The sequence below is a fragment of the Tachypleus tridentatus genome, chromosome 3 (assembly GCF_004210375.1).
Source record: "Tachypleus tridentatus isolate NWPU-2018 chromosome 3, ASM421037v1, whole genome shotgun sequence".
Taxonomy (NCBI): domain Eukaryota; kingdom Metazoa; phylum Arthropoda; class Merostomata; order Xiphosura; family Limulidae; genus Tachypleus; species Tachypleus tridentatus.
This window is the reverse complement of record NC_134827.1, coordinates 70,268,328-70,340,416: the sequence shown is the minus strand read 5'-3', so window position 1 is coordinate 70,340,416 and position 72,089 is coordinate 70,268,328. Positions and strand designations below refer to the sequence as shown.

The window sequence follows — 72,089 nt, the reverse complement described above, 5'->3', positions numbered from 1 at the left end:
TCCAGACTGTTTGTAAGTGCCACCAGATGGGGTATCTTCTTATCTACAGAATTCAAATGTCTTTGTGAGATTGCTTCAACATCATCAGTGCTCTGAAAAAAAGAGGGGGGAATATTAAGTAATAATGAATATTGTAAAATTGATGTTCATTCTCACTGTCGTCTATGTGCTTTCAGTGCAAAACTTTAGTATCAATAATTCAGCTATCTTGTATATTTCAAAAATGAAGTTGGCTTGCATCATTCCTTTGTCTCTTATTAACATTTTTGATATAGGTCAAAGGCCATATCATTTTGTTTGTTGACGTGCATTTAAAACTTTATTATACTGTTGCTTTATAATTTTGTGTCATTAAGTTTAGTATCAGTCTGTAGATTATAATTCAAATTTTTATATTACACATTATTTAGTTTCTTAAATTGAAAGTAGAGGTTTAAAAAACCCACATCCAAGCATCAATTTTTGTGTGTCACATAGTATGTGAATGCAGTACTGGTACAAATTAGATGTTTGTAATGTCAAAATACAAAGCCTGTAGGTTTGTATAAATTAGGAACTCAAGTTACTAATATTGACCAGCTTGAGTGTAAAATAACTTTTTTTTTTCCCATTTGCTTAGATATTGCTTATGTAGTGAATCAAACACAGTGGTTCATTCACCTCTTTTTATTTTTGGAGGTGGTCCCTTATATACATTTCTATATATGACGTGATTAACCAAATGAAAGCTCAGAATGTTTTTCAAGTGGTTTTCTCATCCATGTTCAAATATAATGGCATTGTCTCATTCTTTTGAGACATACATTTATGCTGGTGAGATGAGTCTTTTAGCCTGTTTAAAATTATATATATATATTTATATCCAAATACAGCTTAGTTACTGAACTTGGTAAATTGTAATTGAATTCTGTTGTGCTGATATAGTTATATATGATTTTTTGTTTATTCAAATATATATATATATATATATAAAACAAAATTTTCATTTCAGATACTCTGTGCAGAATTTTTTAAAGCTTAATAACATATGCAGCAACTGAGTACAAGGGTCATAACTAGAAGAAGTAATTATTTGCTTTATTCACTGTATTATGTTGTAAGAAAAATAAGTTTACAAACTTTTTTGTAAATAGTGATAGTGTATATATGTATAAAAATATAACTGAAATGTGATTGTATTTTATAAAATACTAGTGCACTAAGACAGGTCATTTTGTAAAGGTCTGTTTTACGTTCTTGGATGTGGTAACATGAGTGCATGTGTCATGTAGTAACTTCTGTGATGTTAGCCAAAAACTGCTGAAAGGTCGATATATTTACACACACACACACAAATGTGTAATGTCATGATATTTAAACTACTTAGATTAAACGTGTGTCCTTGAGTTGTAATTTATAGTTATTCTGGAGAGGATAAAGCATAATTTATATATTTCCTGACTTTTTATGGTGGTTATGAGATAGTCAAATCTACCTAATGTATACAGAAATTCTGATTTGAAAGTAAAAATAAATGAAATATGTAGATTTTTCTTTAAAAAATTTGGTAATTATCTGGAGGTTACAAAGATTTCAATTTTAAAATTACTCTACATGTTGAACAGTCGAAAAGAAAAAAATGTGAAAAAACATTGCTTAAGAAATCTTAAAACTTAATAATAATGAAAAAAAAAATCTAAACAAAAGCTTTATATTGTTTATTAATAACTTGCAAAATTTTGTAAAGGTAGGTTTACATGATCAAAAATCATGGTATAATTATTCTCATGGATACTTTTATGAGCTGGGTGAATTTCACCCAAGTTGTTATGGAGTGGTTAATGTGCAAAAGTAATAACATGGAGTGATTAACTGATTGATTGGTGTTGTATGTAGTGTTCAACATAATTTCAGTTACATCATGGTTGAGGGGCAGTAACCCAGTGATAATATGACAAAAAAAAAACAAAATAAATTTAAAACAATAGCAAAATGGCTGCCAGTCAGCTATCTTTAGTTTTTCAACAAATAATAAAAAAAATTGCTTTATTGCTTCATCCCTTTACTATCTACTAGCAATTTCTAAGATATGAAAGACATATTTAAGAGAATCCATAAACCACAGGAGATGTTAACATTTGGAAAGTTACAAAAATGAAAAAAAAGAAAAACATAACAAAAAAGAATAATTTGTGTTGTATCATTCACATAATGTCTCCTATCACTAAGCATAATATGAAAAGTCTACCTCAAATTGTCAATGAACAAAAGGTAATAATATATGGGGGAAAGGGAATGGATCAGTTATTTTTAATGTTAAACAAACAAAGTGCATCATCCACTAAATATATCCTATCAATGTGCACGCTATAAAAGATATATCCTTTATTGTTTGTGCACTCAAGCCATCACATTATATAAATTCACATGGACGACTGTAAGAGAGCATCTGAAATGATCATTAAAATTGACGTGTTAGATGATTACAGGAAATATTGGGGTGACAGATGGATAGACAGAGAACAGTTTTAGAGTTCATGTATTGTTTCATTGTAGAAGACTAGAGTCAGATATATTTCAAGTCACAATTAACTTTTAACAATTTTTGTATACTGCTGTTATTCTCAACAATGTACTGTAAATCAAAACTTAAAGTTATAAAAAAAATACAGTACCTTTACCACTTTAATTACTGTCTTTGACAGCTCCCCTTTCCTTTTGCCCTACCAATTCCTTCAATTTTCCTACAAGTCTCAAGCTTTTCATACAATCTGTCATGACAGACCACTTTATGAGAAAATATATAGTTGAATTGGTTTCGTATGATATATAAGCTGTAACTATATTAGCCAAATATCCGTAAAATTTTGCTCCAAGAACCTTAGTTTATCTTTACACAACCAGTATGTTCGTGAAATAATTATTTTATGAAAGGGTTTAACTTTTAACAAAATTTAATCTTATCAATGTCTAAAATTATATACAATGAAATATTTTACAGATAATATTCAATGTTATGAAAACAAGTTTTGCATATGTATATTTAAATACATCATAAACTGCTCTGCAACCTTTTACATCAGCCACTCTATTTTATTCGTCCCTTCATTTCTAGTGTAATCAAGGTTGTTGATGTTTCTCGTGCATAATAACTCATGCAGTACCTTAAATAAAATAATATTTTCTATGAAAAAAAAGAGTTGATTTTTTATTTCAAGCTAAAATCCACATTACCTTTTGTGAACTCTATTCAAACTGATAAACGTTCACACTTCTACTTTACTTTAGTAAAAAAGAACTGTATTTCAGAACAAGATTTTTTACCTATACCATGAAATTAGCTGAGTACTTTACTGTGTATTGTGAATAGAACTTCAAATTGTGGATTTAATGTAATGTATTTATTGGCTTATTGTCTAGTTTATTATAGCTTTCAAACTGTTTGGAGAAACTATGATTTTCCATTATTTTTTTATGCTGTTCAGTAATTGATTTAAGATGAAATAACGTACAAAACTTATAGGTTGGAATTTTCCTGTGTGGTTTGCCACTGTACTTTTCTAGAGCAGATTTCTCTCATTGATGTTCTAATGTGTTATTGGACTGTCCATCACTCCATTCTTTATTGAGTTGCTCTACATGTTTATCAAAGTCCTCATTTATTGGAACAGGGAAAACAGTTGATTTCCTTCTGTTATAATATAAAAGATAGTTTAGTATAGATATTATCAAGTAGTTATTTTATGAGTGGATATTTTGTGATTGTTTACTTTTTCTATTGCAAGAAAATTGCAGATGATTATTAGAAGTTGAGTTTGTAATTCATTGATCTCATGAATACAGAGCAAATTATTTGTAATAAATAAATAAATAGTATCAATATGAAAGGGAAACAGAGAAGAGACAAAGACAATAACAGAAGAGAGTAAAATAACAGCCAAGGAAATGTTGGGTGGGAAGTTAAATGCCGAAGAAGTGATAGGCCTAATGTTTAATATGTTAAGAGGAAAATTAACAGTCTTAAAAGAGGCTAGAAGTATATAGTTTATGCTATCAAAGCAAATTCTAAAAATAATTGAATCAGTCTGAGTGCACATTGATAAAAGAAAGACGATTACTGGAAGATCATTATGTACATATGTTAACTTGTAGCACTTTTATAAGTGAATTATACACAGAATTAAACATATATACAACAACTTCTTTACACAATAAAGGTAATAGGCATATCGTAAACTCTATACAGTGCTCCAGTGACCTTATATTAAAATTACTATGAGTAATGCTTCATATAATTTTAATCTTGTAAATATATTTTGCATTAATTTCTACTTGTTTGACAGTTTTCCTTAAATATTCCAGATTCATCATTATTTCTGGCAGTCACATATAAGTAAAATATTGTTCAAAATGACATTATAATAAAATACAATAAAACCTGTCTATGCCGGAAACTGCATGGGACGGAAACCTGACAAGCCGGAAATATCAAAATTTTGCAGCATTATCTTAAGATTTATCTTATAAAAAAGTCCTCTTTATGGCGGAACCTACATAACGAGGACGGAAAATTATCTTTCACCCACCTCGTCTTTGAACAAGTAGGATTAGAACCTGAATTAGACGGAAAAATGTTTTTGATTGAGTATTAATTTCTTATTTAATAATTTCTTTAAATATTAACAAATTCTTGTTCAATTAATAATTCGTTCATATATTAACATATTCTCGGATATTGTTACAGTAAGTATTGGTTAAATATAATTGTTCTTTTTACTGCCGTCATTATTCCTGAGGCCGCTATTCGAAAGAATGATTGACTGTAATTTTTGTCGTATTTGCTGATGGAAAACTAGAGAAACCATGGGTTTTGACAGGGGCCTGGCATGGCCAAGCGCGTAAGGCGTGCGACTCGTAATCTGAGGGTCGCGCTAAACATGCTCGCCCTCCCAGCCGTGGGGGTGTATAATGTGACGGTCAATCCCACTATTCGTTGGTAAAAGAGTAGCCCAAGAGTTGGCGATTGGTGGTGATGACTAGCTGCCTTCCCTCTAGTCTTACACTGCTAAATTAGGGACAGATAGCCCTCGAGTAGCTTTGTGCGAAATTCCAAAACAAACAAACAGTTTTGACAGGTAAAAGTAAATATCTGCGCTGTTTCAAATATTTAAAGAATCAATTTCCTGTGGAATGGAAAGCGAATAATAAAGCATGGATGACAAGTGCTATATTCGAGGACTTTTTTGAACAAATTAAACAAAAGAATGGAACGAGAAAATAGGAATATTCTACTTTTCCTAGATAATGCAACTTGTCACTCAAAAGTTCAACTTCATATGTTCGTTTAGTCTTTCTACCTCCATGTACAAAATCAGTACTACAGCCACTAGATAATGGAATTATACAGTGTATAAAAGTAAAATACAGAAAACTGATATTATTGCAAATATGGACGACAGTAAGAGAGCATCTGAAATTACCGTAAAAATTGACCTGTTAGATGCAATTACATTTTTAAGTCATTCAATCAAATGCATAAAAGATGAATACGTAATAAAGTGATTTCAAAACTGTGGAGTTATTCTTGATAATGGCAGAGATTGTGGAGAAGTTTTGTTATGACAATTCTTGTGAAATCCGAACTGATTGAGAAGATTGATGCAGATGATTCTGTGAATGCGGAAAGTTTTGTGAACGTTGACAAGAATGTTTTGACAGAAACTGATGAAATTGATTTAAAATATATAATAGAATCGCAAGATGGTAACAGTGTAAGAGATTTAGAAGATGAACAAAATGGAAATTATAGTGAGGAAACAGAAATTCCTATTTTATCACAAGTGTTAAGTTATATTAATGCTATCAAATTGTGTGGAAAAATAAACTTCATGAAAAGGCTACAGAATTGGCATTGTCTTAACCCCATGGGAAAGCCCATTAAAAACGAAACAGTTGAAACTAGGCACTTTCTTCAAATAAATGTGATTAAGATTTTGTGTACTTATGTATATTTTGAATGTCTATTTTTGTTCTTATTCTAATAAATATAGCATAAACAGTATAATAACTTTATTCACAAACGTCTTATTTCCCTTGAGTCAAGCAAGTATAATGTTCTGCTCAGAAGTTATATATAATTAAGGAAATGCATGTTCACTATGTCTAAGCCAGGAAACCTGCTTAAGCCAGAAATTTTACTTGGTCCCGTGCGATTCTGCCTTAGACAAGTTTTACAGTACAATGAATACTGCATTTGTATGTTTAATGTGCATTGTACCTATTTAGTCATTAATAAATTGTAATGGTGATATAAGTTACCTGCATCTTTGACATTCAAAATTGTGAGTTGAGACACCAACACACTTTCTTTTTTGTTTATTGAAATCCCATATTTTTACAATAGGCATTGTCTTTTAAAGTGTAAAATTAATGAAAGTCTAATTTCTTAAACATAATTAATTTATAAATGTTAATTTATTAAAGGTAAATTTTCTTTACCTACGTTTTTGCAATATATTTAAAGTTTATGGTTTGTTTATTTGTAGTTAAGTGTAAAGCTACACAATTGGCCATCTGTGCTCTGCCCACCACGGGTATCCCAATTCAATTTTTAGCAATGGTAATCCGTAGACACAGTTGTGCCACTAGGGCGAGGAGAGTGTTTACTGAAATACTTTTATTGTAATAAAAGTCAATTATAATACGCTGTCGCTTTCTATACACTTACAATATACTTAAAATACATGTTTCACTTTACAAAACTGTAAATATGTAATGACATATTTCAGTTACACTTTACGTTTATAAAACATCAACTATTGCACACTGTGCCCGACATAAAACAAATGGCAAAAAGTTTAGATTGTTTCAGTTGGATTAGAATAAACTCAAAGTAGTATTCTACTTAAATGTACGACATTGTTTATTATAGTAATTGTAATGTTTTTGAAACAGCGAATGAACAAATTTAGATATAGCACTACATAAAATGGGGTATTGGCACAGAAAACAAAAGTTACTTGTGAGTTGACAAAGCAATTAAACAATACACTGCCACACCGGGTAGCTCCACCACAATACTATATCTTATATTTCTATTATAACCACGGACAACTCAACTAACGTGAGTATAATTTTTAATATATTTCTGAACTAAATGAAACAAACTCTGTTACAGATTCATTTTGAATATATTTCTAAACTGAGTGAAATAAGTATTGTCACAGATAAAATATTTATGTAAGATATAGGCCCACCACTATCGATTAACAGCGAGGACCTAAACAAATTTGAGAAAATATTCGCCAGTAATTAGGCACTATTTACTTTTATCATGGTCTATAACTGTTGAAGATACTTAAAGTTTGACTATTGTAAGTTGTTTTCATATCCTTTATATTAATTTAATTCGAATTTCTACACAAAAATGAACACATTTACTTCTTTATTTCACAGACATTCACAGATGAAATGTCTACTGGAAGGAGAGGAAAGTTTTCAAAACTTATATATAATTCACATATTTAAAATTATTTTCCTTTATAAATTATATTCATTATCTACATTTTTTTTCTGATTTTTATAGGTATTTGCAAAACATCTTCACATGTATACAGAAGCAAATTTATTCCACCATCGTGGACAGCTCTAATCCTAATTACGGATACTTTGTGACCAACAACTACAGCCAAATTACTATCTAACGGTTAGATTTTGTACAAAAATCTGAGATGGTTAAAATTCAACATGCATTAAACAATGGTGAAAAACGAGTCCTCAATTATAGGAGTAGACAGTTTCTGTAAGAAATGAAACATGATCTACAAGTTTTACGGGTACTAAAGGATGCCACCAATGTTTGAAGTTTTGTTTACAAATGTTTCAGTACATGAGATAGTAAAGTCTGAGATTATATCTACATAGACTAAGGACAGTAAATGAGACTGTGATGAGAAGTAAATTTTATATAATAAAATCACAGAACTCTGATTTGTAAGTGATGATTTTATACATTTGATAAAAAGTAAATAAATGATAATTCACGTTGTAGTAACAGTTACCGAGTAAAATTTCTGGCTTAAGCAGGTTTCCTGGCTTAGACATAGTGAACATGCATTTCCTTAATTATATATAACTTCTGAGCAGAACATTATACTTGCTTGACTCAAGACTCAATTTATTTGAAGAAACTGGTTTGGTTTTTGGAATTTCGCACAAAGCTACTCGAGGGCTATCTGTGCTAGCCGTCCCTAATTTAGCAGTGTAAGTCTAAAGGGAAGGCATCACCACGCACCGCCAACTCTTGTGCTACTCTTTTACTAACGAATAGTTACTAACGACTCGGGCGCGAACCCGCGACCCTCAGATTACGAAGCGCACGCCTTAACGCGCTAGGCCATGCCAGGCCTTTGAAGAAACTGTCCAATTTCAATTGTTTCGTTTTTTAAATGGCTTTTTCATGTGGTTAAAAGAGAACGTCAATTCTATGGCCTTTTCATGAAGTCCATTTTTCCATACAATTTGATAGCGTTAATATAACTTAACACTTGTGATGAAATAGGAATTTCTATTTTCTCACTATCTTTTCTATTTTGTTCATCTTATGAATCTTTCGCACTGTTACAATTTTGCGATTCTATTATATATTTTAAATCAGTTTTATCAGTTTCTGTTAAAACATTCATGTCAACGTTCACATAACATTCCGCTTTCACAGAATCATCTGCATCAATCTTCTCAATCAGAGTTTGGATTTTACTAGATTCGTTATAACAAACAACTTCTCCATAGTCTTCGCCATTATCAAGAATAACTCCACAGTTTCGAAAGCACTTTATTACGCATTTGATTGAATGACTTAAAAATGCAATTGCATCTAACGCGTCAATTTTCATGGTAACTTCAGATGTTCTCTTACTGTTGCCCATGTTTTCAATAATATCTGTTTTCAGTATTTTAATTTTATACACTGTATAATTCCATTATCTAGTGGCTGTAGAACTGATGTTGTACACGAAGGTAGAAAGACTAAACGAACATTTGAAGTTGAATTTTTGAGTAACAAGTTGCATTATTTAGGAAGAGTGGAATATTTCTATTTTCTTGTTCCATTCTTTTGTTTAATTTGTTCAAAAAATTCCTCGAATATAACACTTGTCATCCACGCTTTATTATTCGCTTTCCGTTTCACGGGAAGTTGATTCTTTCATACATTTTTGAAACAGCGCAGACTTTCACTTTTACCTATTACTCAGGGTAAATTTTCCCTTATTTTTAAAATTAAGGAAGATAGGTAATTATTTAAAGAGTAGAATTTTACACTTAAAAGACAAATATATATCTACAAACCATGAATCTAATTTAAGTACAAAAATAATGACGGCAGAAAAAAAACAGAATATACTTAATCAATACTTACTGTAATAAAATGTCCGAAAATGTATTAATATTTAAACAAATTATTAATTTAACAAGCATTTATTAATATTTAAGGAAATTATTAATTAAATAAGAAATTAATATTTAATCAAAAACATTTTTTCCGCCTTACTCAGGTTCTAATCCTACTTGTTGATAGATGAGGTAGGTGAAAGATAGTTTTCTATCCGCGTTACGCAGGTTTCTCCATATAAATGGACTTTTATAAGAGAAATCTTAAGATATTGCTGCAAACTTTTTGATATTTCCAGTTTGTATAGGTTTCCGCCCTATGCAGTTTCCGGCTTAGCTTTTATTGTATAACTGTTCTGAAATAGTTAAATTATAATAACTTGAATTATAACTAAAAGTTAGTTTACGATTATGATCGTCAACTCTAATTTGTAAACGAATTTATCGACACTACTTGGAAACAACTAACTCTGTTACTACATAATGTATAATCAAATCTCATATATTTTACATGTTTATATAATCTAAGTAAATATTATAAATTAAACTGAACCGATCTTTTATTCTAAAACTATTCTAAGCCGACTGACACAGCCTGGCCATTTGTTGTACGTTTAGCACTGTTTGTAATAATTGTACACCAACTGAACAGCTTGTTTGGATTTGTAAACGTGATAGATTTATAAGATGTGAAATAAAAAAAAATACGAATTTTTCTTGTGTTTTGTCCCAAGAAGATCGAAAGATACATAAATATAATTTCTGGTTTGTCTGTCCGTTTTACAGAAACGAGCGTAATACTTGCTTTTTTCTCTCTCAAAATATGGATCAAAACACAATACCAGTTATTTATGTTACATCATTTATTAAGAAATTTTCAAGCTTAGATGCGATATTTCTAGTTGACACTACGAACTCGGGTATTAACTAGCATATACTAGTGAACAAGGGTCAAAGTACTGGTCACCATTTGGTGTCTCTTCTTATAAAGTTCGTTTGTCCCGGATATATATGTGTGTGTGTGTATCTGTGAAATAATATAACAATGGATTACGAATGTATTCTTTGTGGAGAATATTTTCTAAATGTTCAATCACGTGACCAGCATCTCCCTACAGATCATTTTGGTTAGTGCCCTATTTGTTTTGTTTGCGGATATGTATTTTATTTATGCAGTAATGTGACTGAATATTTAAATATTCCGCAGTTACTACTTAACGGGACCATTGACGTTATTCAAAACAGGAATAATGAATTTCATATGGGGATTCGGACATAAGATGATGAAGATGAAATCTATTCTTCTTCTGAAGATGTTGTTTAACTATATGAAAATTTAAAAGTCCTTTCAAGGACCTTCACATTATGAGAAAAGAGAAAGTAATTATTGTACATGTCGTCTCTACTGATTAAAAAAATTTCACTTTTTATGCTTACAATAAATATTGCTATTAATTATTTACTGAATTTTTAAGAATTATATTACTTCCTTAGCGAGATCAACTTTATTAACACTGTTAACGATTATGAAATAGGATAACAGAAAATCTGGTTTGTTTGTCATTTTGGAGAATCAATCTTTCATTTTATTAAGACGACGGATACTGTCTAGCCATGTTGTGTATGTCAGACACCGTATGCTATAACTGATGCTTTATCATTGATCAGTAAATTTTAGAAACATGCAGTTTAATTAGATACAAATATTTGTTTTTTAACTGATATGCTTCACTACATATTTACATTTTTGTGAAGTGAACCATCTATTTTAAATATTTGTGAATATGTAGATAGTGACAATGTGTTATAATTAACTTTTATTTTCATAAAAGGTTTCTCTAAATATATCTTAAATATCACAAGTTTAAGTTTTATAAAACTATTATTTTCTTCTAAGTGGATTGATTTTACTAAGTAACAACAAAAGTATAACAAAGATTGTACACTAACTTGTGCGAAAAATAGCTTAATCCATCTATACAGTCATGTGAAAAAGTTATGACACCCTATTAAAGCCTGTGTATTTTTGTAACATTTTTGAATATATAGATATTTAATCTCAATTTCAACAATACTGAGAGATTATAGGAATATAACTAAACAATTAAAACTGAAGAAAAGACTTTTCAAGATCTTCTGAAAATGTAATTCTACAAAAATGCACAGGTTTTCATAGGGTGTCCTACCTTTCTCACATGACTGTATATTTTCAGGATATTATACTTTCAGATAAAAAACTGTCTAAACTGTAAAATGGACAATACTGATATTTTTGACACGCTTAAATGATTACACTTTCAAAACGTTTAGACTATGTATGTAACTTTGCATGTTACATTTAAAAGATCAATATTGAAATTTAGTATTATGGACGTAACAGCTTATTTGACTTGTAAACATACTGATTTATAAAACGTGAAATAAAAAGTATATTTCACATTTATGATAAGAAACTTGAAAGATACTGATATATAATTTATAGGTTGTTAGTTTCGTATAAATGATCGAAATACATGTTATTTTTGGTACGTTTTCTGTCTATTTTGGTCTAACATATTTGTTTTATTTACAATGTGAGTAAATACATATTTCCTAATGTGTGACGTATTATAAGTCTTGATTAGTATACTGAAGGTTAGTTGTAAATGTAAGTAAAGTGCACGGAAGATTTAATTTTAAAATATTTTGTATAATTTCTAAAATATAGAAATTTTTGATTTATTCTGTAAAGTGGATATTCATCAGAGATTATTATTATAAAATGATTATAGTAACTGATGTTTCTTCTTACAAACACTGAATTGCTACCAAAACTTTAATCATTTGGTTTATGGATTAACAATGCAGTTTTGTGAAATAATCCTATGGATTTTTCGTACAGTTTTGTCACTGACATCATATCTAATCCTTTACTTTACACTGCTTTGCAAGGCAGCACAAATCACATGTTCTAGCCAGATCTGTCCATTTATCATTCTTAATCTTGAAAGAGTACATTGTGTGTTAAGGGTAGGTGGCGTTAGTATGTCCAAAGTATTGTCACAATCCTTCCTTCTTATTTGTGAAGTAATCTTAAACAGACATAAGTTCATTAGTCTTGTGTCTCACTTTTGTAATTCTTAAACATCTGTGTCCAGATTGTGTGTGTGCAATATACTATTAGTGTCTTAGCGTTAGACAGTATGAAAGTTCTGGTGTTTCAAATCACAGTAATCAGTTAGTCGTTATTTATTATAGTTATTTGTAGAATGATTATTAGTTATGTATGACTTGTGAAACATTGCCATGAAGAACATTGAAAGAAGTTATGTATTCCATATTTTCACCAGGTTTGTGCGCATTTGAAGGTGATAAATTGTTATAAAGTGAAAAAATAAGCAGTAAGTCACCAGTTTATTATTTTTATTATAGATAATGGATTTCAACAGAATTAGATCTACACGTTTGATGACTAATGTACAGTCTTACAGACATTTGTTAAAATTATGGTTTTGACATCCGGAAATCTCGTTTAATGCGTGTGAAATATTTTGTCACAAACTAATAAGATAACATAATAAATGTTTTAGTGATGTTTTTGTCTTATAAAGTAAAAGTTTTATTTATTGAATAATATTGCCCACTTTACGTCGACTTAAACCTAGATATATATCGTATGCATCTGGCAAAAACGTTTGTTGTGATCATGTTACAATAAATAATATTTCATGTAATTGAAAATACTTGATTTATTACGTCTTAATTATTATAATGTCTTTTTAGGATGATAAATGTATCGATGAATTAGCGCCAAGAGTCCTTACTTGATTTAATTACAAATGTATCAATGAATTAGTACTGAAAATCTTTAAATAATAAGTTTTAATTATTGTATCGTCCTTTTCAAAACAAATTAGTTAAGATTACATTAGTATTAAGTGCCCCTCTTCATGTTAATTTTATTAGCTAACTTAAGCATTCTTTTAGAATAACTAACTATTAAAGTAATTTGTGTTGAGAGCCTGTTTTAAGACGATTTAAGTAATTAATGAATTAGGATTAAACGTCCTTTTTTAAGACGATTTAATTAACAAAGTTTTGTTGAAATATGCTTTGTATTTTATCTTCTACTCTGTGGTACTATTATGTAATAATTCAAAATGGTGGGTTGTTTGGCATTGAATTATAAATTGAGTATTATGACATCAAAACCATCTGTTATGGTAGCCTAGCAACGTAACTCGAACGACGCTTCTCCTGATGGCAATACCAGGAACTATGACATCACCATTTTGATTACATCAGCTCCTCTCCACCTTTTCTCCCCTCCAATGTGGCGGCATCCTTTGGGCAGTGAAGCGTTTTTTATTACCTATGGTTTTAATAATTTGTTTTTGAATTTCGTGCGAAGCTACACAAGGACTATCTAAGCTAGCCATCCCTAATTTAGCAGTGTAAGGCTAGAGGGAAGGCAGCTAGTCATCACCATCCACCGCCAACTCTTGGGCTACTATTTTAACAACGAATAGCGGGATTGACCATCACATTATAACACCCCCACGGCTGAAAGGGCGAGCATGGTTGGTGCGATTGGGATTCAAACCTGCGACCCTCAGCTTACGAGTCGAACGCCTTAACCCACCTGACCATGCTGGGACGGGTTGTAATAAATGTTAGGACTCTGACACAAATAATGTACTTTTAAATATACCCATGTGGTTTATTAAAAATTGTTTTTTTATACAAAAGATACAGAATCTTAACAATATGGAAGCATGAATTTAAGAAAATGAAGACTAGTAGTACAAATTTAACGAATTTCCTTAGGGAGCATACATTAGTTCCTCATCTGGATGTAAGAGACTCCTTCTTTGGAGGGACAGTTAATGCAACAAGACTTTTAAGCAACGTAAAAGAAAGATAAAAAAAACAAATTATGTAGATTTCACATCCCCATATCCACAAACTAACAAATATTATTAATATCCTGTTGGAGATCCAACAATTATAACAACAAATTTTTCTAATTTAAATAACTATTTTTGATTTATTAAATGAAAAGTTCTAACCCTGTGGAAACTTTATCATCTAGTATTACCGTATAGGTATAATTATAAATTAACATTTCCATTAGGTAAATCATGTGTGTAATCAAGAACACAGCCATCCCTTGATCACAACGATGACCATAAATCTTTCATCAATACCTGGATAACAAAAGAATTAAAAAAGCAGTTGAATGTGGGTACAAGGTAATAAACATTTTTAAGAGTTATCATTTCCCTCTAAAATATAGAGATCTCCTTAAGAATTGCATTGATAAATTTCTGAAAATAAAGCAAAAAAGTTTTGATTGGGTGTCATACTGTATAATGTCTGAGGCAAAACAATATTATGTTGATGATCATTATGAAAATCAAGCAGTTCAACTTATATATGTAAAAACGGCTGGTATGGATAGAGAAAGCACTATGTAGAGGAGCGAACAACATAGTGCTTTCTCTACCCATACCAGCCGTTTTTACTTATATAATTTTCTCTACAAGTGGATTTTCTCGTCATCAAGGAGTTCAACTGACCTCTTAAAATATTATTTTTAATCCAGGAAAAATATCAATTGCGAATTTTATGTATTAATAAAACTTGTCTATTTAATATCTGTTAAAGAATACCATTGATTAATAAACCACAATACCAAAATAATAACAGATGATACACTGATTAATTAAGTAACAGCTCTTCATTGAAAGCATAAACATGAATGTCTGATCCAGAAAGATCAAACCAACGTACTTGTGGCAGGTTTAACAACACCATATGCTTGTTTAAAGTTATGTAATACATTAGAGAAGCTAGGTTCGTCTGTATTGTATTATGATTGGTTTGGCTTGCTTTGAATTTCGCACAAAGCTGCACAAGAACTATCTGCGCTAGCCGTCCGTAATTTAGCAGTGTAAGACTAGAGGAAAGGCAACTAGTCATCACCACCCACCGCCAAATCTTGGGCTACTCTTTTAACAACGAATAGTGGGATTGATCGTTACATAATATAACGCCCCCACGGCTGAAAAGGCGAGCATATTTGGTGTGACGGGGATTCGAATTCGTGACCCTCCCGTATCAAATATTCTGAAAAAGCTTATCAAGATGAAATGGACAAGAATATGGTTACTTACTCATTGATTTGAAACTGCAAACGTCTAAACAGATCTGTCTGAGAAGCAGGCTATTTCCTGAAGATAAAGTTATAGTGTACGTAACAAAGTAAGTTAAAACTGTTGTTTAACTGACTATATACTCATTTATTATCATGACTGTGCAGTGATAGAACTATAAGAATTTTATCTGAATGATGGACCATATGTAATTAAAGAATTTCCATTCAAATGTTTAGTCACTGCGTATATAAATGTGTTTCTGCTTAAACAACCGTTTTCAAGTAAATATCTTTCAGGTGATGATTATCGTCAGTGTAATCGGGTGACGCAACACATTCGTAATATTCCATGGACATTTGGTAATATCGATTATCCCTACCTGTGAAGTGTGGCTAGATTGCTGAGAGAGAAATATATAGTCGTTTATACAAACGGGAAAGGGAACAGAGATATTGAGAAGTCTGCTGAAATTTCCTGGTTAAAATCTGGAATTGTTTGGATGCTCCAAGGTTGATCAACTTCCAAAATCTACTGTGTCATTTCTGTTTCATATTATCATCACTGTAGTGTGACGAAAGTTAATGTTATGTCTAAACGGATGTATCAATAAACAGTTTTTATATGTTGTACTCACAGTCTCTTTTAATTTATTCATCATGACACTTAGAATTAAAACAACATCAACAGTTGCTCCGTGTATTACCTTACGCCATGTAAACAGATTAAAGGAACACTTGCAGGTGATAAAATGAATTTATTTTGGATATTTGTGAATGTACCTTAAATGTTTTACAGGGCAATGTTCCCATAACGAACAGATAAAAATAGAAATTTAGACGATACAAATCATTATTGAGAGAGTTGGCTGACAGTAGAACACTTGTTAAACAGAAACTAAATTTGGTAATATAGAAAGGAGAGTTGATACCGTTATTTGTAGCACCAATACTTTCATTATTTGATTGGCTGGCAGGACGGGCTATCGATAAAGCAGTTGAAATCTAAAAATGCGGCAAAACGAACGGTTTTTCGTTCCTGAAGAAATGACACATTTTCTTTATCAATCCAAAGTTTATGAAAGGTCAGTGCATAAAGTATTAAATTATAAATAAATATCCTGAGTTGATACGAACCACAGAGCTGAAAAACAAAGAGAGGGTATTATAAAGTTTTGGACACCAGAGTGTAACAGTGTCGTAAATCTGGTGTCTGATTTATTATACAAATTTTTATATCCGTTTTCTCATGTGCTAGTTTAACACATACTAAATTTTCTCTATTTGAACAACATTTCCTATTTCCACTTGGCTCAGTGGAAGACGTGGATTGTTATAACTTTAAAATTCAAGATTCGATCTCCGTGGCAGAGCCTTTCGCTAGAACCAAACAAACAAAAAAGCAAAATATTTGAGACACAGAGAGTTATTTTCAACTATAAACTGGATATAACCTTTTGGAATATAATCTATATATGTATCTATTATATTTATATATATGAGTTTATTTGCAAGTTTTTACATTTGTTTTGTTTTAGCGCTGCGCTGCACAATAGGTTACCTGTGCTTTACCCATTGCATGGATCAAAAGTCGGATTCTAGGTTAAAGCTCTTAGACTTAGATTTCATGAGCAATAAAGTAGATACGGATATCAGTGCGTGGGGCCAAGAGACCCAGGATTATTAGCATTTCTAAATCCCACTACCAAGTAACTGTAAAACGGTCAGTAATTAGATGCCTTGTTAAAAGATTGATCGCAGAAGCAGGATTCACTACTTCAACTCTATCGGGTTTATCAGAAATTTGTCATAATAAACCAGCTTCTTTGGAATACAGATGGTTGAACACGATCTATTAAAACAATTATGAATATGTAAAGCAGCAAGTCATCTGACATCCGATATAAAATCGTAATGGAATGGCGTGTATCAGAACTACATTTTGATATTGTTTTGTGTTACGTATGAAGAGTCATTCCACTAAAAAAATCGTATATTTTGGTAAGGATATGTAACATTCTTTTTCAACACAAAATATTTATGCACCAACTTTTATCATATATTTATCATAAATATTTGCCTAGACTAGGAATTTAGAACTTTTAAGACGGAGATTTCCTTATGCTTAATGAAATGGAAAAGAAAAATAATGAGGATCAACTAGGAGTACCAAGACAGTTCAGAAAGAGACATACAGTAAGTCAATATTCAGCCGCAACAAATGCAGCATCTTGTGAGAGGTAAGAATACAATAATGCAAAAGCTAGAGGCAAAATTCATCCATGTGTCCAAGACCGTGCAATACAACTAAGAAAGAACTTCATGTGGAAACAGGCTCGGCATGGCCAGGTGGTTAAGGCGCTCGACTCGTAATCTGAGGGTCGCGGGCTCGAATCTCTGTCACACCAAACATGCTCGTCCTTTCAGGTGTTAGGGTGTTATGATGTGACGCTCAATCCCACTATTCGTTAGTAAAAGAGTAGCCCCATTATTTAACATAAGTATTTATACTCAATTGTCACTACTATAATTTACTGTTATTAATATTTATCATTATTATAACCAATATTATTGTTTCTTTGGTATTTATTTACAACTGCCCCGCTAGTACAGCGGTAAGTATATGCATTTAGAATGCTAAAATCAGGGGTTCAATTCCCCGCAATGGGCTTAGTAGATAGCCCGATGTGGCTTTGTTATAAGAAAACACACCTTTAATCACAACTACGCTGCCTTTGATTGTTACTTATTATACACTTTTTTCGTCTTTGTTTATTAATGATTGTTTTATTTTTCGTTTGTTACTAATTGTTACAACACCCTGTTTGGGGTTTTTTAATTCCAGCAACCATTATCCTTCACGTTAATTGTTGGCAAATAATTGCATACCTATTTCGCAGGTATATATATATTTCACAGTTTACGTAACTGTGTATTATAAGAAAAAAGTGTTTCTTACTTAATTATTTATGCTTTTGGAGATTATGTTGTTATACTGTAACTTTTTATATGGCCAGGTGGGTTAAGGCGTTCGACTCGTAATCTGAGGATCGCGGGTTCGAATTCCCGTCGCACCAAACATGCTCGCCCTATCAGCCGTGCGGGCGATATAATGTGACGGTCAATCTCGCCATTTGTTGGCAAAAGAGTAGCCCAAGAGTTGGTGGTGGGTGGTGATGACTAGCTGCCTTCCCTCTATTCTTACACTGCTAAATTACGGACGGCTAGCGCAGATAGCCCTCGTGTAGCTTTGCGCGAAATTCAAAAAAAGAAACAAACTTTTTATATTTACAGAAAAAGTGATTAAAAAGAGAAAACACTTTATTAGCCTTTTCCCTAATTTCTTTCGTCATGATGCCACTGTCAACAGCGACACGTTTGGGGGGTGCGATGAAACTTAAATTATGATCAGAATATGCGACCTCAAAAAGGTAATAAAATTTTGATAAACATCAAACGGATAGACAACGAAATAGGGTGCGAAGAGAAAGAAATAATACCGGACGACGACCTAAGCGACATTCATACGATGAAACGTCAAGATGACGACTACAGACACATGATATTTGGAAAATAAATAACTTGTTTTGTAGAGTCCTGCAAATCTGTTATATCTATTTTGGAATATAAACAGAGATAACTGTACCTATTCAGAATGGAAAGTAACAAAACGAAGCTCAGATATCACAGGTATGTATGAAAAATTAAAAAAAATAACAAATAATAATGATTTTTGTTATACGAAACCATTGTACCTTTCAAACATTTTCTAACTCCCTCTGAATACCAATTTATTTGTTATTTTAACTATTGCTATTAGGAGTAGTGTGTTCTATTTGCTTCAAATTCACTCGATAACTTGCGGTTATGATGTCACGTTTAGTATAATAAAAAAACAAAAAGCACTAGAATGGATTGCGTTTAAGTGTGTTGGGTTACCTTTGACATCGATAAATATAACCAAACAAATCTGTTTACTTTTCGATGCGATATTTCAAAACTTGTAACAAACACGTATTGCCTAAAATCACTGAAACTAAACCTGAAACAAAGCTGTTACTAAATTCGGAAACTTTGTCATGTTTGATAATGAATTATCTGTTTGAGAAAATCACAGTTAAAAAGTTAACCAATAGGTAGCATTACAGACACAGTATTACTTAACATCTATTTCTACGTTTTTACAACACATCGCATGTGAATTTTTTTAAAGCCGAAAATCAGTAAAAATGAACACATTAGCTATCGGAAAGTGTTTCTTTCACAAAAATATTCGATGACATTCTGGATAAAACGACAAAATTAGTGGTTTTTTAAGCAAAAGGTATTTATCTATAGTTGCTATTAAAAATGTATTAATAAAGGGAAATTTCTTTTCTCTAGCTACAGGCTCCAATTTGTTTTAAAGATGTTACGATTGTTGTTGTTTCTAACTACAGGCTCCAATTTGTTCTACAGGTGCTATAATTTTCGTTGTTTCTAACTACAAGCTCTAATTTGTTCCACAAGTGTTATGATTTAAGTTGTTTCTAACTACATGCTTTAATTTGTTCTACAAGTATTATGATTTAAGGTGTTTCTAACTACATGCTCTAATTTGTTCTACATACAGGGGTGTGCAACAGGCGGCCCGCGGGCCACAACCCGGCCCGCCAAGCCATTTAGTGTGGCCCTAGTTGTTGTAATCTAACCATGTGGCCTGATCTGTAATCCAACGCAAATGGAATATTTTTAAAAGCATCGATCCTACGGGATTCCCAGGCTTCGACTCGACAAACTTCTAAAATTATCTTTGCTAGAGAGGAGCAAACCGAATTCGATTGGTCGGCCTCCTTAGGGCATGAATACGTGACGTGCACTAGCACTATTGTCTACGACTCAACGTCATGTCCTGAACCTCGCCTTCGCCCGCTGGCGACAATTTTCCCTAACCTCTGCTGTCCGTCATTCATTATTGGTGAAAATTTTATTACCTTTTACAGTTACTACAAGAGATTGAAGGTAAATTGATTATTATTTAGCATATTGTTGTGACTTTACTGAATTTATTAAAATTTTTGCTTTCAGATGCATCTGATTCTATGTACAGTGTGACCTCGTTATTCGCGGGGGTTACATTCTTTACCCTCCCGCGAATAGCGAAAAACCGCGAATATTGGATGCAGTTTTAAAACGTATATGTATGCGATTATATACTATATGAAATGCTTCCCAAACACTAATGATACTTATACTCATTGATGCAGTAATAATGTAGCAATATTGCATACTGTTATGTATTTCACTAAATTGTACCGTGCGTTACCGGGCTGTGCTTTGCCGTTTGCGTTGTTGGGGAAGCTGAGGCAGTCAGCCAATAGCAGTCCAATCTTGTTTGGTGAAGACGACAATTGATAAAACGGCTTGATTGAGTAAATACAACAGAAATCTCCTCGAAAGCCCTTTCAGTCTCTGTGACCTACAAAACGCAGTTCGCGCATAACCCGCGAATATGCCGCGAATGGCGAACCGCGAATAGGCGAGGTCACACTGTATTTTGCTATTCTCAATTAATTTAAGTACCGGAAGGCTATGATCGGGATGCCAATTTAGAAACATGTGTTTCTGTCCATAAGAGGTTCCATGTGTAAATAAATTCTATGTTTTTTCTACTTTGCTATTTTCGTGAGAATAATTTTTGTTTTGATTTCAGGGCTAGTAAAATGTCAGCAGTTAAGAAACGAAAAATTGATGATGAGGGAAGGTTATTCAACAGTGAATGGTGCACAAAATATCTTGTTGTCCCACATAATCAAGGTGTTGTCTGCCTCGTCTGTCAAACTACAATTGCAGTCATGAAAGAGTACAATATTAAGCGACATTACGCAACTAAGCACTCCTCCCAGTTTGATGAAATTGTTGGTCAGGCACGAAAGGACAAAATTGAACATTTAAAACATCCATTGAAAACCAACAAGGTGTTTTACCACTTTCAAGAAAAATTCAGAACTGGTGACAAAACTGAGTTTTAAGCTTTGTGAATGTATGGCAGAAAAGGGAAAGCCTTTCAGTGATGGAGAATTTATTAAAATTGTTTAACAATATTCACAGAATATGCATGTCCAGAGAAAAATATTTGGTGGAGCAAACTAGCCTTTCCCTTTACTGTCTCACGCAGGACAAAAAAATCTTTCAGAGGACATCAAAGAAACTTTGAAAGAGAGATTGAATTCGTGTGAAGCTTTCAGTCTGGCTTTGGATGAAAGCACTGATATCAATGACACATCCCAACTTGTCATTTTCATCAGAGCTGTTACTGCAGGCTTTGATGTTTTCGAAGAGTTTTAGATATGGCAAGCCTTTCCTCCACAACCACAGGACAGGATATTTGTGAACAAGTGCTTAAGGTTGTAGAAAAGTTTGAACTGAATCCTTATAAATTATGTGGTGTTACAACAGATGGTGCTCCTTCCATGACAGGTAGGACAAATGGATTCACCAAGAAATTTCTAACTGCAATTGGAGCACAAGACGTAGTTGTAAGCCATTGCATTATTCACCAAGAGAGCTTGTGCACCAAAGTTCTGGATTTTGCAGAAGTCATGAAAAATGTCGTCCAATGCGTAAATTATATTCGAACACGAGGATTAAATCATCGACAATTTAAAACTTTTTAGATGAGCTGGACAGTGAGTATTCAGATGTTTTGTACTTCTCTGCTGTACGTTGGCTTAGTAGAGCTGCTACTTTGAAGAGATTCTGGAATCTGCGAGAGGAGATTAAGTTCTTCATGGAGAGCAAACGTCAGAATGTGGACTTCTTGAGCAATGAGAACTGGCTGAATGACTTAGCATTCCTCACAGACATTACACAGCATCTGTCTGATTTAAACTTAACACTACAAGGGAAAAGTCAACTTGTGAATAAGTTGTTTGAGCATATTTGTGCTTTTGAGAAGAAATTGGAACTTTTCCAGGTTCAGTTGAGAAGAGCCATATTGACCCATTTTACATGTCTTGCAACCAGGAAACTGGAATTTCCTAATCTGGATTGCACCAAATATGGAACCAGTGTACAAAAGCTGCGTGATGAGTTTGCAAACAGATTTCCAGATTTCAGACAAACTGAAATTAGATTGAAATTGTTCGCTCAACCTTTTGATTTGGCAGTGGAAGACAGTCCTGATGATTGCCAAATGGAACTCATTGAACTGCAGGCTGACATGGACACTAAAAGGAAATTCTCTGAAAACAGTTTGCTAGACTTTTACAAACTCTGTGTACGTGAAAAGTTTCCCAATTTGTCCCGTCATGCACAAAGAATTGCCTCCCTTTTTGGTAGCACCTACTGCTGTGAGCAATTTTTCTCCAAAATGAAGCTCATCAAAACCAAATGTAGAAGTCAGCTGACTGATGAACATTTGACCAGTCAGTTAAGAGTGGCAACCACTTCTGTCAAAGCTGATATTGACAAGCTCTGCAAGGACTCTAAATTTCAAGTGTCGCACTAAAATGATCACTCATCCAAAAATATAAAATATTATTGCTTGCATTTTGAGAATTTTTTTTAATTTATTGTGCATGTACACGAATAAGCTTGTTTTTTAAGTGGCCCCGCTTGATTGATGAAGTTGGTTATATGGCCCACCGACGAAAAATGTTGCACACCCCTGATCTAGTAGTTAGGTACCGAGTTTTAGATTGGATCGTCCAAGGTTAAAGCCTTCGATATACTACTAAAAACCCTTCACATTTCAGTTGTAGACTAGTTATAAAAGTGATATTTGTGATATTCAATTAGAAGTAGCCATGTAGGCGGCGGGTGTTCCCTTATCTTTGGATGATGCGCATTTAGCCTATGTGTCACATAAGATGCCTTTCAGGTTGTAATTAGCATATGATAAAAGAAAATTTACTATATTTTTTTACACAACAGAAAACAGAAACTGTTCTCATCCATTCTCTTCAGAAATGCTGTATTTCAACAAGTTTCTTCATCCTTAGCCAGAGCATACCTTGATGCAGTTCTTGACGGTGTTAAGATTTGAAAAGAAAATATATCGTTTAGTAAGAAAAATAAACACATATAATTTATCAGAAAAACAAAATCTTCCGGATACTCGGTGGTACGATTGCTGGTTTATAATGTTAGAAAACACTAGTATAATCTGGTGGTTAAGGTGTTCGACTCGAAATATGTCAATCGTGGGTTCGAATCGTGCCACCGAACGTTCTCACTATTTCAGTCGTGAGGATGTTATAAGCCATGGTCAATTCCACTATTCGTTGATAAAGAAACACTTGAGAATTGGCGGAGGGTAGTGTTGGATAGCTGTCTTCTCTTTAGTCTATAACTTCAAAATTTGGAACGGCTAGCGCAAAAAGCTCGCAAGTAGCTTTCCGCGAAATTCAACAAACAAACAATTATAGTGTTAAAGTTCACTTCCTGCTTTGGTTATAGCCCAGATAACCTATAGTGCAAAAATAATAAAAGAAAATTACAACAGTTAACATTTCTTAACAAAATGCTTGAGAATATTTTCTATTAAAATTGAGCATGGACTATAACTGTTTAGTAACGTATTGTTTGGAACTGGTCCTATATTCGACAGAATCCTTACTTGCAGATTTTTTTTGAACTATAATAACTATTATTTTTTAGTTTTCCAAATACCTTTATGTTTGGAGTCGCTCCTATTGGCACAGCAGCATGTCTGCGGAGTTACAACACTAGAAACCAGGTTTTGATTCCCATGGTGGGCAGAGCACAGCTAGACCGTTGTTTAGCTTCGTGCTTAACTATAAAGAAACAAACAATTATGTTTAGAGTTACTGAAAATAGTTATATCGTACATCTGTGATAATTATCATTTTTACAATTGGGTTATTTAAATTGTGCAGTCCTTCTTTATAACCGCCTGTGACGCGTAACAGAAAAATATTTCTTGATATTTCAGACTTCGAGAAGTTGCTCGCCACCTACAGCACGGTGATGTTCCCATGAATGTTATACAAAAAACTTCAGAATATGCCATTTTGGCGCTCGAAACTGTATCTACAAGTAATATCAGGTAAGGGACCAATTTTTATATTAAGCTCGACAGTTTTTAGTTTACAGCGACTTCTGAAAAATAAAACACCATACGAGTTTTCTGATATTCTAGTGCAAGTATAGGCATTCTTTAGTTTAACTTCATCATGTGTTCTAAGTTTCGTAAAAAAATTATCTTTATTCTAAATCTGAAAAATAAATAAAATTGAGTGACACAGAGCTAATGTTGAATAGGTATATACCACATAACTTATTACAAAGATGCTCTTGTGGAAAATGTTAAAGATGGTGAAGCAGTGAAAATAATTAGGCTTAAAATTTGAAAAATTATTTGTAATTAAAACCAATGAAACAAGATCTGAATTATCTGTGTTATTTATTTTTCTAGTTTATTTTAACTAATAATGCAATCCAGTTTTGTTGAAAGTGTCCAGATCTACTGAAGTAGCTGTACCTTTTTAAGAAATGGTTTAAGCTAGAAACTTTATACAAGATAACTCAAGCTGACAAATAATCTAAGACGTACGATTAAATTGCACTGAGTCTAAACGTCTTGTGTTTAATTTTAACACGTACTTTCAAATTTACCATTTCCATTCTGTTCATATATAAAATTTTTCAATAGAACTTAAACTATATGAATTAAAAAAAGCAAATTTTGAAGGGACGTAACAAGAATTATTTGTTGTAAGTTGGGAAGCTGAGTTACTTGGAGACACTGGTCAGATATGGAAAATGTTTAACTATTCAAGGTAAACATATTTCTTGTTGAAGAAAAAAAAAGGGTAGCTTCAAGTAAAAAACCCGGGTTGATTCATAAAAGAGCTTAAGAAATAAAATTTAAAAAGCATAATAAATTTAAGAAATTTAAATTGACTTATACGACAAAAGTTTTAGAAAATTATAGAAAATCAAGAAAGGTGGGGAAACACGAAATTAAATCATCAAAAAGATTGACTGAAAATGTAAAAATTAACAGTAAGGATTTATTTAAACACGTTAAAGGTAAAGAAAATGTTAGAATTGGAGTAGGACCTTTGTTTGAGGATAAAGTGAGGATAGTATCTGATAATTATGAGATGGATGGGTTATTAAATTTTGGTTCAAAGATTTAAGTGTTTCACATCTTAAACAGTAATAAATTGTAATGAGATCAAACAAGAATGTGTTATTCGTTCTGAGCTGACTAAGAAAAAATTGTGAAGTTTAAAATACAGTAAGGATCTTGGGCCAGATAATATTTCTCAAGGATTCTGAAGGAAGTAAGGATTGGATATGCAAGACACTTACTGCTATTTCTTGTTAGTTCTTGAATAGTGGGCAGGTACCAGAGGTACCAGTAATTATAGACCTATTAGGCTTATATCATATGTGGAAGAAGATTTGAAAAAATATTTTAAAAGGATTTTTCTTAAGTCATTTAACAAAGTTTAGAATTTTAATGGATAGTCAACATGGTTTCACTAAGAAATATTCTTGCATTACAAACCTTTTAACATTCTTTGAAAAGATTACTACTTACGTAGAAGAGAGTAAAGGTGTAGATTTGGTGTATCTGGATCTTTAGAAAACATTTGACAAGGTGACACATAAAAGGCTTGTAAAAAATACTTGTATAAGTGTGGGGGGATAATTTAGCAAACTGGATAGAAGAGTAACTAGATGAAAGAAAGCAGAGGTATAAATGTCACAAGTGGGATACCTTCAGGCTCAGTCTAAGGACCATTGCTCTTTTTGATTTACATTAATGATATAGATGAGGGAATGGTTGATAAGTTACTTAAATTTGCTGATAATATTAAAGTTTTGGGTGTTGGTGACTGTGAAGTGGATGCTATTGCTTAACAGAAAGATATAGATCATCTAGTGAGTTGGACAAATAAATGACAGATGAGTTTTAATCATGATAAATGTAAGATGTAAAAATGAGAGATAAATTAATTGATTTTGTTTGATTATTTTGGGATATTAGAGCAAGACTACTCAAAGGCTTATCGAAGAGCGAGATTTGACCTCCACTCTTATAATGCATTGATAGCCCTAAAGTGCAGAGCGCAATTTTGTTTTTTTCGAACCATTTTGATATTCAGCAAATATACATAACTCTATCTCTTCTTCTTTCTCGTCATTCTAAATATTTAAAAGAAAGCCTTGAACGTAATATTTTTCATTTGTAAAATAGCACAGATCATTGTTTTTACAACATCTATTAAAATAATCGAACGAAGAATACAAAATATTGTGGATGTTTTATTTAATGAAGAATTGAAAGTATTATGGGTATTTATATCTGGCTCAATAATATAGAATACTGTGAATTTTTTTGTCAAAATCAATAATTTCCCCGGAAGCCCACATAGAGGGGCCACCTAGTTTAAACACTCGCACCAATATATATTAGTGTGCTTGCAGTTGGACAGTCAATAGATACTAAAATAAAACCACATAAGAGACGCTTAACGTTGCAAATTTTACTGTCTGGACGTACGTAAGACGTGCGCATGTCATGAATCAAGAGAAGAATTACGCAGGCTGTAGCCTAGGACACAATATGACATATAAACTTCAAAAGCAAAAAATAGAAATATTTGTTGCACTTAATTTTGGTTCTATTTATTCTTGGAAGAAAATAACACTATCTGGGACCCTGTGGGTATATTTCTCTTAGTCAATAATATATAGTGGGTATGTTTCTCAGAGTCAATACAAAATATTGTGGATATTTTATTTCTGCCTCTCAACAGATGATTTCTCAGAAGTTTAGCCTGATTCTGTACCAGATGAGGTACGTGATTGGTTGGCAATGACCTTTACACGGCAAGCGGCCAAACAGCAAAGAGAAGACAAACCTCGTTTCAGATCTGTTGCTAATGCAATTCGAGTGGGTATTATGGTCGACAAGTGCGTGCTTCTCTCTGTTGACATTTAACGTAACTAGTTTTATTACGTTATTCAAGAACTTTGCCGAGTAGTACGATAAATTTAAATAATATTTATTATAACCATAATTGAAGTAAATAGATATAAAAACAACTATAATGTCGAAGGGTTGCTTAGAAACAGTAAGTTAGTTTTTTTCACAGTAGAGATATTAACTGGTTAAAACGCCGGAAAACGTTGTAACAAATTCTAACTACAGTAATTGACATTTCATACTAGTCACGTATTATTTGTCTTGTGAATTTAGAACACAAGAGTGTGGATGATTATTAGAGTCATGACAGAACATAAGTGTATGATGATAGATAAGGGATGGTCATTAAGAGTCATGGTAGAATATAAGAAAACTATGATGAAAGATCCACTTTTCGAAAGTACTCGGATTATAGGATTTTTTGTCATTTTGTATCAAGACTTCTTGAACCTACGTGTTTTTATGACGTCACAGATCATACATAAGTGGTGGTCGCTAGAGTCATGTTGGAACAGTGGTTCCCAACCAGGGGTGCTCGCACCCCTTGGGGATGCGAGATAGCGTTCCAGGGGGTGCGAGATAACATTTGTTTTGGCCACCTTCACCTTTATTCTTAAATAAATAATTACTGTGAGGGGTGCGAGAACATATTAAAATGTTTTAGGGGTGCGGGGCATAAAAAAGGTTGGGAACCACTGTGTTAAAAGATAAGAATCGCCTCTATATTGTATATGTATATATATATTAAGATAACGATAAAAATGATCTTATAAAAAGATGAAACAAAACATTCGGTATGAAGTTTTTATTATCAAGACACTGATACACAAGTTAAGGTTAAAAAAACTATTATTTCTATGTAAATTAATGAAATAAACCTCATTCGAGTTTGTATTGTTTTTCGTTTTTTTTAAATATCCGAGGACTTTCTCCAGTAATCAGGAATTTTCCTTTTGTGTAACATTTAACCCATTGTAATTTACAATTTTCCATATTTTCCACCGCTTACAGAATATTCAAAGAGAAAGCTTACCCAGATGTAATGATTTTTCTAAACCAAGTTGTTAAGTGTACTGAGGTGAGTAAAATTACTTCTGAACATTTGCTTACTTGTAAAACATCTGGTGGTTAAACATGCGCAGTAGTGGCTTGTGCATGTAGTTTGTTTATTCATTCCTTCTGTCAGGAAAATAAATATGAAAGAACAGAAACTTCAACCTTTATAATGAAACATATATATACGCGTGATAAAATTAAACAGACTTAATACTGTAAATTACATCAGTTTTATAGTTTGGGGGATAAAATCGGCGCAATATAACAATGATAGATATTTGTTTATAAAGCAAAGCCGAGATGTCTGTTGTGAAATTAAAAACTAAATGTTGACTGTGAAATTTAAGTGTCTCGTAACGTACAATAAATTGGGCAGAATTATGAATTATATCAAAACTTTTTTTCAAAAACGTGTCATAGGAATTCTACATCTATTCAAAATTGGTGAATATTCATAAACAGATACATAACATACTCTTAAGAAATAGGGATTTTAGGATTAATAGGATGACAGGACGATTGTTCATATGGAAGGATGAAAGTAGTGTATTTTTAATTGAAGATACGACCAAAACACAGGATGAAATGATTAAAATAAATATATTTTGGGTAAAAACATATTGTCGTTATTTTTCTTCCAGAACAAAGACTGCTGGTCTTTTGATGTCTTTTCGGCGAACCGAGTAGCCAATGGTCAAATCCTCCGCCACGTAACAACTAACCTTCTAAAACGTTATGGTTTAATACATAAGTTTAAGGTAAGCTGGGTTCTCACTAGAATTTAATCAGTAATACAGATCATTGCATTGTGGGATCCCACCAGGATTTAGTTAACAGTACACAACTTTACAGTCAATAGAACAATATAACACAGTACAAGTCGAATGGAACGTCGGTGAGATAATTATAAAAGGGTTTTAATAACCTCAAATATAAAACCACTATGTCTCTTTAACGTTATCATTGTTAAAATCATCAACCTGGTTCGTACTGGCCAATAGAATGTTAAAACATTCATAAATGAATATTAGACTTAATAGAAATATTTCTCTTTTTAAAAATTTTATTATTTTTTTCCACAGTCTCTGACACTAAATATATCACTGTTCTAGATCTGGGCTCCTTCAGTTATTTTACTTTAAGCTTATTTCTGCATAACTTACTAGAGACATTGTACGATGTTTTGATTTATGACATTTTCGATCCTTTTAATTTGTAACATTATCTGTTTGTTTCAGTATCTTCTACTCGCGATTGCAATTGAAAAATTACTGCAAATGACTCAAGTGAGACTTTTGAATAATAATGATATATTTTAATGATAGATTTCAATTGTAGTTCTCGAAAACTTCATGATCCAAATGGAATCAGGTTACAATGAATACAAGAATCCCTACTACAACAGCATCCATGCTGCTGACGTAACTCAGACAATTCACTATATGTTGTTTTAAGCAGGGTTAGCGACAAGTAAAATAAATAAAATTATAACATAAAACGTGAGTTAAAGAAGTAAAAATAGATGTTGTTTTTGTTAGAGAAATAATAACAAACTTCTTTTAGGTAATCGATATAAAATTATAATGTAAACTGTATGCTAAATTTGTTTTGTTTTTTTTAATTTCGCGCAAAGCTACTCGAGGGCTATCTGCGCTAGCCATCCCTAATGTAGCAGTGTAAGACTAGAGGGAAGGCAGCTAGCCATCACCAACCACCGCCAACTCTTGGACTACTCTTTTACCAACGAATAGTGGGATTGACTGTTACATTTTAACGCCCCCACGGCCATGCCAGGCCCCTGTAGGCTAAATAAATAAAATTACAACCTAAACTGTAGATTAAGGAAATATAATTATAGAACAAACTTAAGTAATTTTAATAAAATTGTGACCTAACCATAAACCAAATGCAAAAGAGAATATAAAGTAGTGTTGAGAAACTTGCCAAATTAAAATAACTCTGATAATAAAAATGTTGTTGTTGTTTTGAATTAAGCACAAAGCTACACAATGGGCTAGCTATGCTCTGCCCACCACGGGTATCGAAACCCGGTTTTTAGCGTTGTAAGTCCGCAGACATACTGCTGAGCCACTGGGAGGGCATTAATAAAAGAAGAAAACGTCGTTTCGGGCAACAGCCCTTCATCTGGTTACCAGTGACAATGGAACTGTTAATGTAAGAGTGAGGTTGAAAGAAGTAACACGTAAGATTTATAAACCATGGAATTCTGTTCACTCAACTATTTTCGCCTGTAACTGCTCCTCCGAATTAATTTCGCCTTTTCTCGATGACGTTTTTAAGCCTGTCTTCTCTTCTTTTTAGAAAAGATACGATACATGCACTTCAAACTTCCAGCATATATTTCCAGTGGACATTCAAACACTCTACACATCAATTCTACATAATGATGGTGTGAACGCCCTCACTAAATCCTTCCCCCTCCACATGCGTACCCCCTTACGTCTTGCTGAACGGATCCTCTTTTAATGCTAAATTTTATCAACAATCAAATGGCACTACTAACAATTACCACGTGATGTCTAGGTAGAACCTTCTGTTTCTAGTTTCCTCTCTCAGTGAATATATGTTTGATTCTGTTATAATATTTGTTCTGTATCTGCATGTTTTTTGCAAGTTCTTGTAGTTTCCAAGTTTGATATACTTTATGATTTTTTTCCATGAATTGCTGTTGTCACAGGTCAGGCATAGTCTTGATCTATAATGACCGGTCAGTTCTTGAAAATCACCATCTAAGTGAAACTTTTAGATTACTGAAAGACCAGAATACGAACATTCTTCAAAATCTAAGTAGGGAAGAATACAGGTAAAAGGAATGGAAACCTGAAAATTCTATCTTTATGACTTTATCAATATTTATCTTTCAATAATAAATGTTTTGTTCATACTTCTTTGCTATATCAAACTTGTCACTCCCTTGTTCGGAAAGTTAACAAGAAACTACAACTGCACAACACAGTAAGTTCATGCTATCAGTCCAAAGAGTCCCAAAACTCCCTTTGTTCTCCGTGATGAGGGCGAAATTAAAAAAATCCTAAAATGTAAATAAAATAAAATATGATTCATGTCTTTAACGACAGTTTACACGTCCATTCTAAATTTCAAGTAGATTAATTTGATCGTTACTGTGAACCCTTCAAATTCCCTTTGATTCCCTATTTTTGAATCCTCTAAAAAGTTTTCAATTTTTAAAAAAATATATTCTGTAAGATCGAGAGCTTATATGTATAATTTTTAGTTGGCTTGTTGGTGGAACTCGAAATCTGTTGAACATAAAAACATTGACACAAGTATGAACTACATGAGTGATGTAATTAAAGAAAAACGAGAAAAAGTATTTAATTCTCAAACTTAGATGCATTTTGCAACATGGACTAAAATATTTCTGTATAAAGCTCTGTTTTGTAATATTGCATTACGTATTTTAATGACGTTTTGAACAATTTTCTGAAGAAAATTTTGAATGTCACCTTAGGGTGATGAGGATGTTATCTTCCAGGGTGTTGTGTTGGTATAAAAAAACTGAAGAAGTTTTGCTACATCTTAGCAAGTGCTAGTTAATAATTTTTTATATCTGTATTAATTGCTGTTATTGAAAGATTTTACTAGGAATAAAGGTAAATGTGAACACCACTACTTGCTCAATATATCAATGTGTGTAATAAAAACACCAACTGAAGACTTCAGTATTGTAGAAGTATTTTCACATGGACTTGATTTAATTTCAGGGATTTTCGAAGCTTGGTTATAGAGATGGTGCTGGGAACAGACATGACTTCACATTTTTATTATCTAAAAGTCATGAAAAACTTCTAGCTCATGAAGAGTTTAGGTGAGTTACAGATCTGCCATCTTTAATTCTTACTGGATAATGCAGAAAGAACTTCTCTCTTTTAATACAAACTAGAAACAAACAACAACAAAAACGCCTCCCGTAAGCAGTACTAGAAACCATACAAAAGAACTTCCTTCGTTAATACAAATTCCAAGTCACACAACCGTAACCTGTAACTTCTAGTAGAAACCATTTGATGTTAGCTTGGTCTTTCATTAATGAAACTGAGCAGAAGAGCAGTAAATTAGCCTTAATAATCATGTTCAAAAACTCAAATCTATCATGTTGGTCATTTATGCATGACATACTTGAAGTGAAAATGTGAATTGTATTTACGATGTAAAAACCTTCATTGATAATGTTGAAATGGTGTCAGTCTCTCTTATGTTAGAGAGTTGAACTTGAAGTATTATGTTTTAGTTGCAGTATATACAAAACGAAAGGTGTGTAAAGTGGCATGTTCCAGTTGGAATGTAAATAAGGCAAAAGGTATGCGAAGTAGAATGTTATGGCTACAGTAGGTAAGGCAAAAGGTATGCGACGTGGTATGTTTTGCTTGCAGTCTAGAGAAAGCGAAGGGTATAGCTTTATTCCTTCACTGCTGTGATATCAGCCACCCCAGTAAAGAATGGAAGGTACATTACTCCTGGACGAAACTTCTCTTGGAGGAATTCTTTCAGCAGGTAGATAGAAACTATTCACTGATAATCTACATACAAGATTCATTGCGTATGAACATAGAGAAATCGATGTTTATTTTTCCTAAATAATGTTTTCTTCATGATAATCACTTGATAATCAGATTAACAAGGCTTAATTTTTCTAGTTCATCTTTTTTCAACTTATTTTGGTTGTGGTTTCACTTTTGGTTCTTCTTCTCAGTGTTTGTTGTCATTACTAAAAAGTTCAAATGTAACACTGTTATTAAATGTGAAATAATATTGTTTTTGCACTAGTAAATGCTGATGGGGTCTACATATTAAATCAAACTAATTAATTTTATGTTTTTACTTTTAATATATTCAGTGTAAAAGATTTAAAGTAAAATGCATGTAGAATCATTGTAGTAGCTGGAATATTGAAAGTATTGTTGTTTACGTATAGAAGCAATGAAGTAGCTGGAATATTGATAGTATTGTTGTTTACACATTATTGTAGCTTGAATATTGATAGTATTGTTGTTTAGACATTGTAGTAGCTGGAATATTGATATTGTTGTTTACATGTTGTTGTAGCTGGAATATTGATAGTGTTGTTGTTTACATACAGAATCAATGTAGTGAGTGGAATATTGATAGTGTTGTTGTTTACACGTTGTTGTAGCTTGAATATTGATAGTGTTGTTGTTTACACGTTGTTGTAGCTTGAATATTGAAAGTATTGTTGTTTAGACATTGTAGTAGCTGGAATATTGATATTGTTGTTTACATGTTGTTGTAGCTGGAATATTGATATTGTTGTTTACATGTTGTTGTAGCTGGAATATTGATAGTATTGTTGTTTACACATTATTGTAGCTTGAATATTGATAGTATTGTTGTTTATACATTGTAGTAGCTGGAATATTGATATTGTTGTTTACATGTTGTTGTAGCTGGAATATTGATAGTGTTGTTGTTTACACGTTGTTGTAGCTTGAATATTGATAGTGTTGTTGTTTACACGTTGTTGTAGCTTGAATATTGATAGTATTGTTGTTTAGACATTGTAGTAGCTGGAATATTGATATTGTTGTTTACATGTTGTTGTAGCTGAAATATTGATATTTCTGCTTATAAAGTCATGAACTCATAAATAATTTCAATATTAGAAAAATATATTTAACAAGTTGATGGGCTAATTTCAGTATTTACACTAAAAATGGCGACCGAGGTTTTTAGAAGCTCAAGAATGGATACTTGTTATTAAGATAAGAGATTTTGATAGTGTTTGTTATGAAATACGTAATGAAGAAGTATTGGTGATAGAGATGTTGATTGAGATATTTACACGATACTTTTCATAATGCTATTGTTCGTTGCATGAGAAACATGCCACATTTTCGTCTTAGTCTCTAATTTTGTACCTAGAACAATTAATTTTTTATTTACCTATTGCATTTTGAATTATTTTTAATTGTTTAGTCTGATTATTAGTCTTAGTTTTCTCCTATTAATTTTCTTATAGAGCAACAAAGAGAAAGGGCTAGGTCTTCCATTCTCACCACTCTGCGATAGAAAAACAACCCTATTTGCTGAATCTCAGATTAGTAAGGAAAGTAAACTAGTATTTCAGTAAACTAGCCTGATATATTCAACCATTCTGATCGTACTCAGTACTGGATCCTTTTTGGAAGCTGGTTACCAAGCTCTATTGTTATTATTGTTTTAGTTTTTAGGACTTTAATTTTAGAAGTGTCAAAACAAGTATTGATAATACTGAAAGGTTGAAATTCAACGTACGTGTGTAGGTATTATTAAAACACTCAAAACAGTATAGAATTAAAATCTTTATTATGAGACTATCAGCAGTGTGAAAACAGACACTGCATATTTTGACATCAAATTCAGCATTTAAATTTATTATGTAAACTAAATAATTAATTACCAATGGGTTTTGGGTAATTAAATATATATATTTGTACTGATTTTTATTTCATATTCCTGGGAATGACATGATTAAATGTTAAAACCAGTAAAGTGTTTGTTTTAAGACCACTGATAACCTTACCATAAAATTTTTAATTGTGTATTTATTGTTTGGAGGCCCCCCCATCAATGACACAAAAGTATGTCTACGGACTCACATCATTAGAAACTGGATTTTAACACTCATGGTGGGCAGAACACAGATAGCCCATTGTGTAGCTTTGTGCTTAATTTCAAATAACCAACCAAATTGTTTTAAGTATTTTAGTTAGGTACTACTAAGTTAAAGAAAATTAGACATTCAGTGTACTGTGAGGTCAACGTCCCAGTAAAAGTGAGTACTTTTAAAGATCATGTCAACACTACATTCAACACAAACTTTTCACTGATACTCTTATGTTACAACAATGACAAAGAAAGACCAACCAACAACATTATGTAACCAGTTTATCATATGTTAGCTGGAACACAAAAAAGTCTTTGTTTGTTTGTTTTGTTTTTGAATTTCGCGCAAAGCTATTCGAGGGCTATTTTCGCTAGCCGTCGCTAATTTAGCAGTTTAAGGCTAGAAGGAAGACGGCCAGTCATCACCACCCACCGCCAACTCTTGGGCTACTATTTTGCCAACGAATAGTAGAATTGACCGTCACTTATAACGCCCCCACAACTGAAAGGGTGAGTATATTTGGTGTGACGGGGATTCGAACCCGCGATACCAACGAATAGTAGAATTGACCGTCACTTATAACGCCCTCACAACTGAAAAGGTGAGCATATTTGGTGCGACGGGGATTCGAACCCGCGACTCTCGGATTACGAGTCCAGCACCGTAACCACCTGGTCATGCCGGGCCACACAAAAAGTGAGTCTCTTGGGAAAATGTTAGAGATGTATATTTGAGAATTACATACAAATACCCAAATATCATTAAAAATAACCTAATTTTATGTAGAAACCACACTTAAAGATATAACACAAGAATTTTATTTCATTATTATGCATATCCCATGAAAAAAGTTTCGTAAGTGAGAATGAAAAAAATATTGACAGGAGAGCTTCAGTACATAAAAAAATGAAAACACAAACAATGCAATTTTTAATTCATATGAAAAAATTTTGGTCCCAAAATCAATTGGAAATCTACAATAATTTTATACAAAATGAATAACTATATAAAAAGAAGAATTATTGAAAGTTGCTTAATCAAAGACGTGCCTAATTTCAACATGCCCAAGGCTACTTCAAGTTAAACAACTTTGTAACCATGGTGATAGTGAATAAACATCATGTCAAATTACATTAAGATTTATTTTTTGAGAATGCAATTTTATAAGTTTTGGAGCTACATAGGTGTTGTTTACAGTTTTCCTTTCAAAAGATAATGTGAAACTGAGAGAAATGTACAAATGTGATGAAACTCCTTTATTTGATTTCAATGTTTCTTTTTGTACCACTAAATTTTTAATTGCTGCCCACAATGTTATTCTATTTCTAGAAATAGTTTCCTATCTAATAACAGCTTATTGGAGTATGGTTGAAACTGAAAAACGTATTATATGGTGATAAAAAACTATTAAATCTGTTACCTTATCTAAAACCATCCACGTATTGAGCTAATACTGAAAGAATATTTTAGAACTTTGATATTTTAACTAGTGTCGAAAATGAAACCTCTTTAGCTCTACACTGTTACTGATAATATATTTATGGTTTGAATTTCAGGTTAAAAATTGATTACTAGTTTAACAAAGTTTGTTTGAAATCCAAAGTACTTAACAACAGTGTTCACAAAGTGATTAATAACAATCTGGCTCTTACATTTGCTACTTTATATTTTCATATACAGTCTTGTATAATTACATAAAAACTAAACGTGTATTTTGTGCTGACATTTCTTTATTTTATGTTAATGAACAGGGTTCATCAATTTTGTCGTATCTCCCAGTATGGAAGTACTTGGAACCTTCTTAGATAAAATACAGTTAGCACTAACACCAAATAACAGACCGGAAGAAAGCTCATTAAATGCACATCATGAGAGAAAGACAGGTAAGCACTGGTAACAACATTTTAGCTAATGTTTCAGTAAATAACACTGTTTGTAATATACTTGTTAGAGAGAAACATCACGAAGTGTGTTCCCTACCAGTTTAGGATGGGATTTTGTAGGTGTAGGTGAAGAGTAATAAACGATGCTATATTTTATCACTGTTATATAAATAGTTTGGACAGATTTTTGAGTTTAGGTCACATTTCTCGTCAGTATGATACAAAAAGAATTTGAACAATAAGTTTTTACGTATGTAAAGTTTAGTATTCTTATGCTATATGTTTTGGACAATTTCATTGTCGTGTCACATGAAAATACAAGAATATTCCTTGGTTAAATAAAGATTAATTATTCCACACAAAGTTTGATTTAATTAAATGAATAAAGTCACTGCTTTAAATTCTTTATTTTTAGAAATAATAAAGGTCTTATCCATATCTTTTGTAATATAGTTTTAAACTGTTCAGGGTAATTGTCCAGCTATAATATCTTACAATAACTTAAAGACTGACTAGCTAAACATAATTAATACAACAACTGAGCACACAGAAACTCAATTTCTTGATGGTGACAAACGTTAGAAACTAAATCTTGTTAGTGACAAGATCCAATAATTCAATAAAAATTGGTTTCGTCATACCAACAATAGATGCGGAATCCAGAAAATTAAATTTCTGCTTAACTTATATACTTCATTTTATAATTCATTTGCACGAAGTGACTGAATGCCCAAATTATTATTATAATCAGGTTCATTGAAGGTTAACTTATTGGACTATATATCAAACTCCAAACTGTTCTCTACTGTAATTTTATTTATTACAAATGGCTTTGTCATCCAAATTTACATTTCTTTCGGGTCAAAGATTGCACCGTGCTTAGCTAATTTGTTTTTAGATTATTGTGAAAATCTTGATTTGATAACTATTCGTAACGTTTTAAACTATTATGCTACAAATACAGGGTGTTCGGAAAGTCACTGTGCAGTTTTGTAATCATATTTTATTCAGTCTATTTCAAGCCAGCAACTGATAGCGGTGTATAGAAACAAAATAAGAAGGATCCAGGCCTGTATTGATGCCAACAGGGGTCACTTTCAACATTGTTTGTAATTGTCAATCATATTTACCTCCTGTATTCTATATTGAAACATGTCTGTTAATAAATATATAAGTGCACAGTGACTTTCCGAACACCCTGTATTTATGGAGTACACGTTTGAGATTTTCAAAAATATTTAGGTTAGGCAACTTTCGAAATTGATATAATACAAACGTAATGAAAACTTGGACTGTTCATAATCACATAACCACTGAATGATTTATTTTCGTTTTGAAAGTGAGTAACTTGTTTGTTTTCTGTTTCATTCAGCACCTAATCCTCGTATAAGGTCGATACAGGCCTCGGGTAAAGAAATAAAATCCGTTTCTTTCGACTTAGGCAATGGTACTGAGCCCGAGGATAAAGGAAAGTTTTTTGTGAATAGCATCACCTCTTGCGTGTAGTCAGACTTAAGTAATGAACAAAAGGTTCCTAAACTCTGGGTTACATGTCTTGAACAAAATAAAACCTGGCAAGAAAGAGCAAGCAAAAGTAAGATACTGAGTTGTATTCTCATTGTAGTTGTTGTTTAAAATTGATCGCAAGAGTTTTAACCACAAAGCTACACAATGGGCTATCTGTGCTCTGCCCACCACGTGTATCGAAACCCACTTTCTATCACTGTCAGTCCACAGACATACCGTTGTGCCAATGGGGGCGGGAGCAAGAGTACGTACGTTTGCGAAATGAGTATCACGTAAATAATTCTGTTGTTGCTTTTTATCGGTGAATAACATGAAAACATGTTCATGATAATAGTGTGATATTAATATACGGAAGGTGTAAATTGTTAATGCACAAGCAGACCGAGAAGTTGTCGAAATATTTTAATAACATTTTTGGATGGCACTGAATGGAAAGAACCTTCTCTTTTAAATAGTCGACAACGATCAGTAGAGTTGATTTCAGATGAACACTTTTCATTTCTTATCTTTTTCACGTAGATGTGTGAACAAAGTAAGCCTTGGATAGGCTTTCACAGAACTGTGTGAATATAGCAAGTTGTGTGTAAATGGAGTAAATTATGGAAAGCGTTAAGGCAAGAAAAAAAAGGAGGTTGCTTACATCATCTTCAACTGCAAATTCAAAGAACATTGTTTGAAATTAGCTGTAGGTGAAGGTGAGATAAAACCTTATGTAGAACGGCCCCCCAAGTATATCATTGGCTATGAAGTGCTTCTAACGGGAAATAATTATATTGCTCAATTATCCCGTGCACAAATATACTGGCAAGCAGGCGTAAACATAAGTGATTGGAGGCCAAAGTACGAACTCAATTTTTTTTTTTTTTGTGAACAACTTTCATCTAAAATAAAATCTTTGTTGTTACAAAAATATTTTAGAGAATTTCATTTTGTTACTTTCAAACAATAAGAAACCATAGACAACCGAATATGCCAAAAATAACCTCAATTCAGGTTCATTTATTTTGTGCAACATGTAACGCATAGGGTAAAACGCCTTCCAGGTCCAGCAGGGCAGGGGGTTAAGGCACTTGTCTCGTAATTTGAGAGTCGTGGATTCGAATCACCGTCACACCAAATACGCTCGCCCTTTCAGCTGTGGGGGCGTTATAATGTTACGGTCAATCCCACTATTCGTTGGTAAAAGAGTAGCCCAATTTTTGGCGGTAGGTGTTGATGACTAGCTGCCTTCCCTCTAGTCTTACATTGCTAAATTAGGGACGGCTAGCGCAGATAGCTTTGCGCGAAATTCAGAACAAAACAAAACAAAACCAAAAAACGCCTTCCGCGGCATTGTCTCATTCCACACTTATACTCATGTTCTTTTGTGGAATTGTTTTAGATAGCGCCCAACTTATGTATTATCCACAACCTTCCTTGGTTAAATAAAGATTAATTATTCCACACAAAGTTTGATTTAATTAAATGAATAAAGTCACTGCTTTATTGGTGTTAGTTAGTTAGTTAGTCTCTTAACTAGTTCATTTAAGAGACTTAAATGCAGTTACTAAATGCAGCGTATATTTCAAACTGGAGTTATAATGAACTACATTTGATCGTATTACTCCGTTTTTCCTAACCTTATACATAAAACGGCCGACAACCGCAAGAAGTGCATTTTTTGAAACATATAAAAAAGCCATGTACTAAATATTTGTTTTAACTAGAAATTATATTTATAATGAAACAAGTTCATTTTAAAATGTTTTATTTTTCACGACCTTCGTCTTAATTTGTTTGTTTTTTTGGAATTCTCGCATAACTAAACGTAGTCTGTCTGCTATAGCCGGTTTTAATTTATCAGTGAAAGCCTGGAGGGAACGCAGCTAATCATCACCACACACTATTAACTCTTGGGATACTCTTTTACCAACAAATAGTACAATTGACCATAACATTATAATGTCCCCACAGCTGAAATAGTGAACATGTTTGTTCGGGCGGGGATTCGAACCCGAAACTCTCATCTTTGGAGAAAAGCTCATTCAAAGTTAAGAAGGCCGTCATTCTCTTCCTTCCACTTTAGATTTCGTTTTGTGATTGAGAATTCGGATGTTCAACAGTATTTGTTTAATGCGTAATTAAATTTGAAGTTCACCCATAACAATAAGCAACGTAGTCAGAGAGATCATTGGTGAAGTTTTCTTTGTGGTAATTTATAGATTGGGTAATTTATAAAATATAGGCTGTATAATTGTTTAGTGTTCCAACATAGCTTTAACTAGTACTAACGCTTTTAAGGATCATAACGCAGGTAAGTTAATATGTAGAATCATACACGGATATTGTATCTCTCTGTATAATACTTGTAATTGAGTTTTCCTTATTTTTACTACAAGGAATTAATCGATTTATCTTGTATATCCATGTTAATTTCTGTATGGTTATTAACCTTAATATCAGATATCAGCTATTACCTATTGTTGCCTATATACCTGTTTTGACGCAGCGTTCTACAGATAAACAAATTTATGTTGCTTAGTATATTGTTGCCCGATGAAATCTTTGCTAAGAAGATCAAAAGCTCGCAAATATAAGTATTTTACCGTAAAGAACAGTAAATGTACTCCACTATGGCAAACATTAGTCCCAATGTCTAACTTATTTCGCTATAACTAACACTAACGAATCTTACTTTAGGTAAATTTAATGTATTTCAATCTACTTAACCCTTAGAACGTATCCCAAAATTTAACATATACATTCAACGTTGTGGCGTCCTGTACCTGAAGTGAACTTTTGTGGTTCTTGACTTCCGGTGTTGGTATAAGAGTTCTTAAACACATATACTGAGGAACATTATTGTTGTGATAGGTAACTCACAGTTTACTATAAATGTGGGTGTAGAAACGTGGAACATAAAGAACTTTATTTTATCTAGCAAAATTTCGAGCAAACATTTTTCTTAGGCTTAATATGGAAATGTAATTAAGCCTGATGAAAATCATTTGCACCATACATTGTTAGATAAAATAAAGTTATTTTTATTTCACTGTCGTGTATTTACAGTAATCTTTTTTAAATCTTTTTCCCCCACTGTTTTACGTTTTCTTCATGTTTTTTTCTCTTGCCTTAAGTCCATCATGAAATGTCAACAAAACGTTCTAAATTTTCATTCAGTTTTGAATCAACCATAATGTGATGATAGTTACAATAGTAATTAGTATTCGTTAACTAACACTAACGAATATCAGCATGTAGTAGTAACGTATTTCACTATAATTAACTTCACATATTATAGCTAACCCTAACGTAGCTCATTCTAACTAATTGTAGCATATTTCACCGTAGTTTCTCTTTATAGCTAATCGTAACGTATCTCATTATAGCTGACACTAGCGTATCCCACTATACTTTAGCACTAACGTGCCTCAATACAGCTGCTATTAACGTATTTCAGTATAAGTACCCCTTATATATTTCACTATAGCTGGAGTGCCATGGCCTATTGGTTAATGCACTCAACTCACAACCTGTGGGTCGCAGGTTTGAATCGTTGTCATTTAATTCCTTTCTGCTATAGGGAAACTATGATGTATCACTCAATCCCATTAATCATTGATAAATAATCCAAGAGCTAGCAGTGGATGGTGTCGACTAGCTGCCTTCTGTATAGTCCACTATTAATTTATGTTGAACGGTTAGTGCACATATAGTCCTAGTGGGCTTTTCGCGAAATTTGAATAAAATTAAACTAAAATGTCTGAACATAGCTAACACTAGCGTATATCGCAATAGCTAATACTAATGTATTTCAGTATAACTAACATTGGCTTAAAAAAGTAGCCTGCAAGACACACTGTGTGTTTTTAACAGTGATGATGAGTCTGGCACGGTCTGGTGATTAGGCCGCTAGATTCGCAATCTGAGGGTCGCAGGTTCGAATCCCCGTCACACTAAACATGCTCGTCCTTTCAGTCATGGGGGCATTATAATGTCATGGTCAATCCCATAATCGTTGGTAAAAAACAACGGAAGTGTTGACGATTGGTGATGATGACTAGCTGCGTTTCCTCTAGTCTTTCACTGGTAAATTAGGAACGACTAGCGCAGATAGCCCTCGTGTAGCTTTATGGGAAATTTAAATAAAATAGGAATGATAAATGTTTAGCGATTTTCCATATTCTGTAGTTCAGACTGTGGTATTTAAAACTATCACATATTTTAAACAGACGTGCTTTATCTGACTCTTAATTTACACACCAAATTACAAGACAATCCGTTAATAAATACTTGGGATATAACATCTCCAATTTCAAGACAGTTTCTTCCCCTTTATCTCCGCACCAAAAGTGCAATAATTCATTAGATAAAAAAACGTACTTAATTTTATGGATTTGTTTTCAAATTTGGCACATTGATAAATCTTATAATATACTATAACTATAAGTGCAAAGTTATTTAACAAATTCCACTGAAATGTAAAGAAAAGTTTTGGCTCAGAATATTTCCTGTAAAATTTTTATTAATGCTATAAGTGTAACTAACAGTTTAGTTCACAGTTTTGATTTCATTTTTTTAAGTCGCATGCTGAATCCTTTTTTGACTGCACCTTTTTTTTTCTCATCTAAGGTGTTTTTGATCAGTTTATAGCTAACACTAACGTATTTCACTATAGCCAACGCTAACATATACTGACGTGTCTCGCTATAACTATAGCGTATTTCTCTATGCATTAACGTATTTCACTGCTTAAAACTATAGTTTATTTGGAGCAAGGTGTTTATTTATTTTTACAGATGCTGAGATGAAGACGTTGGAAGATTACCAAAAGTTATTTTTAGAAAACCTCAAACTTGAAGCAAGTAATCAATTATTTTCATCATCATTAGACAAAAAGTAATTTCGTAAGTAATGAAATTATTTCAAGGAAACATTAAACTGCATCGTAAAGAACGTGAAAAGATGGAACTTTCATCAACTTCTGAAAATGTTTTACTATACTGCATCGTTTCCCCAAAGACAGAGTAATTGTTTTTTGAATTTTGCGCAAAACTACATTGAATAGTGGGATTGCTGACACATTGTAATTCCCCCCTCCCTTAAAGGGCTAGCATATTTGGTGGGACAAGGATTCGAACTCGAAACCTGAGGGTCACGAGTCGAAAACTTTAATCACCTGGTCATACATACCCAAAGACAGAAAAGGTGTATATTAACCAACTACGAGCAAGGGGTAGATCACGTAAGCAAACTAGCTACGTTTTATAACGATGTTATGGTAGTATAGTAAGTATATAAACACAATAAAAGGTGTATTTCAAGTAGGAAATATCTAAACATCTAGATCCTGGCATGTTTATGTGTTTATTATTCACGCCAGATGTTTAATAGTTCCACGCATTTTGTATGTTCGGATTAAATTGAAATATTTACGTTTGATATTTTTTCATAGAAATCTGCATTGTATATTTTTCTTTACAAATTGTCACCCAAATACAGCACTAGAAATAACTTGTATTTGTTAAGTTGTATTAGACAAAAAAGTTCACAGACTAGTTTTATTACACTTTGAATACAAATGTACCTGTATGTATTCGGAAGTTTTCTACATGTACACAGTACGTTTCTCTGTAAATACACGTACATCACAGGTTTCTTTCGCATCATCTCTCTGTTTGGCCTGACTTTCGTACCCAGTTATCTTATGACCCGTAGTTCACGACTAATCTTTCTGCACTGTATTATATATTGATGGCCAATATCTCCTTCATAAATTTATATCCTGGTGTGTAGTTCATGACCACTATTTCCTACATGGTATTATATCTATTATATCTGGGTGAGTTCATGCTCATCACCTCTTACATTTAACTATATCGTATCTGTAGTTTCTGACAACTATCCAACACATATATCCTGGTGTGTAGTTCATAACCACTATCTCCTACATAACTTTCACCACGCACTACTTTTGTAAGCATGTTTTTAATTCGACTTGAAGAACTTATTCGGCAGCAAGACGAGTTACTTCGTTAGTAGTAATTGAGAAGTAATCAAACTATGTTAACTTGTGCTTGAAACGAAAGTATTATTCCTTTGTTAAGAGTACTTGGAACGTCTTTAGTATTCCTTAGTAAGGAGTCCTTTTAATTTGTTTAGTATTCCTTAGTAAGGAGCCCTTTTAATTTGTTTAGTATTCCATAGTTAGAAGTACTTTGAACTTGTGTAGTATTTCTTACACAGGAGTACTTGAAAGGAAAATAACGTTTTGTGGTTTTGATCATGTAGAGCAAACCTGAGTAGAAATAGACTCAACACAGACTCATGTTTAGAATGGGCTCTTCGTTCATGGAGAATTCTTCTTAGACACAGTCTAACCAAATACGTAAAGTGAAGGGCGAGAACTAATCGACAAAATAATCATAACACTATACTCACATGTATATATGTGAGTTACGAATGTATATATGTTACAGTGTTATGTATAAAGGTTCAGATACGATGATTTTTACGAATAAAGTTTAAGCTTCGTGAATGTTTTTACATTATTGTGAACGTTTACGTTAAATCGTTATCTAAAATTACGTTTATCTGGTACTTGTATGCGTGAAAGTGTATTTTTATTTGTGTGTCATTGCTTTCAGAAAAAAAATAACAATATGTTGTAATATTCATTTAACAAGTTTCAAAATTAAAAAAAAATCACAAAATTTATCGAACGCCTTTCAAAACAAAAATTTTCACAAAATGTATTGAAGGTATTCCAAAATAAAAAAAAATTCAAAATTTATTGGATGTTTTTCTAAAAAAAGTATCACGAAGTTTATTGAACGTGTTTAAAAATAAAAGTTCACGTATAAATAAACTAACTTTCCTTTCCAACCTCTTGAAGAGCAACTGAAAATGCGAAACAAGTAACTTGAAAATTAAATTTTCTTGAAGTTAGTTTTCTTATATTCTGTGTTTAATTCATACAAAACTGACATTTAAAACATTATCCCACAAGGTTAACACCAAGTTTTCAGAAGGGATTTGTATATCAATAGGGATCAATATCATATTTATAATTGGGCGTTAATATGAACTAAATTTTTGTTCTTTGATATTAAGCACAAAGCTACACAAAGGACTATCTGTTCTCTGTGGATTGAATATTAAATTTCTGAATGATAGATTAAACTTTTTTGGGACTATGTATTTCGAAATTGTATAATATAAACCAATTATAAATTATAATAGAAATATATTTATACCAGCATATTAGTATTTCGGTTTCATTACATTTACTGAAATGAATCACGCACAAATACGAGAAAAACTACGAATATACACTGCTGGCGAAACTCTTAAGGCTAATGAACATAAAGAAAAAATATGCATTTTGTGTTCTTAGACTCAACCACTTATTTGAGTAGAGCTTCGAAAGATGAAAATAAGAAAAGGGAAAATAAAAGTAAAAAACTTTGTTAGCATTTAATAGGGAAAATGTGAACACTATGATATTAGCCTAAATACTAGCTGGTCAAAAGTTTAAGACCATACCAAAAAAAAGTCCTAAACAGAGTATAAAATGCCCAACAAGAGGTCTCAGTAGTGAGTTGACGGCTGTCATTGCGAACAACTGCAAACATTTGCTTTGGCATAGTCGATATAAGCGTTTGCTGAAGACTTGCTGGAATGTTATTCCAAGTGGTGAAGATGACTTCACGAAGATCATGCACTGTTTGGAATTGACGTCCATTTCTATAGACTTTCCTTGCCATCCACCCTCAAACATTTTCAATGGGGTTCAGTTCGGGCGAACACGCTGGATGGTCCAAAAGAATCACGTTATTCGCCATGAAAGAGTCTTTTGTCCTGCAGGCATTGTGGATTGCAGTGTTGTCCTACTGAAAGATCCAGTCATTTCCACACAAGCGAAGGCCTTTAGTCAATTAGGATGCTCTCTCCAAGATGCCAATGTTGCCAGCTGCTGTTTGAAGCCCCTGTATAACATGAAGCTCCATTGTTTCATGGAAGGGGAAAGCACCCCAGATCATGATGGAATCTCCTCCACTGTGTCGTGTAGAAAATGTCTCCGGTGGGATATCCTTATTGTGCCATTAACGTTGTAAGCCATCTGGACCAGGTTAATTTTTTTCTCATCAGAGAACAAAACCTTCGTCCACTTTTTTACGTCCCATGTTTGGTGCTTTTCTGCAAAGATTAATCGATCTGTTTCGTGGTGTGTAAGGAGGAGTGGCCTTTGAAGACGTTTACGGTTTTTAAAGCTTTTCTCTCATAGATGCCGTCTTATTGTTCTTGAGCTGCATTCTACGTCCGTAAGAGCCTTATTCTGGTTCGACGATTGGCTGGTGTCTTGCTGGGCAACCCGTCGAATCTTTCTTCTCAACGCCAGCGAAATTTTTATTGGCCGACCACTTGAAATTCTCATTTTAAAAAGTTTTTTATTTTTATTTCCCTTTTCTTATTTTCATCTTTCGAAGCTCTACTCAAGTAAGTGGTTGAGTCTAAGAACTCAAAATGCATATTTTTTCTTTATGTTCATTAGCCTTAAGATTTTGGCCAGCAGTGTATACACACACACACATTAAGAAAATGTATAGCGTTCAAACTTTGAAGATTTGTTTTCATTTTGAGTCAAACGAATTTCTGAAGTAGAGCTATTTTTATTTCATTTCCTAAAAGTTGAAAAATATTGACTGTTTAGATCGTAGTTTTTGACATTTATCTTTCTTTTTTGTTAGCATCGTATTATTCTAAAAACAAGCCGTCTAAACTAGCAATTCGTTTTTATAAAACATACTCGTTATATTAAAAATTAATTTCAAACCTCGCTTTTTTATTGAAGTTAAATTTCAAAATATTTTAATTAACACTGTTGCTTGGCTAGATTTTATTGGGTTTGACTTATTAAAATTGGCAAATTTTAATCAATAAGCTTGTTTTACTAATATTGAATACCAAATTAAATAACTAAGATTCAAGTTTGTATATATGAGATTGTATGATACACTGATTTTTGTTTCCTTGTAAATAAAAAAGTTAAATGATAAAATGTTTTGTTTGTTCTGTTACTATTATCATCACAGTTAAAATATATTTAGTGGTGAAATTCTTTAGAAAACTGTATTCAGTAAATGCTTGACACAGTCAGCTATGAAACAGACAGTAATCCTGACAACCCTCTGTTTTCAGATTTTGTGTTTAGCTCTACAATTCAAGTAAAATTCTAAAATTTGCCACTTTGGAAGCGGTAATACTGCAACATTCTTTTCAAGTAGAGTAATTAATAAACCTTTTTTATTCATACTGTACTAATAAACCTGTATCATTTATATCTGTACTGATGTATTTTATTAATAATGTAATATTTGATTTAGCTAAGTTTCTAGCAGTCCATGGTGCTTTAGAGACACGGGAGGGATATAATTATTCGGTCAAAAGTGTATTGTTCTATTATTATTATATAACCTTTGTTGGTCCGGCAAAACGGATAATTAGGCATGGCTCTGGAATCAAGGGTGTCGGAAAATCGGTGGTGTACTTGTATATCTTTGTTTACCTATCAAGTAAGCTTATCTATTATTTTAAGTATATAGTTATGAAAAAAAAGCGCAAGTTTCATATTATGCATGTGAGATTTTGATTTATAGTTATTTTTAAATTAGATGTGTATTTAGTATAATTTACTCCATATGTTTATATATATACACACACAAAATGTAACGGATATATCGTAATAAATTTATTTTGATATCTAAATTTGTTTGGGTTTGATGCGTGTGGCGTATCTGTTAGACATGTATTGCTGAAGTTCCGCTTGTTCTCTAAATTTGTCGAAGATTCTTGAGAGTAAGAAGCACCTATATTTGTTTTACGAAAACCGTAGCCTCCTTTCGAACAGTGTTGAAAGTTCGAGAATCTCGTGTCATTGGTATATAAAACCGACGCGCCGAGAGACAACGAATATGTTCACAATCACTTAACAAGATTTAATGTATCAAAGGAAAATATTTTTCATGTGTTAATTGAGTATGCAAAACATTTTACAGGACCTGATCCCAAGGGTATAGCAAATAAGATTAATGAAGAAAGTCTGGCCGAGTGGATGAATGTCATCAAAGTGGCTACAGTCTCTAAAGCTATAAGCCTCGAAAGCTATAATTTTGATTAACGCTTATCAATCGGAAAATTACAGAATTGGACCAGGAACAAACTGTTCAATTTCAGTGAACGATATTATTTCTACGATGACATTAAATATCTTGAGTGGTGTGATGTCAGTCAATCTAGGAAGCTTGAGTCACAGTATCAACTCAGAATTAATATGCTAGATCGTTTATAAAATATTCGGTTCTAGGACGGATATAGGACTCAGAATTGTCTGTATGTTTGTAAAATTCTTATATATAAACCATCATTTGTCATGACTATTTGTAATAACTGTTATTATAAATTATATTGTTTTTCGTATATTAAAATATATTTGTATTAAGAAAGAAAATTGTGTATATCAATTTTGTTGGCAAATATAAATTTAACAGATATTAACATTTCATTAACTTCTAAATTAAAATTATAATTTCCGGTTATTTGAAATAGTGATACTTAACGTAAGCAATATAATAAATTTAGATTCTTCCGAAATAAATTATAACACGTAGAAACATATGTTAAGAAAATATTTTGCGTTCAAAATTTGAAGGTTTGTTTTCGTTCTGAGTGAAGAGAATTTCTGAAGTAGAGCTATTTTTGCTTTTATTCCCTAAAAGTTGTAAAATGTTGACTCTTTGTATCGTAGTTATTGATATTTATCTTTCTTTATTGTTAGCATCGTATTATTTAAAAAACAAACCGTCCAGACTAGCAATTCGTTTTAATATAGTCATGATCAATTTATCTTAAACAACAACTAGAAAATCGTCCATGAGTTTTTTTTAAATGAAATTTTTGAATTAAAAATGAAGTTACGTGCATGCTACTCTCGACATAATATGTAAAAATATCTCAATCCAGGTCTTACGTCGTTAATCTTCGTTTTTTTCTGATGTAGTCTTGTTATCTTTGTTACTATGGTTTCTTGCAAGTGGTTTGTGAGCATGCGTACATATTACAAAGTATATGTAGTTAAGTTGTAATGAAAATCAACCTGCCTTTGACTGGGAGAAGTGTTCACTTAGTTATCAGCAGCAATTTTAATGTTTGTTTCCAATAATCCTGACAGAATTCTTAACTGGTACCAACAGCGAAATGCCAAAGTACAGTCAAACAATGAACTCCATCATTGCGGGAATATTAATTAGTACATCATTGTCTCGTGCCCTCGTTGTTTTCCAAGTGTCAACTCACAACCTATATCTGCAGATAAACGAAACAGCACAACTTTCTGTGTCATTGTCAGCACCTTTAAACAGTAGTGTATCAGTGTTTTTGTACGTCAGTGCAGAGTGTAACATGGTGAAAATTACACCTCACAACCGTTCGATACCAGCTAGATCTACAAAACCTGTGAAGTTCATTATTAATCCGGTATTCGCAGGAGAGACCGTTATCTTTATACGCGGAGATTTCGTTAATGACTCGAGGACATTTGTTCGCCTGTCTGTGTCCAGAAACCATATTTTTGACATCATAGGTTCTATCATTGGGTGGATATATTTTTTCTCCTGGTCTTTCTCATTTTATCCACAAATATACCTGAACTGGAAACGTAAAAGTGTCATTGGTCTTAATTTCGATTACCTTGCTATTAACACCGTAGGGTTCTTAACGTATTCAGTTTATAACGTTTGTTTCAAATATTTAGATGGTGTTCAAAAAGAATACAAAACATTAAATCCCACAGGTGTGATTCCTGTTGAAGTAAACGACATCGCTTTTGCCTTGCACGTGACATTTGCGTCCTTTGTTCTAGTGTTTCAGTGTGTTTGTTACGAGAAGGGAAATCAGAAAATGTCGAGGTTAGTTAAGTTTGGTTTAGGCGTAGTAAGTTTTGGTACTTTCGTTTATTTAGTAATCATATTTTTACAACTGGTGAAGAATCAGCCATGGCTGAATTTTTTATACTATCTTTCATATATTAAATTAGCCTCAACCCTCACGAAATACACGCCTCAGGCCTACTTGAATTTCCAGCGGAAGTCCACTGAAGGCTGGAGTATCGTGTACGTGTTTATGGACGTCACAGGAGGACTTCTTAGTGTTGGTCAGATGCTTCTTCTGGCATACAACTACAATGACTGGAAGTCTATATTTGGCAACTTTGCAAAATTTGGACTAGGGGTCGTGTCAATTTCATATGATGTCCTGTTTATGATCCAACACTACTGTTTGTACAGGGAGAGTTCCAGGCAGAGTTATCAGCGTTTACCTGAAGAGGACATAAAACTGTCCAGCTCAAACCACCTAACACATAATCCTACAAAAACAAAACAATAATAAATTTATAGGTACTTGACATTGTGATGTTCTTTAAAGGATGAATTATTTCGCGAGAAAATAACTATATATTCCTGATCAATTTATGGATATTTTGAAATGGATAATAACTATTATCCAATAAAAATAACAACTCTTCAGGTATAACTTTGTTAAATTAACAAGTAAGTTCTATTCATTATTTTAAATATATATTTAAGGTAAAAAATAATACAAGTGAATTTCGTAACACCAAATTGATATTTTGATGTATAACTATGCCAAAGTCAAACATGTATTTATTATTACTTTTATCTTGTGTGTATATATATGTATCAAGAATGTGTATGACAAAGTTCAATCTGTGGATTTGGTTTGGTTTTGAACGCTCTTTAAGGTGAACTACGTGCTATTTTTTCCAAACGTGTGTGGATGTTTGGATTGTAGCTTATAATATTTCTCTTTTATTTTAGCATCGTATTATAAAAATGAATTTAGACTAGCAATTCAACTTAAAAAAAAAGTAACTGGCTGTAGTAGAAATTCAATTGAGTATTGTGCTCGTTTTATTAACATTAGTTTTAAAATATGGTTTGATTAATATTGATGATTGGTTAGATATGTTTAATTCGTTGAAACTAGTAAGTCTTAACTAATCAGTTCTTTTTATTACAGTTCAATACCCAAGTAAATAACTAAGATTCAAACCAGTAGATTTGAGATTCTCTGTTTTAAAAATGTTAAATGAGAAGATGTTTTGTTTCTTGCGTTATAATCATCATAATCACAGTGAAAAACATTTCATAATGAAATTATATACAGAAGCGTTTAATGATTGTATATGAAAGAGATTTCTTTCATTTTTTACCTTTCATGAAGAGAAATCCTTAACATATGGGTACAATATTTAAACAGTTGGTTCGCTGTGTTGCATCGAATACTAATTCGACGAAGTGTCATGAAATTATTTACATATGTAAATTAATTTACGTTAATAAATGATGAAGTAAAACGTTCTTAAAGCGCATCAATATTATCTATAAAACTGTTTTACGTTATTCACAACTTTAGTCAGTAAATACCTGATATACTTTCGAAAGCCGTTACTACTGCAGCTAGTAGTTATAGTTAATGTTACAAATAAAGTTCTTAGTTATAATGTTAATAGAGTTAGTAGTTATAGTTTATCAGTGATATACGATGTTCGCTAAGATGATACACAAAAGTTAGGCGTTTTTACTTTAAAGTTATTTTTGTACATATTCTGTGTATTGTAATCTGTTTGTTTCTTTTATCTCGTACAAAGCTACTCGAGGGCAATCTGTGTTAGTTGTACCTAATTTAGAAATGATTGACTAGTGAGAAAACAACTAGTTATCACCACCCACCGTACTCGCGGGTTTTTCCTTTACCAACGAAAAGTGAGATTGATAGATTTTATAACGCCCGCACGGCTGAAATGACGATTATATTTGGTAATAGAATTTGAACCCACGACTAGCAGAATGCGAGATGAATGTTTGGGCCACCATTTCCTGTTGCCGCCTTCTAGAGTAGAATTAGAAACTTCAGTGCTTCTCAGTTTATTTCTCGGAAAAAAGTGGTCGAAGCTTTCATAGATGTACTAAATTAATCGCAGATGAGACAAGTGGATTTTTATTGTGACAAATTTACGTGAACGCTAATGTAATATTTTTAAACGATGATCGACATTTGGTGTGTGTGACCCGATTACGACGTTATCTATATTGCGTAAAAAACTGTTTCTAGTGTCTTTTGGTTGGTTAGGAATGAGCAGTGCTAGTGGTTTTACATGTACTTATGATTTCACGAGATAACCGTGGACCCTAATCTTTTATCGGCGTTGTTAGGTTTAATTACCAAGGTTTAAACTAAAATATGTTGTTACTCATGTTTCATTTTTAAAATAGGCTTAACTTTTTCGGGAAATTTTCTGTAAACATAAAATTCTAAGAAAGTTCGGAATGGAAAGTTTACAAAGTTACTTAAGTTTGAAAATATTAGTAAATGCGTGTCTGATATGGCACGACGAAAGGGCGTTTAGACTATATAATCTTTTTTATCGTATATTAAACTGCTTTTTTGATGTAATTCTCTGAATAAAATGTATAGTTCATTCCATTAATATCAATATTGACACAACTGAATTTAATTGCAATAGGTTAGTTCAACAATGCATGAACAAGGCTTTCCCATAGTTTGCACGTACAATATTTGAGGCGATTATGCATAGATCGTTCCCTTAAAGCCCTTCGCGAACATTCCAAAAAAACAGTTTTATTATTTTTAGCTGTGAACGTGGAATAAGACTTATCATCGATTTTAGTATTTTTCATTACTGGTATTCTTGGTTTCGTACCGAGTGCTAATGTTATTTTAACGTTCAAGTTTGTTTTCCAGCGTTAAAATGCATAATAAAAAATGCGAAGAATTGTCGAGGATATTTTTCAAATACATATTTCATATTAACATGACAACGCGATTGAGGTTGGCATTGTTGTTTTTACTGCTGAATAATAGCTTTTCATTGAAACACTATCATTTTAAAATTTATTGTACACAAAAATATTTATAAACCTCAACCTCTTTGTTAAAATATTGTCCATAGGCTTTATGATACGCACAGCGCTCTCATTAGCCTATGTACACTTTTCATTATTTTTATTGGTCACAATTGTTCAAATTCTTTTTGCCCCTGCTCTTATTTTAAGTCAAAGAAAGTGTAATTTTTTTATTTATTTAAAAAAAAAAGAGCAAAAGTACATACGGAGCATTGATGTACTGTAAAGAATCGCGATATTATAAGCTTAACGGAATACAAATCATAGTAAAGGAACTTTAGTGTATAATCTGACTAGCAGGTGGCACGCTGTGACTGTACATGCTTAACATGATTTAATACCCTGCAGTAGATGTAATAGGTAGCCCAGTGTGGCTTGTTTCTAAAAACAACAAATTAATCACAAATTCAAACAAATAATAGCATGTAAAATTAATATAAGAACCTGTGAATAGATTATTCGATTATTGAAGATAAATTAACTTATCAAGGATTAATTATTACTGCTTGTAGCAATTAACTTCATGTTTTATTACATTATATATTTTTGACTTTAATATATAGTTTTAAGGCAATGGTTGTAAGCACAATCAGTTATTAAGGACAACTGTGTGGTTCATGTTTAGCTGTTCTTATTTCTGAACTGCGGATAAGAAGGGGTGGTAAGTAACTAGTAAACAATACATAGACCTGTTCATAACAGTACAATGGTGGAGGTGACTCTTTATCGTTTGACAGATCTTTTATGACCGGGGGGTATGGGATGTGTGGCTACCTTGTAACGTTCCTGTCTGAAGTCTACAATTACTTATGCAAGTTGCCACTCCGTGCTATTCGATGGTTTACTCACTATTAATTTTCTATAATAGGAAAAAGAACCAGGATGATTTGTTCATACTACACCTGTTTAATGGTACCAACATTTCTACCACCACCAGGTTACATTTCTTTCTCCTTTCTGACATCGCACACACAATGTACACTTAATACAATTCATTGATTATTGGTCGAACTTCGTGCAAAATTGCTCAAATGCTGTCTTCATTAATTTTTATTAATTTAGAATTGATAGTGTAGAAGTAAGGTAACTATTCAACACCACTTTACGCCAACTCTTAGGCTATTCTAATCGAATAGTGAGAGTGACCGTATAATTATAGTATCGAGTTTCTGCTTGCTTTATGACGGCTCCGAGACAAAATTTAGACTACCCATCTATTTGACTATATATTAGACCAGTAACTGTCTAGTGCTGACTTTCACACGTATTTGAAGAGCTTATGTTAAAAAGTTTATATATGGAGTCAGGCCCGCAAATGAACGTTGTTATACCAAATGTTACTGACGAAATATATAAACTCATTATTAATTAATATTAATTTGTGAACTTGACTTAGAATAATGTTTAATAAATAATCCTGGAAAACCTTGCTTATTATTAGAGAATGTTATGACGACTAGATCACTACCAGTCTATTTGACTTTTGGATTATATAATTAGGCTACTATCCATCTGATTGAATGGTTGTTGAATTTTTCACAAAGTCACTCGAGGGCTATCTTTGCTAGCCGCCGCTAATGTATATTTGATATACTAGAGAAATGTTTCCCAACAACCGGGGCAGGACCAGGTTCCAGGACGTTCATCATTATTTTGCCGGCTTAGCAACCAGGCCTTCGGTGCAAAAATTCACTATTGCAATTCTGTTGAAAAATTACATGCAAATAAGGTTAGCTGAAACATGTTGAAGTGAGTGCTTTCACCTGCTATGATATAAAGTGCTTAAATTATTCTAAAACATATTAACAAAATAAGTATATTTCATTTGAGGCGAAATATTGGAACTTATTTAAATTAATTATGTACAACAGTTTTACAAACTTACAGACAATACTGAGTTTTATATCCAGTTTAGAACTGACTATTTTATCAATGATGCAGGTCCATGATGATCAAATTAATTCTGAATACATATTCTCACACCTCACTTAGGGTAGCTAGCTGTTGTTTCTTGATTGGCCTCACACCGTTTACAAATACACTTCTTACCGATGTAGATATTTAATGTCCTCGTAGAATTAATAACGTCTGAAGTAAATTTGCTAAAGTTAAACGGTTTGTAATGATCGAAATCTATAAATGTTCCTGGTCAAATTCTGTAGTTTTCCGATTAATAGACATTAATCACAATTATAGCTTTCGAGGCCTCTAGCACATTAACTGTAGCTCTCCATTTATATTAGTCTTCTTCTCTTTTGGCGCGTTACCTTTATATAAATCACGCGATTTTCTCGACATTTCAACAACATTCTAGCGCGTTTTCGTAAAACAAGTGTTGTTATTTCTTACTTTGAAGAACCTTCTACATGTTTCGAAAACAGACGGGACCTGCGCAATACATATTCAAGAATATACATCTCATGCAAAATAAGAAAAATACACAGAAACAAACTTAGGCGCTGAAATAAATGTACAACAGTAAATTTATCACACTAGTGCTGACTTTGCAGAATTTATGGTCAAATGTTTATACAGAGAAATACGCACAAAAGTGAACATGGTTATACCAAAAGTTTCTGACGAAACGTATGAATTCATTATTAATTAATATTAATTTGCAGATTTGACTAAGCATGATGTTAAATAAATAATCCTGCAAATCCTTGCTCATTATTAAAAATATTATAACATCTATATCACAACCAACCAATTCTGACAATAAAGGAGACGCTCAGAGTGTTGGAGAATTTACACTCAAATAAGATTCGTTTCAAATGAGCATCATTTGATGCAAGGACAACATGCACTGATACCTCTTCAAAATTGAAATATGATGAAGTAAGTGCTTCCATGTTCTGTCATATAAACTGATTAAGCTGATATGTATATATCATGTTATGTGATTTGTCAGAAAAGAAACCTCTGTTCTGCAATTATTCTAAAACTTATTAATGCAATAACTATACTTCGTTTCAGGAAAGATATTGGAACTTGAAGAGGAGAATCGTCAATGACAGGGGGGCACTTTATTTCCTACGTTAACCATGACTACTGCAATTAATCCATTAATTGTTGATTTGCCGCATAGAGTACGGTCCGTCTCTGACAGTTGAACGCGAAAATCTTTTCTTTAATGGTGTTTTGGGAGGATCAAGTTCAATATGAGAAAACAGCACTTGTTCGGATCCCTTTCAGAGCAATATCCACGTAGGTATCGCATTCTTATGTTGTGGATACCATCTCTTATATTCGGTATTGTAAAGTTTTACACTTGTCATAGAGTTCAGCATATACAATCAACATATTTCACAGGCTTTAAAACTAATTCAGGATCATTTCACATACAATATACATTTAACTTAGTTCAAACTTCTATAAGTTTTACCGTCTTGAATTATATGGTTTTAATAAATCCCTATTTCTAAAATATACACTGCTGGCCAAAATCTTAAGGCCAATGAAAGTAAAGAAAAAATATGCATTTTGTGTTCTTAGACTCAACCACTTATTTCAGTAGAGCTTCGAAAGATGAAAATAAGAAAAGGGAAAATAAAAATAAAACACGTTTTTAGAATTTAATAGGGAAAATGTGAAGTCTATGAAATTATCCTAAATACTAGTTCGTCAAAAGTTGAAGACCATACTGAAACGAAGCGTTAATCGGTAAACACGTAACGAAATTTAGTTATTTGTGTTCAAGCATTAGCGTTCTCAGCATCTCCCACTGACATCTCCTGTGTGACATTGGGTAAAAACATGGCAAAGGCTAAAAAGTTTACAGAGTTTGAACGTGGCTGAATTGTCGAGCTGCAAAAGCAAGGTTTCTCTAAACGTGCCATCGCTGGTTAGATTGGGCGTAGTAAAACTGCTGTTGCAAAATTTTTAAAAGACCCTGAGGGTTACGGATCGTCGAACCAGAATAAGGCTCTCACGGACGTAGAATGCAGCTCAAGAACAATAAGACGGCATCTACGAGAGAAAGGCTTTAAAAACCGTAAACGTCTTCAAAGGCCACGCCTTCTTACACACCACGAAACAGCTCGCTTAAACTTTGCTGAGAAGCACCAAACATGGGACGTAAAAAAGTGGACGAAGGTTTTGTTCTCTGATGAGAAAAAAATTAACCTGGATGGTCCAGATGGCTTCCAACGTTACTGGCACGATAATGATATTCCACCGGAGACAATTTCTACACGACACAGTGGAGGAGGTTCCATCATAATCTAGGGTGCTTTCTCCTTCCATGAAAATATGGAGTTTCAGGTTATACAGGGGCGTCAAACAGCAGCTGACTACATTGGCATGTTGGAGAGAGCATCCTTATTGACTGAAGGCCCTCGCTTATGTGGAAGTGACTGGATCATTCAGCAGAACAACGCTGCAATCCAGAATACCCGCAGGACAAAGGACATTTTCATGGCGAATAACGTGATTCTTTTGGACCATCCAGCGTGTTCGCCCGAACTGAACCCCATTGAAAATGTTTGGGGGTGGATGGCAAGAAATATCTATAGAAATGGACATCAATTCCAAACAGTGCATGATTTCGTGAAGCCATCTTCACCACTTGGAATAACATTCGAGCCACATTTCTGCAAACGCTTATATCGACCATGCCAAAGCGAATGTTTGCAGTTATTCGCAATGACGGCCGTGCAACTCATTACTGAGACCTTTTATTGGGCATTACCTACCCTGTTTAGGACTTCTTTTTGGTATGGTCTTAAACTTTTGACCAACTAGTATTTAGGCTAATTTCATAGTGTTCACATTTTCCCTATTAAATGCTAAAATGTTTTTATTTTTATTTTCCCTTTTCTTATTTTCATATTTCGAAGCTCTACTTAAATAAGTGGTTGAATCTAACAACGTAAAATGCATATTTTTTCTTTATGTTCATCGGCCTTAAGATTCTGGCCAGCAGTGTATGTTAACAGGCGATAGGTACTTAGGCTTATTTCCTTGATATATGTAATAGCGATCAAGTTCACAAAGCTGGTCGTTCTTTTGTCACATTTTCTTAAAGTAATTTAGAGAATTATGCAGGAGTCTATTAGCGATGGTTTGTGTGTTTGCGTAATTATGCATACATTTTGATGCTGTGTTATGGGGAACTTGAAATGCTGTATTTATTAAGGAGTTCTTTCCTCAGTACTCCCCAATTTTTGCCGCCTATGATCTATTCTTAAATAGTTTCACACACTTTGTAAAGTATCATTTAAGAATTCAATAAATTCAGAATTTCAATTTAGTCAACTAGTGCCATCTAGTAGTAGGCTTGTAACCTCTTACGAATAAAAGGTTATTCTTTGATAGATTGTTTAGGCATAGTATTCATGATGAAACTTCGTAGAATGGACGGCAACTAAAATAAGTTGACAAGTTCTGGAAGAGAAGAAAAATCAAAGAATCATTTTATATTAACATTATTAAACCTTCACTAAACAGATATTCCGGATTAGAGGTGAGTAACCTGTGGCCGCCATTGGTTGAATCTACAGGGAATTTTTTCTCCAGTCAGAAATAGTGATAACCTAGTCAATCATAACATGCTCTCCACAATCCACCTAGAGACTATAAAAGACCGACAACACCTACACACACACTGACTTGAAGACGAAAGGGGAAGACTTTCGAAACGTCGTCCTCCACACTTGTGTCTCCACAACAGACAGTTGCTGTTCATTCTACAAAGTTTCATCAATAAAAGGTTTTGTTTGTATGTTTTGAATTTCGCGCAAAGCTACTCGAGGGCTATCTGCGCTAGCCGTCCCTAATTTAGAAGTGTAAGGCTTACCGCCGATCCACAGGGCAAATAAGGCTCGAACATTTAAGTGAAACATGTATAATATTTTTCTTTATTTAAATTGTTTATTAACATAACCATATTTTATACGCCGTTATCTTTGCAACACGGTTGGTTAAGTTAGTAATGATAAAAACAACAACAAACAGTAAACGGAACAATACCAATGAAACCAGAAAAAGTCAGTCAAAACCAAAAAATTGTAAAAAGTTGGAAATTTATAATTTCTTCTTGAAATTAATACTAGTGTAAAAATTTTCATACGCTTTTGGCGAAGGTAGGTATTTGTGTGTTTCCTTATAGCAAAGCCACATCAGGCTATCTGCTGTGTCCACCGAGGAGAGTTGAACCTCTGTTTTTAGCGTTGTAAATCCGAAGAGTTATTGTTGTCCCAGAGGGGGTAGGTTTTCGGATTTAAAACACTGAAAGAGAGGTTCGATTCTTCTTGGTGAGCTTAGCAGATAACCTAATGCTGTTTTGTTTTAAGAAAACACACATACACGCCCAGAGGGGGACTTTGGTGAAAGAAGCTAGATCGTTAAGCCTATAAAACACGTATATATGTAGAATACAGTCCGAATGACGTTGATGTGATTAGTAGAGAGCACGCCACGCTTAGGCTGAAAAAAAAATATTTAATTGTCTTTTACAACAAATGTTATTTCAGAGTTATACCTTTAATTTCCACAGCTATTTCTACGTAGAAAAAGAGAAAACATTAATTTCATTGTTTATACAGTGTTCATTCTTTTGTTATTTTTCCAAAAATAAAACTTTTTTAACGGAAAATAAAAGCGATATATCTGTAACTAGCAAAAGTGCTCGGCTTTGCTCGCGATCTAAGGTTGATTTATTCTAGATGACTTTGTCAGTGTGTGTATTCTGAACCAATTTTTGCATAAAATACATACTTTTGTTGCTGCTCCTTTAGAGGATATGGCTTGTTTATAAAGGTAGCCTTTTCCTTGACGTATCTGCCGATTTTAAACTTAAATAATGAAAACAAATAATAAAAAACTCTTTATTTACGGAACTTCTAAATTAGAAAACAACAAATTCATAGACACGCCCTTTTATTATTATAAACAGACAATAAAAGGTTGTTTATGTATGTGTGTGACTGCCGTTGATTCAAGAGGAAAGAATTTAGAAATCTGAAGTACTTCATTCATGCTAAGTGGACCATGAGGGTGTGAAACTGGGTATTATTATTTGTCCATATCTTTGCGCGCATCCGAGTGCGACTCTTTTTAATGAGGCAAGCTTCTTTGTATTATTCTTAAAAACAGTTTATTGTGTTATTTTAAGGTTTCAGCTATTTGTCATGTAAACAGCTGGTGATTTCTTAGCAATGATTCCAGTTCATTCAGCCATCTTTATCATTAAAACAATTGTTGATCTTGTGTTGTGGCTGGAACTTTCTGAGATTTCGTTGAAATTTATAACCTTTATTATTATTACATTGTTGCCGAAAAAAAGATAACAACTTATGACTATCTTCATCACAATACCATTTTGTGTGTGTGTGTGGATTATCTTTGAAATGTTGCATCTTTTGATTCTGTATCGCTTAATGATCTAGGTGGCCCGGCATGGCCAGGTGGGTTAAGGCGTGCGACTCGTAATTTGAGGGTCGCGGGTTCGCATCCCCGTCGCACCATATATGCTTGCCCTTTCAGCCGTGGGAGCGTTATAATGTGACGGTCAATCCCACTATTCGTTGGTAAAAGAGCAGCCCAAGAGTTGGCGGAGGGTGGTGATGACTAGCTGCCTTCCCTCTTGTCTTACACTGCTAAATTAGGGACGGTTAGCGCAGATGGCCCTCGAGTAGCTTTGCGCGAAATTAAAAAAAAAAAAAATGATAATCTAGCTGCCTGAATATCCTTCCAGAAAAAGCCGAAGATGGTTGCCTCTTGTCAATATGCATCCATCGTGGCGTTGTGCTGTCGAAATGCCCTGTTAGGAATTCTTCGCGAGCCAACTATGCAAGTGTTAAACATTTTACTCATGGCTAGTGCCTTTTAGAGCGCCCCCCGCTAGTACAGCGGTATGTCTCCGGATTTACAACGCTAAAATCAGGGGTTCGATTCCCCTCGGTGGGCTGAGTAGATAGTCCGATGTGGCTTTGCTATAAGAAAAACACAAAAAACACGCCTTTTAGAGCAACCGTATTATCGCAAACAAATCGTTCTTGCAAAGTGGATTTAACTCTCTGTATAATCATGAACATTACCAAATCATCACTGTAATTTACGTAACAATCATTAGAGGATAATTTTATAGTTTGTTATAGAAATTTTACGATATGTTTTCGAGTCCTTGCATTACCAATACAAATGTTTGTTTGTGTTAATCGGAGGTAGAGAACGTTTTATTTTTAGTAATCAGTTGCAATGCTATGAATAACATTTTTTTATGTACAACATATACACTCCCTAGTGGGTCAGTGGTGATTGTATGACTTCTAGTGCTAAGTTACACCGTTCGATTCTACATAACGTAGATAGTTTATGGTGCAGCTTTGATTCAAACAAACATGCAGAATCTGAAGAACAACATTTTATTTCATTTATTAAACTTATTGATTATATATCATTAATATAAGCAATTAACCATATTTGGCTTTTATTTTAGGGGTAAAAAATGCTTACAATGCGTGAAGAGATATGAAAACGTGTTCAATGCTCATGCAATTAATATATGAAATGTTTCAGTGTATATCACGAAGTTTAACTCTCATGTGAAATTTATTCTCTAAAATTACTGCTGCTAAAATATCTCTTTAGTTAGAAATATATATGCTTATAGTGACTTCTGTCCTACTTCACACCTGATGCGTTGCTTATGGGATGATATAAGTCTGTTACACAACTGTGAAAAACTAGGCCCTATTTCATCAATCCTCTAATCATAGGTATGCAGTTTATATTAAGTTTCTTTCATATAAGTTAAAATAAACTTTTCATTTTGTAATTTGGATTAAATTCTGCAGTATTTAAGCTTTTCTTTAGAGATTGTGTGTGAATTGCAAAAACTTGTAGAATGAGTATTTTATATGGTACCCAATATATCTAAGACTTCTAAAAGACGATCAGAATTCGTGAGATATTATTTGGATTATGACCGAAAGTTCTAGAAACGATGAAATTAGTTAATGGTAAATTATTACACTTTCTTTCCCAAGTCTTAGAGCTTTTAACCGGATTAACTATTGTAATCATTCTCTTCATTTTTATTTCGTCATATTTTAAAGTATATTATAACGGCGAAGCTGTAAACCTTAATATCTTCAATTATCAGTAAGTATTTAATTTATTTTAGTTGTAACCTTAATTAATAATTACACCTGGATTTAGAAGAAATTTTTAACACGTTAGATAAAAATTCTTTTCCTAAAATGAGAAATTAAAAGTGAAAATATTTCTAAGAGGATGTTAATTTAAGTTACCATTCGAATGACTGCCGAATGGGTCTTTTATTTCCACTAATAGTTATGTTTTATGATTATTGTTCAAATATTTCCACAATTCTAATCTTAATCAAAGTAAGTGAATAACATTTTGCTTTATCTATCGAAGTCATAATATTTTGTCTTATCCAAGTTAGACAGTTAATGGTTATGGTTCACATTTTCAACATTGTTCTATTTCAAATAATATTTTTGCAAAAGTTTTGACTTTCCATACTGTAGTCGTTAGATTAGTTTAATGAACTGAGAAACGAACCTAACAACACGTGTTTCCTATTCTCATCAAACGTCAGACAGTGATGTATCTGTAATAATAAAAGAGCGTGTGTGTGGCCGCCATAGCGCCAAGAGGAAATAAAATAGAAACCTAAACTTTGGAACCCATGCTAAATGGAACATAAGTTTGGGCACTTAGGTATTATTTCTTATTTTATCCACGTGCGCGAGCGCATGCGCGACCTATAGAATATCTGGCCGTATATCTGTTAGGTTAATAACTTGTAATAAATAGAAAAACCAGTGCGTTTTGATAATAAAGAGCTCCAACAACGGTGTTTATGCGATATTGGTTAGCAACAAAAGTATAACATAATATTGTTTTTAATCTATGTACTAAAAGCATAAAATAAAATGTATAGCCAACAAAACTGGAATAATAGTTACTGATTTCTTAACTTAGAGTCTCCGTTGGTTAAAGAGGTTTGTTTTTTTATTAAATACGTTGGTGACGTAACAGAAAACACCTACAATTGGGTAGATATTTTTACTTTTATGCTAAATTTTATGCACTTAAAATATATCAACCTAATAACCCGTGGAAATCTGGGTACTTTCGCTAGTATCTAGTAAGAGTCTAAAACCAGTCACTTCGTAAATGCAACAGTTTTGATTTGCTATGTTCGAGATAAACTTTTCTCATTATAAGCTCTCGAAATGAAGGCAATATCGTTCTTACCGTTAAAGTAGCAGCTTGTTTTTTTGTTAACAAATATCGTTCTGAGAACGAAGGGAGGAAGTTTCCAGAGTGTTAGCTCACTAACTATTTATTTGTTTGTTTTTTAATTTCGCACGAAGCTACATGAAAGCTATCTGCACTAGATATCCCTAACTTAGTACTGTAAGACTAGAGGGAAGGCAACTAATCACCATCACCCACCTCCAACTCTTGGGCTACTCTTTTACCAACAATTATGGGATTGAATTTCACGTTATAACGTCACCACGGCTGAAAGGACGAGCATGTTTGGTGTGACGGAGATTCGGGCTCGCGATTCTCAGATTACGAGTCTAGCGCCCTAATCACCTGGCCATTCCGGGCCAGTTCACTGACTGACTTACAGTAACTTCAATGGAGACACTTGTATAATTGCAGCTGTCCTGATTCTTTCTGGTGTAAATATGATCTCCATTAACCACTTGCCGATGTGATTTTTAATTTCCTCTTAATACTTGTTTCTAAAAGATATAGTTAATTATTACTTTTTATCTGAGTAGTGAGAGGTTGATGAGGTAAGTATATTTACCTCAAATTTGTATATTTATAACAGGATAGGATATATTTCATTGAACACATTTCTTCAGATCTCCTTGTTTACAAACCGAGTTATCTCATCTCTTTATTGTGGAATCAGCAGAAAAAAAATTAATATGATGATTTATCATAAAGGTAATACGCCCTCAACTGGTTGCTTAGCGGTAAGTCTGGGAATTTATGACGTTAGAAATCGGGTTTTGACACTCGCAACGCAGTTAACTCATTGGGTAGCTTTGTGATTGATAACAAAAGCAGATTAATACAATATCATATAGAAATTACACATCACAGGTTTAATTATAAATATGAAAGATAATTAAATGGACATTTATTTTGTGACGTTGAAATGTACCTGCTTTACTCTAAAGGAACGTAATCTTCCAAGACGTTGTATACCTCGCATTCAAATAGTAGTTAAAACAGTGGTTCTTAACCTTGTTGGAGGTACTGAACCCCGGAAGTTTCGTACTTGCATTCACTGAACCCTTTGCAATTGGAAAAATAAAATATGATTTTTTTTTCAAATTCAAAACATAAGTAGATATTTTATTAGTGCACAAAATAAACCATGCATCAGTTGCACACAATATCACTGTGTTCAAAGAACAAAACCAACAAAACATGAATTTTACACAAAAACAAAAACATAACTCAATGAATATTTACTGCAAATCAATGTGACTTTTACTGTTGCCTTTCAGAGACAAGTCCAGAAATGCACGGCTTCACCTTGGCAAGTGCCACTCTCATATCATTTTCGCAACAAAGTCTGTTCCTTTTCTTCGTTTTTATGTCTACCATCCTCGAAAAGGATTGCTCGCAAAGATACGTTGTAATAAACGGTATGAGTATTTTAAGGGCTTTCTTAGCAATAAGATTTGGTGACAACAAAACGCTGAGAGCGTTTTTGTTCTGAAAAGTTGTTGTTGAATCTGGCTCTGCTGAAGTTCAATAATTTCGTCGATTATTCATCATGGACATCTGCTGTCGCAACACTAAACGTAAACGGCTGTGTCACCCATACTGGATATGACTCTCTGGTGGGGAAGTATCCGTCGAAAGACTTTGCGAGCTCATCTAAGTGCATGGCAATTACTTGCTTCAGTTCCCCGGGTACAGAAATGTCTCCGATTTCAGACACATCTTCGATCTTACTTACACAGTCGTCCAGCAGAGGAAAGTTTGTAAAGTTATCATTCTCTGTTTGTCGTTTCCATAACGGTAGCTTTTTTTGAAAAGCCTTCAGGTTTTCTTCCCTTTGATGATGTTGACTCCACCGCCCTGCATCTGTTGATTGAGAACATTGAAGATATCGGCCATGTACGCCAAAATGAAAATGAACTCAGATTTTTCGAAGCAATCTGCATGATAATGTTGGTGCTCTCACAAAATCAGGGCTAATTCCACACGCATGGCAAAAACACGATTCAGCAACTTTCCCCGGGATAACCATCGAACGTTAGAATGGTGCAGAAGTACCTCGAATTCAGAGCCCATTTCATTACACAGATATTTATGAAGATGCGGTGCTTCAGGGCACTATTTCGCACAAAGTTCATACATTCCATTTCAATTTTTAATACTTCTGCCAGTTTTGAAGACAAGGTATTTGTTGCTAACGCATGCCTGTGCAGAGCACAGTGCATTACAATGATGTGTAGTGCATCGGCTTTAACCAGCGCTCCAAAACCAGAGTTTTATCCCAGCATGACTGGAGCTCCGCCCGAACAAACTGCAGAAACCATATCCCACGAAAGATCGTTGTCTCTGAAGAAGTCATTCACAAGTTTCTTCACGTCGGCTGCCTTAGTTGCTGTTGTAAGAGGCTTACAAAATAAAAAAAATCTTCTTTTATCTCGTCGTTCTTCACATAGCGCACGCATACAACAAGCTGGCTTAGATTGGAAACGTCGGTGGTCTCGTCGAGGTGAAGGCTGAATTTTGCTGGGCTTGAAATCAAATCTGTAACTACTTGAACCAAGATGTCATCGCTCATGTCATCTATTCTGCTGCTGATGGTGTCATTTGAAAGAGGAATTTGGGATAACTTATTTTCAGCAGCTTTTCCCAACATGATATTTGCCATCTTCAACGCAGCTGATTTTACGATTGCTTCACCAATAGTGTGTGGTTTGCCCTGTTTTGCGATCAAGTACGCAACTTCGTACGATGCTATGAGGATCGGTTTGTCGATGGGTACAAAGCCGAGAACAGGCAAAGTAGCCTTTTCATCGAACTTGGCTCTCTTTACCTTGAATTCAGCAAGCGTTGTGTTCTTGTATTTCCCATCTCCATGTAGCTTTAGGGAGTGTTCTCTTAGTTTTGCCAATGCTAGACTAAAATTGCTCAACTTAGCATTGCAAATCATTCATTGAGAATGCTGACTCCCATCATGTTCCATTATATACGTGAATCCATATTGTACGTATTCGTCCGACCACTTTCTGTTTTTCCTCGACATAGTTAGTATGAAGGGATTGAAAGATTAGGAAAAAAAATCACAAATGATGCATGATTACTACAGTCACAAGCCGACTGCTAAGCGCACGAAGTTTCCTGCAGCACAGATATTAAGGCCAAGTGATGTGACGTGATCAGCCGCACCCAATGATGTTCAAGTGGAGCATGACGTCACGAATCATACGAGTGGGGTGAACGGAACGGACACACACACAGTGTGTGTGTCTTGACCTCCGTCGAACCCCTGAGACTGACTCACCGAACTCCTGGGGTTCGATTGAACCCAGCTTAAGAACCACTGGGTTAAAACGATGTTCATTCGAAAAACACTGGTTAATAAAATTGTTTTAAACAACGCTCATCCGATTCGGGTAATATACAGGTGCAATCAAAGTTTATTGTTATGGTTAAAGAACATATTTTAAGATTGGTTAAGATTGTGATAAAATATGGACGAGAATTGTTTAACTACTCTGGTGCATTTTCATGTATAAAGACATATTGACACTTGTAATAATAAATGACTTAATAACGTAAAATGTGCTATTTTCCTGTAATTGGATGCGTTTCCTTTTACAATTTCTTCAGGAATGTTCTCCTCAAACACAAATCGTAACATAGTTTGAAAAACACTTCTATTGAAAGTTCGTGTTTCAGTTATGTTTCAGTTAAAAAACATATTTTAACGTTGCCTAATATCCCGTCTATCTTCAAATAACCAAGTTTTAATTTTCTTATTTCTAAGTAACCTTCTAATTTCTTACGTTCTTTTAACAAAATTTGACTTCAAATTTGTTGCATCACTCTAAAAAATATTGCCAAAACTATTTAAAACGAGTTTAAATAACTTTGTTCTTTCGGCATATACAACTGTAGACTTGTTTTGCTTCTTCCAACCCTTCTTAGCCTTCGTGCTAAAATAAAAAGAATGCAACAGAAAAAAACGATTTTGTGTGTGTTTTAATAAAAATAACACTTCCAATGAAACAAAGTATTCCCGTTACGATTTCTAAGTTTCCTAATTTATTTACCCAAGCGAACTGTGCAAATCTTTAAAAAAAAAACACAAAAACTTATATTAGTTTCACAATTTAGCCAATAGATAGCAATTATGTACACTCCCGCAAAACGAATTCTTGTTCAAATTTTGTAAAATATTTTCTTATAAAATTTAAATATGTAAGACCAGTCATAGAACACGCCTCTCCCCCCTTAATAAGATTTGAAGCCCAGTGCAAATATGTAAGTTAATATAATCCGATAAAATGGACATGACCTGAAAAGAATATGTTATGTCAAAAATTCCAGACAGTGGACAGTACTTGTTATACCGTGAATAAAGCATCATGCTAAGGTGATATTAACTACGAAACAGTTTCATTATGAATAGAATAACGCCAACTTTCAGTGGGGAAGAAGCAGTCTGCCGTGCATCTGACCCTTTACCTGGCTCTAGCATTGAGCCAAAACCAGAGGCAGAACGAACCAAAATTTAAACGTAGATTTTTCTCTTTTTTGTTTTGATAAAGAAGTATTATAGTCTTTATCTTTTGAACATTACTATAAACATTCCGTTGTAACAAACATTTAATTTTAAAAGTTTTATTTTTGAAAGTGATTTAGTAGTACGATGATAATATAAAACAAAAAATTAAGTATTTTAATGTGCTCGTATTGGTTCATTGTATCTGTCTTGAAAATTAGTAAATTACAGTAATGTCATTTTATACACAGAATATAAACAAAATAATCTAATCATTATTAGAGTCAGAAACCTATGAAATATATATCTCTGTACGTATTTAAGAGATTAAGAGATATGACTCATCTGGGGCTCAGTGGTAATTCGGAGGGCTTATAACTCTAAAAATAAGGTTTCGATACCCGAGGTGGCACAAACAGCCTATTGCGTAGCTTTGTGCTTGACAACGAACAAACAAAGCAGGAACAAAAAGGCTTCAATCTTTTTAACCTTTTCTTTTATTTATTTATTTTTTGCATAATGGTTCTGTGAAAATATTCCACTTTTCAATAACTTAGCCATGTTCAGCAAAACCGAGATACAGGATTGTTTGTTTGTTTTGGAATTTCGCACAAAGCTACTCGAGGGCTATCTGTGCTAGCCGTCCCTAATTTTGCAGTGTAAGACTAGAGGGAAGGCAGCTAGTCATCACCACCCACCGCCAACTCTTGGGCTACTCTTTTACCAACGAATAGTGGGATTGACCGTAACATTATACGCCCCCACGGCTGGGGGGGCGAGCATGTTTAGCGCGACGCGGGCACGAACCCGCGACCCTAGGAGTACGAGTCGCACGCCTTACGCGCTTGGCCATGCCAGGCCCCGAGATACAGGAGAACTATAACTTTGGTAATTTTGAGCAGCTGATCTAATTTATAAACCACCTCAAGCAAAGCAAAATAGATCTGAAGTCAAATATAAAAGATATTCTGGTTTTAATTTTCACAATATCAAACCTGAACTTTGAAAATAAAGAAAACGTTGGCGGGCTATAAATCACTATGTGTCCAGAAGAATGTTTAGTATATATAGTCTAACAAGAATGTAGTATAAACGTAGTATAAAAGACGCTACTTTAGAAATGGATTGCTGTTCTGTATACAAATGCTGCTCTGGTTATGTAAGCTACAAGATTAGCTTTTATAACTGCAACGGTTTATACGTTTGTTTTTCAGTCATTACAATCAAAGCTAAGCATCTACTTTTATAATAAATGTGTTGTCAGGATTTTAAGTAAAGAAATAAAAGTTGTGGAATATATTAACTGTATACTGAAGATTTAAGTTTTTAAAACTAACTACTCTACGATAGCTGCTTAAGTTTTAAGATAGGTTTTGGTTTCAGTTTCAAAATAATAATGATGAATTATAATAATGAAATCTTAAAGTGATACCCTCACAATGACACATTCACCTGATGTCTTCGAGTGGGGCCATGAAATGGTACCTTCATCCGATGTCTTATAATGACACCTTTCACTCGGTACCTTCAACTGGTGCATTGAATTAGAACGTTTATCTGACGTCATCTAGAGGTATCATGAATAAGAAAGTTTTTGGGGCACTGATCTCAAAAGCAAGTATATGTCAGATTATCAAACGTAGCATCTTAGTTCAGGTTATCAGTAAGTACGAGAATCCTAAAACATCTCTACTTTGAGGTATAATATATGAGTTTTTAATTTATAACTGAAGGACTTATAGTACATACACGTTAATTATTGTTATAATTTCATTCAAGTTAATTATTTATTGTTATAGTTTTATCCACGTCAATTATTGTTATAGTTTCGCCCACGTTAATTATTATTATAGCTTTGCCCAGGTTAATTATAGTTTCATCCACATTAATGGCTTATTGTTATAATTTCATCCACGTTTATTATTGTTATAGTTTCATCCTATAGAAGCCTAACAATAATATTTTAAGATTGATCCTACCTTTGTATAAAATGAGATTCGGAAGCTTTAGAGCACATAACACAATAACGTTACTGTAAAGATACTTTTTAAATTAAAGTACAGTCTAACGTTTTTTTCAAACAACAAATTTTAGCGCCCAGTTTCACGTTTCGGACAAAGTGACTTCTGATTTTTCCGCATTGCAGTACTAGCATGTTGAAAAGCACACTGCGCAGGCGCATGGTGAGCATTTGTCGTCTGCTGGGATATCGTTAAGAAACAGAATATTATTCAAAATAGTACGTAATACACGTTGTTAGCTTATTATAAATAGTAAATGAATAATTAAACCTTTGTTTTTGGTTACTTTAAATATTTGTGAGTAGAGTTATGTGACATAATAATATATCACTAGTACATGACGAACAGTTTCTGACGTAAGATGACGTAGTTGATAACGGTTATCAGCTGTAGAGAAGTGACGTGTATTGACAACCAGCACCAGCTGACCGCCAATGTGACGTCAAATTGTCCTAGGTATTGGTGAATAGCTTACGAACTGTATGAAAACTGAAATTCAACAAGAAGATTCTCAAAGTAGAACAGAACTATTGTTTAGACTCTGAAACATTTAGTACGGGAAGTATTGTGTAACATTAGGCTCAAACAGGTAAACTTTTGTATTTATTAACCAATATGTAAAATGATCAGCAGTCTTTAACATGAACAGAGGAAAGATTGTATCTTAAACTTCTGCATTTAGTAACCAATACGTACGATAATCACCATTTTGTGTCCCTTTGAATGATCACCTATTTTTTGTGGGACCTTTTAAATTATCTCATTCAGTCCATTAAGTAATCAAATAAAATCAAATTTAATATTTGTTGAAAGTGTCCACAAGTTCCTTTATGACGTATATATCTTAATTTGTCTTATTTATTGGACAAATGTGCAATAATTTGGTGGTTAATGTTATTTTTGTGAAAGTCCTTACATCCTCTGACTATCCGGAAGAAGCCGGCCCCTCAAACACGAAGTTTGTGCGTTACGAGTCATATTTTGAAATATTCAGGAATATTTGTCCTAATCCCAACGCCTCTGCGCTATTAATGACGTTTTAATCTTTTATTAAGAGTGACCTATGTTTGATAAATAAATAAATTAACACTGTAACTTGAGTACCTTTCTTGCTATAGTTTAGTTAGGATGAAACTTTATCGTACTTAATGGTGTCAATACATAAACGTATAATGTTATTCTATAGTGTGAGATTAGACATTTTTAAAAACTTGATAAGTTTTTAATGTGTTTTTGTTGAAAATGTATACTAAAATATATTTACATCTGCCTTTTCCTTTACACCCGTTAAAATTAAGTGCATGCGCATTCAAAAAGTAAGGCGCTCTCGCATCTCCAAGGGCATACAAAAATCTATTATTATTATAGACTCAATATCTAAACCTAGTCCATAAAGTATAGCACCTAGTACTGCTTCCCAGATATTTTTAGAGTAGCTTACTGAAACGACGAGTATCACCTTAGTTTTAATAGCTAATAGCGATTGTTGTATGATTAAAATAAAAGAAAAACAGGTCGTTTGTCACTAACCAGTACATACAGATTTAAGTAAAGCAGAAGATGTTTAAAAAAACAAAACAAAAACTGTTACAATGGTGACGTTAAGTTATCGAAAGATCTTTTCTATTATCTGCGATCTATATTCATAAATAACTTGTTATTGGTATAGCAGTGAAGCAATGCCAGGGAATGTGTTTGAGTTTTTCTTATAGCAAAGTCACATCGGGCTATCTGCTGAGCCTACCGAGGGGGATGCCAGGAAATATAATACCTC

The 72,089-nt window shown here is 33.2% G+C and overlaps 1 long non-coding RNA gene and 2 pseudogenes across 4 annotated transcripts in view; 2 read left to right on the top strand and 1 right to left on the bottom strand.

The window, feature by feature from the left end:
- LOC143247109 (uncharacterized) overlaps positions 1–4,560 on the bottom strand; it is a 5,891-nt gene extending 1,331 nt beyond the window's left edge. The window contains exons 1-4 of one of the 2 annotated variants that reach the window (XR_013026379.1): positions 4,418–4,560; positions 3,492–3,670; positions 2,655–2,750; positions 1–92 (exon numbers count right to left, since the gene is read on the bottom strand). The exon at positions 1–92 is cut by the window's left edge and continues 1,331 nt beyond it. This is a non-coding gene — a long non-coding RNA (uncharacterized LOC143247109). The remainder of the gene's footprint in view (positions 93–2,654; positions 2,751–3,491; positions 3,671–4,417) is intronic. The other variant, XR_013026380.1, reaches the window with a different exon arrangement.
- Positions 4,561–17,635: 13,075 nt separating this feature from the next.
- Positions 17,636–45,792, top strand: LOC143245895 (dual specificity calcium/calmodulin-dependent 3',5'-cyclic nucleotide phosphodiesterase 1-like; annotated as a pseudogene). The gene is made up of 14 exons (XR_013025704.1): positions 17,636–17,742; positions 24,438–24,551; positions 28,458–28,524; positions 29,144–29,260; positions 29,828–29,972; positions 30,871–30,909; positions 31,007–31,046; positions 31,201–31,326; positions 32,249–32,352; positions 32,918–33,038; positions 34,522–34,603; positions 36,900–37,031; positions 38,404–38,625; positions 43,337–45,792. The product of XR_013025704.1 is annotated as a dual specificity calcium/calmodulin-dependent 3',5'-cyclic nucleotide phosphodiesterase 1-like (transcript).
- Positions 45,793–49,673: 3,881 nt separating this feature from the next.
- LOC143247108 (uncharacterized) lies at positions 49,674–53,112 on the top strand (annotated as a pseudogene). Its single transcript, XR_013026378.1, has one exon. The product of XR_013026378.1 is annotated as an uncharacterized LOC143247108 (transcript).
- Positions 53,113–72,089: the final 18,977 nt, after the last annotated feature.